Genomic DNA, 72,089 nt, shown 5'->3' on the forward strand with positions numbered 1-72,089 from the left:
TTTTTTACAAATTGGGTCTTGATAAAAATTTTGAAAAAAATATAATGTCAAAAGTCCAAAGTCTAAAAACACTTAAAATACAACACAAAGTCCAAATTACAAATTACAAACATAAAATATGTCAAAAGTCCCAAAATACAACCATAAACAAACATAAAGTCCATAAACTAAAGTACATAATTAGTTAACTACAACCATAATAAAGTCCATAAGTCTACATCCATAAACATAAAGTCCATGAAAATTCAAAATACAAAGAAAGTCTATGTCATTTCCTTCCTTCCTTCCTTTCAAAATTTAAATAAAAAAATTATTAAAGAAAAGAAATCAAGGATAATAAATAACAACATACTAAGTATAGGCATGCACGAATAAATTCTTACAAGCAATTCTTTCAATTCGTAGATTGTTGTGCATTTGATGAGGCTGAAGACTGAAAATTGATAGAAGATGAAGCTGACCCCGCACTTTTAGGATCATTGGTCATCTCTACAAATATTATTAATATAAAAGATAAATATTAGATTATAAAACATTCACACACTTAAAATAAATATTTATAAGTTATAAGTTGCAAGTTAGACCATGAAAATCCAAATAAAATGTAATAAACTACCTGACTCAAGATACTATGATGTTTAAAGTGATTTTTCTTCATCCTTATAGTCTCAAACAATGATGGGTTGATGTGATCTGCTCCACCAATTATTGAGAAAAATTAATGCTTCGACCATCCTTGAGCTTAGTGAGCTTCTAAAAGGATCTAAAATTCGACCTCCTATAGAAAATGCCACCTCAGAAGCAACGATAGTAACCAGTATAGCTAACACATCACGAGCCATAAGTGATAAGATATTGTACTTGCACCCACTACTAGCCCACCATCCCAAAACATTAAAATTCTCACTTGGTCGCTCAGGTTCCTCTTCCAAATATTTATCAACCTCATTTTTTTTTTCATTCCATCATCCTTCTCCAATGTCCGTGCCACAATCTCATCATGCAAATTACGTGACTTCTTGGCACTAGGTCGACCACTAACAGGTATGACGAATGTGGATGAAGCACTAGCAATAGACTGAGACTGTAGCTGAGTCATAGATGTCGATGGATGAAGACTTGATGTTGTCTCATTATATTGATCAAACATTACTCGTATTGTCTTCTCTACCCTTTTCACCATCTCTTTGCATGTCATCTCATCATAAGTAGCACTAAAGCAATGACTGAGATAGTCAAGCTTGTATCTTGGGTCAAGGAGCAAGGCAATTAGAAGTGCCTCATTGCAATTATCAAGCTTTCCCCAATACTTGTCATACTTTAGTTTCATGCCCGTTGCCATTGTTCTCAATAACTCATTCTCATCATCGTCAATTGCTACGTCATATAGCTCCTGTTGCATATTGCAGATCTCAATGAAGAACTTATTAGCAATAACATAAGTAGATCCACTAAACTTTAATATTATTTCGTAAAAAGTCTCCAAGAACCTCAAAGCACTAAAGCATTATCCCAATCAACTTTAGTGGGGGGCCCCTCCTTTGGTTTTCCATCTTTGTCAACCTCATCAAAATATTTCATATAATTAGCATCTCTTTGCATCCTGTCAAATGTCTTCCGAAATTTAATTACATAATTGAGCATTAGATATGTGGAGTTCCACCTTGTTGGGACATCTAAACACGGAAGTCATTTACATTCAATCATTTCTTGCATCACACACTCCTTAAAAAAATTTAGCCTAGAAGGAGAAGACCTAACGAATCTCACAATATTTCTAATTGCTGCAATTGACCCATGTTTTTCCTTCAAACCCTTCAGTGACAATTAGGTTCACTATATGAGCGCAACACCTCATATGTAAAAACTTTCCATCCAAAATTAGTCCCTTCTCTTTCTCCTTGAACTTTCTCCTCAAGCATCTAATGACAACATCATTAGAAGAAGCATTGTCTGTAATGGTAAACAACTTAGAGATGCCCCATTCTAAAAGACATAACGCGATCTCATTGCCAATGGTTTCCCCTTTATGATCTACCACTTGGCAAAAATTGATAATTATTTTCTGATACTCCCAAGAATTACCAATCCAATGAGAAGTGGTGACCATGTAATTCAAATTTTGAATGGAATTCCAAGTATCAGTAGTAATCAATATCCTCTCACGGTTGAAAATATTTTTCTAGGTCACCTTCTCCTCATTATATAACTTCAATACATCTTTAGCAACAGTCATTCGAGAAGGGATCTCAAACCTAGGTTGGAGCGTTTTGAAAAATATTTTGAACCCTTCACCCTCGACATGTCTAAATGGCAACTCATCCAACATAATATATTGTGTGAGGGCTACCCTACAAGCTTCTTTGTTGTAAGTTATCGCTACTAAGTTTGTTTCCCTCTCTTTTCCTCCCTTTACATGATGAAAGCTTAAAGTCTTTTGTTTCTGCTCATCAATCATAAACGAACTTAACTCGCATAATTTCTTAAAATGGTTCTACAAATGACTAGTCTCATGTTTTCTAGTGTCACACAAGAAGTCAGACCCACAATAATTACATATACACTTCGGGGGGGGAGACCCTTCGTTAGGATCTGTGGAGTGTGGAGGAGAATATTCCTTAGTAAAACGATCTCAAACAGATGACTATTTTCCCTTTGTTTTCCCAGTACTAGCACTAGGGATTGGAGGTCTAACCCTCTTTCTAGCCCTAGTTTTTATACCCTTTTCATTAGGAGTAGGAGGAGTAGGGTTTTCAGTCTGAGTGAAAGGTGGTTGGTCTTGATCATCTATCGGGGGAAGAGTTTCATCTACTTCATCAATATCCATTACCTAATACAACATATTTAAGACAAAACTAATCAACAGAGCAGCACATAAGCCTATAATCTACTACAACAGAGTAGCACACAAGTCTATAATCCACTATAACAGAGAAACACACACAAACCTAATATCCACTACAACAGGAAGCACACATTCAGACAAGCCTATATATTTATATTATAATCCTATATAACAAAGCTAATAGATTTACCTCAAGTTTCAAACACTGACTTTACTTTATACTAGTATGATTTCGCTCCAATATGTAAATCAACAAAAAAAATTGTCAATTTCTCAATAACTTTTAGGCAAATTTCTAACAAAATTAAGATCAACCTAATAACACATATAACAAGGTCTACACATCTAAATATAATTAAATTAGAAATAAAAGTCTTCCAACTAACTAACATATTAAATGGAATTTGAATAAACCTATTAGCATTGATATATACCGTAATAAGTAAGTAGTCTCATATAGAATAAAATACCTTATAAATAGAAGAGAAAAACCTCCTCATAGAAAAATTATATAGATGAAAATTGAAAGAAGATAATTTAAATTTTATTAAAATCATAACTTAAACATAGATAGACCAATATACTGAATTCAACTAATCATCATACATAAGAAGTATTAAGCATATATTCGTGACTCATATACAAAGAAACCACATTTTAGTCTAAGCAAAAAACAGAAATATACGACTCTTAATTTGAGATAATATTAATAAGAGTATTAAATTTAACATCATATATTCCACCCTAAACTCAATCCATCCTTTAACTATCATAACTGATTAAATTTAATAATGAATATGTAGTATAATATATATATATAAACTTATATATTAATAAAAAAAAAAAAAGAGAAAAGGAAAACACTAACCGAGGGGTCAGGGTCGAGGACTCGTGGCTGAGAGCCGAGAGGGGTCGGGGACTTGCGGCTGTCGACAAGGTTGGGGTGGAGCTGACTTGCTCGCTGACGGGCAAAGGGATCCTACGACCTTGTGTGGTGCTGCTGAGTGGAGTCTGAGAGTCGAGAGGGGTCGGGGGAGGGCTTGTGTGTGGTGGTGGTCGGTAGGTAGGCTTCAGCTGCGGAAGTGCGGCGACGAAGTGCTGGGCAGGCAAGCCAAGAGAGAGAAAGGAGGGTCGGTTGGGGGTTACTCTTAGTCTTAGGGTTCTTTCAAGAATGAAGATGATGACACTGTAAAAAAAAGTTTTTTTAAAAAAAAAAAAAAAAAAAGTTTTAACCTTTTAATAGGATTTCGGGTCTGAACCCGAACTTGTGACAAGCAAATTTCAAAATCCAAACCCGACACGACTCCTGTCTGTCAGGTTTGGGTCGAATTTAATCCAAATCCAGCGGATTTTGCCAAAAAATGGGTTTTCAGTTTGCGGGTTAGCGGGTTTTGCGAGTCAAATGTTGACCTGTTGATTGTATGTAATATTTTTTTAATATATATATGAGAATTTTTAATATATACGTATATAATTTTATAATTCCATATTTTGCAAAGGAAATTAAAAGTAGCCTCAGCCCCATAAATGGCTCGAACCCTCCACCACATCCATAGCCAACAAAACCAAGAGTTTTTGGTTTGTCTCTGGTGACATTGATGGTGGCTCTCAATGGCTCCACAAACTTCACCGTTTTAGCCCAAGACAGTGAGCCACTCCTTGAAGACTCTGGTGATGCTCCGTCGACTCTGATGATGCTCAAACAACTATGGTGATGCCTCTCTCCATTCCTCTTTCATGTTTTTCATATCAAACACTTGTGTTTTACTCAAACTGATTTTGAAATGCATAAATGTCATTAACGAACTAGTACAAGAGCGAACCAGTCCGTGATTTTGAGTTTGTAAAATCAAGTCTGGTACCAAGAGCGCATTCACAATCTTTGACTTGAGCTATCCAAGAGCGAAACCTCTCATCCAGTTCGCACTGTTCACAGCTGAATTCTACAGTTGCAAATGAAGCTGAATCTGTGAAGAAGCATTTTTGAAGATGAGTTAGTGATTTGGTTAAACCTTGATTTTGTCCAAACGAATATGTTTTGAGATTATAGATATTAGGTTTTAATTAATAGATTTGATGCATAATTTGTGTTTAGGTTTGTAGGCTTTTGAGGATATGCTTCTTCTCTATGAGATGTGAACATTTCAAAGACCAAACATGCTAGTTGTTATTCTCATCACTATTCATGTTGGCAGTTTAGATTGTTTCATTACTTATATATTGAATTAAGTTAATATTTTTTTGTTGTTGGTATCCTTCTACTAATATTCAAGTTATAGTAAATTTTGAAATATTTTTTTTACCAAGTTACTTAAGGTACCATATCTTTCTGTTTAAAGAAAAAAGGCATATAGCATTGTTGTTAGTTACCGTTCCATGTTTGTATTTTGTGCATGATGCACATTTTAAGGAACCAAGTCACATTTAGTTCTCTCTTTGTTATTGGTTTTGATATGGATTTGAAGGTATTAGTTTACTTTTAGTTTTCTGTCTTTATTGTTTGTTGATTTTCTTATGGATTTCCAGATACCAGATTTTTTTTTCGTTTTTTTTATTTATTTTGATATGGTTTTTAACATACCAAATTACTTTGTGTTATCCAAAAGAGTAATTAGTTATCCCTGATTATAACCTAATCTGAAAAACTGACGCACAATAAAAAAAAATAACACATGTAATATTACACAAATATTATTTTAAAATTAGATGAAATGATAAAAATACCAAAAAAAAAAAAAAACAAAACTCTAAACTCTGAATTCACAATAAAGATATGGCATTATTTCAAACAACCATAAAAATATGGAAAAAAAATTCTATATAATAAATTTAAAATGGAAAATTCAATAGATTTTTTTTTAATCTTGCATATTTATGAAAAAATATATATAAAATGATCAATTATTAATTTGTTCCAATCCCATGTAATGTTTTTGGGCTAAGCCATCATACAACAAGATGGCCTGTCCACAGCCCATTTATAAAGGATCCAATGTATTGAGCCGATATCAATTATTGAGATCAAAATTAGATATCAATAGTCGAATTTTGAAGGTGAAATAAATTCAAAATAACAATATTAGATAACCTATGTATCAATTAAGGAATGTTCCAGAAAGACAATTTATATTAATATATATATATATATATAGTACATTAGTACTTGTATTTTTGTTTTTTTTTTTTAACAAAAAACGTGTGCTGGAAGCTTATATAAGCATTTTCGTCTTCACCATTTTGTCATCAACACAAGACCATTTCCATAAGAAGACGCACCAATTGCATGCATCAAAAGCCAAAAGTACCATATATTAATCAGCTTAGTAAATTATTAGTACCATTTTCTATTATCCATTATTATTATTATATAAATGCTATTTTGACTTGAATTATTATTATTATTATTATTAGGTCACCATGTGTGGTTGATGGATTAGAGATTGGTAATCTCTCTAAGCACTTTTGCAATGTTTAATGATTAGTTTATTGATTGATTTCAATTAACTGTCAATTAAGTACTTGATATATATAGAGGAATATCCATTTATTCTTTTCCCGGCCACAAAATACAAAGATGCTTGTATATAATTAAGTTCGGTCTCAAAATATAGGGCCTGTTTGGCATTGTTTTCTGTTTTTTGTTTTCAAAATTTTGTTCTCAGAAATGAGAACAGAAAACTATTTTTGTAGTTTTCAAAAAATAAGAGGTGTTTGGTTAATGTTTTCTAAAAACAATTTTTTAGTTTTATTTTTTTTTAAATCTTAAATAAAAAAATTAACAAATATATTTACAAAGAGAAAAATATTTTAAAAGTTTGTAATAAATAATGAGATAAAATAATTTAAAAGAAAAAATGATGAAAAATAAGAAGTAAAGTTATGAAATTTTTTTTGAGAACAACAGAAAACAACTTTTTGTTGTTCTCAAAATTTTCTGTTTTTTGTAACTTTGTTTTTAAAAATTGTTTTCTGAAAACAATGCCAAACACCCCCACTTGTTTTCAGAAAACAATTTTTAGCTTTTAAAAACAAAAAACAGTTTTTTAGTTAAGGTGCCAAACACCCCCATATATTCTGGCATGGCTGGCTTCTCTTGGCCTTTTATTGTAACAAAAAATATTATTAAGTTTATAGTAAACGATATAGACTACACTAATTAACTTACTAGTACCAAACACATTATATAATATATATATTTATATTAGAATTAGCTGCCGTCCTAAGTGGATGGAGATTACCAAGTAATTGATCAAAATTAAAACAACAGCAAAAATCCAAGGAATAACTAGAAAAGGTGGCTGACCAATCCTAACCCCAAGCCTCTTAAGCAAATTTTGTAAAAAAAAAAATCTCTGTTCAAAATCCATTGTAAAAATTAATATTTAATAATAGCATTCGGCACCTTCTCAAGAAATTATTTTGTAAAAAACAAAATTTTAACCTTTTTAAAAAAAAAAATGATGTGTTTGAATAAAAGTGTTTCAATACTTATATTGTAAGACCAAAGTAAACAAAAAACAATGAAATACACTAAATAGGATTGAAATATGAAGTTTGCTCAAGAAATTAACTTTACATGCATTCATCCAAAAAAGTTAGTGGGTACAAGATTTTAGACTTTTACGAACTATACCGAGAACAAATGTCCTCGGTATAAGCCAAAATGTCCTCGGTACACCCTATACCGAGACAATGTCGTCGGTAGAAAGTTATCGGTACAGCCGCGTCGGTAAAACAAAACTTTTACCGACGACATTAAAAATGTTCTCGGTATAGGCTTTACCAAGGACAATGTCCTCGGTATAAAGTGACAAATGTCCTCGGTACAACTAACCCCAATTTGTCATCGTGCTGGTATATACCGACATCTTTCTGGTATATACCGAGAACAATGTCCACGGTATATACGTTTCCCAATTTTTTTTTATATATTTGTAATATTTATTCCCTTATTTATTTATTTTGAATTAAATATAAAAAAATGGAATAAAATTAAAACACTTATATTAAACATATAAATAAAAACATAAGAGTATGCTCGCTAAATCAAAATAAAGAGTTGTGTTAAACATGATAATGTAATAGTCAATTGTAATAAAATTCATACATAAGTCCTACTGAGTCGGTGCTCCAACATCGAGATCATCGGGTGGTGGTGGGGCAGATTGAGATCCCGGGGTGATACAATGAGTCCGGACATGCTCCTCTAACTGTCGAAGACGCTCTCTCATCTCAGACAACTCTTCATCTCTAGTTTGTGAAGGACGAAAATCAAATGGAGTTCGGTCCCTTATGTTAAGGATACGTCCATATCCTATCTGGTGGCCCCGTCGTTTTCCGAAGACAGTTTGTACCAAAGATATGTCTTCATCTTCAGGCGCACTCGAAACTGGTGTGGAACTCTCAGTATCAGTTGCCTGTGTCTGCTGTGTGTCGCGGTATGCACGCAATTCCTCCTGTGATACAATGTATAATGTAATTAAAATTTTGAAACAATTAAAATTTTGAAAAATGTTTAAAAAAACTTAATGTACCCAAGTATTTTTGGCTGTCTCTGTCACCCACCCTATGCCTGATTTATGGTGAGTATCCATCCAGCTATCCGGGATGGACTCAAATTGCCCAGTCTCTAAATTGCGCTGTCACGTACATATATTTTTATAAAATTAATAATTAAACGTAAATAAGAAAAATAAACTAAAAAATAATTAATTAACTAACTTTTTTATAGCGCAGGGCTGGGATTGACTGAGAACCTCCATAGCTAAGCTCTTTCAGTTTCCTTCTATTTTCCTTGTTGACCACAGAACGTTTCTGCAAAAAGTTATCGTTAGTAATATATTTAATTAAGATAGTTAAGTTTAGCAAGAAATTAATACCGTAATTTCTGGGCGTCGGAAAAATTCAATTGCTTTTTGCCACTGCGTATCCGTGCAACCACCATAACGATTTTTTGGCCCATTAATCGTTAAATGCTCTTTAATATCGTACTTCCAGTCAGAATACTTTTTAGTACACGAAGTATCAATGCCACTCAAGATCCCAAGCATATGCCCTTTTCCATATCTAGTACGCTCAATATCAAACAAATCATCCTAATTTACAAACATTTATTAGTAAATATGATATATAACATAAAATGAGAATTAACATAAAAATACATAAACTACTTACTTCCAAATGTGCAAGTATTCTTTCTTTCGAGGCATTTGGTACTTTTGACCATTGAGGACAGTCCGGATCTGTGTACTGTCGAACAAGTAATCCGAGCTCTCTTGAGAAATTTGAGCTGTACTCTCCGATCTCTTTATATGTTCTCCCCCGCACATCCCACTCGAGAGGGAGAGGACGCCCCAACTGTTCCCTCTTTTCCCGCGTGTTCAATCCTTTATGGCGTCCACGTTTATTTGGAGGCGCTATTGTATGCAAATTCAATATTTTAAAATTAATATGGATTAATTATTAAATTTTAAGGAGTATATCAATGTGTAAAGTATTACCTCGTTCACAATCAGCTGGAATATCTGACGGTCCACGTGGAGGATCGCATCCTCCACCATCACCCCCGTGAGATTGAGCAATAACATCAGCCATATCTGTCAAATTAAATATGTTTTTTTAATGTCTTATGCTCTTTGAAGTTAATTATGTTGTTTTATGATATCTAACTATAATATATTTCAGTGTAAATATTATTAAAATTATTTAAATTTGACATATTAATTTAGTATTTATTAAATTACATATTTTACTTATGCTTTATTGAATAGTTTTATTAATTTAAACAAAATTTCTAAGATTTGTTTAAAATTTATTTAATTACTTTAGGATTTAATTATTACTTAAATTATTTAATTAATGTTTATTTTTATTAAAATTTAGTTGCATAATGTTAATCTTAATTTTTTTTAATCTTAATTTTAAAATATATTATTTATATAAAAAAAAACATAAATTATTCAAAAATTGAAAAAAAATTAAAAAAATACAGAAAAATTAAAAACAACTAACAAATATTATTAAAAAAATATTTTTTTAATTTTAATTTTAATAATGATTAAAACTAACAAATATTAAATTTATTTTTTTAATTTTAATTTTAATTTTAATAATGGTTTTCTAATAATATATTTGTTAATTTTATTTAATCAGAACTAACAGATATTATTTTTTTACATATTAATTTAGTATTTATTAAATTACATATTTTACTTATGCTTTATTGAATAGTTTTATTAATTTAAACAAAATTTCTAAGATTTGTTTAAAATTTATTTATTTACTTTAGGATTTAATTATTACTTAAATTATTTAATTAATATTTATTTTTATTAAAATTTAGTTGCATAATGTTAATGTTAATTATTTTTAATCTTAATTTAAAATATATTATTTTACTTATCAATTCACTATTTATTAATTTAGAAATTTTATTGAGTACTTCTACTAATATTTACAATATCTCTAAATTTTACAATTCTATAAAAAATTCGGCAGCATAACGACTATATTTTCATCTATCCCAAAATTTAAAATCTTGCAAATAACACATAAAAAATATCCAGACCCAGATCATGCAGAGAGCATTACAAATACATTTTAAACGACTATATAATTTATAATTATTAGTCTAAATTTTATTAATTATTCAATTTTCTAACCAAAATATTAAAATTCTACTAAAAATTAACAACAACAAATTAATCATCAATATTCATAAAATCTGAATTTTTACTACTAACATAACCAAAAAAATTAAAATTGACAACAACAACAACATACTAACATTACCACCAAAATTTTCAAATTAACACTCAAATATTTAATATGTTTACTAATATGTTTAATACACATAAAATTCACCAAAACAACATAGAATTTATTTTAAAAAAAATACTAATTAATCATATAACAATTTTCTAATTCCTAATATCATTTTTACTAATACTTATTTTGAAAACCTAAAAATAAATATATTCTATCTAATATAATAATTTCAGATTTTTATTAAAATTAATATTATATTATTTATATAAAAAAACATAAATTATTCAAAAATTGAAAAAAATTTAAAAAAATACAGAAAAATTAAAAAAAACTTACCAATGCCTTCAATATCTTGCTAGCAATCTCTGTAGTCCAACAAAAACCGAATACCCAACCTTCAAACAAAAATTACAAAATATCACTATACAATTTCATAAATATATATATAAACAATGAATAAATAAACCATACCTTCAACAAATACACAGAAATTCCTTCACCCTTGGCAATTTTGGGGCTAAAAACCGAGCTTTTTGGGAGGAAAATGGCGATATTTGGCGGAGGGAGGCGGAGGGTTCGGAGAAAACCGAGAGAAACCAGAGAGGAAGGAGAAGGGGCTTCGCGGCTGAGGGAGATATTTATAAACCCTATACCGAGAACATGTTCTCGGTATAGGTTCTCGGTATAGCAACTAAACATATTCAGAACCGCGAAAATGGCCCGCACATATGAAATGTCTATACCTAGGACATGTTGTCGGTATAATGTTCTCGGTATTGAACCTTTTTTTTTTTTTGTAGTGACTCTTTATGGTGTAATTTTTGTAAAAGAGAAATAAACTAGTTTCACAATTTTGGGACCCAATACAATATATATTTATGGTGTAATTTTTGTAAAAGAGAAATAAACTAGTTTCACAATTTTGGGACCCAATACAATATATATTTATGGTTGAAACATTCCATCAACGTTCTTGTCACAATCTTAATATTAATAACAGAATACTTGACAATAAAATCATATGATATGAAATGGGGTCAATGAATATATTTTACAATAATATGGACAATAAATTCTTACTATTGACCAATGAAAATTATATTATGTATATATACATTTATAAATATATGAGATTACTACTCTATAATTATTATTATAGCCGGTGATTGAAGCTTGCTGAAGCCATGTCATACTATACAAATTGCCTATTTTGTTTCTTTGGTTATCTTCTTTATTTTATATTGTCTTCTAATTATTAAGTATGCAAAATGATGAGTTGTTGACGATTTCGATCGGTTCTCATCATGAACTATTAATTGAAAGAGAAATAAAAAAAATTATGAACGTGTTGATAATATATTACAATTAATCATGATATGCCATTAATGGTGATGATTATGTTATAAAAAGGAGAATAAATAGCTAAAAGTAGAGCAGAAAATGAGGAGATCTGTATATATGTACTAGTGGTAATACTTTATGATATTACAGCGATGCCAGCTTTGATGTAAACGAAAATGGTGGCATTGTTACTGTCCTTGTCATAGTCTTTTATGGACATCATTGTCGTTGTTATATAAATATATATATATCTATATAATATGGAATATGTAATGTTATGTGTTGTAAAACTAAAATAACACAGAATGTCAACTGCCTTTATAATTCAAAAATCACTTTTTCAACACCCGCGTGCACACAAGAGACAACTGCTTTTTACCCTTTTTTTTTAATAATCTTTACAATTCAAGTAAATATATATTTATAGAAAAATATGAAAAAGAAAAGGGTGTTTGGTGTTTAGAATTAATAATAATATTAGTTATAATTAGATTGGGTAATGTTGAATTATTGGGTGTATATGCTTTCTTTCATTTTTAGTTTTGCAAGCTAGTTTTTTAGCTATGGCAAACATAAGACCATTCTCAATAAATGCTCTACTCCATCTTTTAAAATATCTCATCAAAATACATCTTTTTCTATTTTACTTCTAAGTTTTACATTATACCATACATCCGTTTTTTTATTTTATTTTTTCTCTATATCATTTAAATATTATATTTTAAACATTTTCTATTCATTTCAAATATTTTCTAAAACTATCAATAATATTCTTATATCTTTTAATATTTACAATATTTACCCATATGTAATATCACATAATTATATTATCAATTAATCTAAAAAAAATTACAAATAAGAAATTTTATTATTCTCAAAGTATATTTTAGAAGTATTAATTAGAAATATTTAAATATAATATAATATTTTGAAGATAAAGAAAGAGAAGATAAATAAAAAATTAATAAAATATTATTTTGAATGATGAATAGTAGACAATAAATATAATTTTTTATTTTTTTGGTAAATCAGCTCAAGTTTTGTATTAATCACAAACTAATTCCAAACACCAATCATTAATTACATGAGTAGATTTCCCAACCAAACCAAATCCTTTTTGCTGGCCTTTCTTGCAACCAAAAGACTCATCCTATTTCAAATATCATTAATTACACTAGATATAATTTTTTTACTGTAGATAAATCTAAAAATATTTATAAAATGAATAATTTATTGTATACCTCTTTTACTTAATTTTAGCTTTTTTTTTTCTTTTCAATTTTTGGTAATATCCATCACTTATTGTGAGTGCTCTAGGAACACATGCCAAAAGCCTCTCAACTCAACAGGACACGTATAAGCTAATGAGATATCAGAAAGTGGCCGCACACCATTATCCACACCAAATAAAATAAGAAATAATATATATAAATAGAGAAATTAACAAAATGGTACACCAAAAACAATCACTTATTTCAAAAATTCCAAAAAAAAGAAAAAAAGAGTTGTCTTCGTCACACTAGTGATGATGATACATAACCACTCTCACTAGTCATTATTCATGATAATTTACACGATATTAAAATTATATATATAAAAATCTCCCTCACATATAAATGTCAAAAGTGGTAATTAATAACCAAGTCTAAGAGCTAGAAAATCCAAATGCGATGAGGTATGACGGCTAAACAGTCGACACGTGGCAAACGAGGAAGAGAATACTATTCTTTGAGACCAATAATTACATGAAAAGAAATGGCGTTGGGTGGCTCACTCACTCATGACGACCTCCATCATCGAGGTCCATGGTGGCTCATGTCATGAATTATATATATATATATATTGTGTGTGTTTATTGGTATGGTATGGTGTGGTGTGTCTGTGAGTGTCTGCTGTACACGTTTTCGGCTTTGGGGTCTGGCCGGCCCTTACCCAGATATTAAGGGTCGTGTGTTGGGTTTTGGGAAAAACACAAACCCTAGACACCAAACACTTAACACCATTTATCTATGATGTCAGCTCTCTCTCTCTCTCTCTCTCTGCCCCCACATGCATGCCCACTGCTCATTTTCTTTTCCTAAGATTCTCTTTTCTTTTTCTTTAAATAAATAAAGAGAGAAAGTCTAATGATTCCCTCCCTCCTCCTAATCTTGGACTTATTATTACTTTTTTTTAATTCTCTATGTATTTTTTTTTATATATATATAAACGTGATGCGAAACCAATATATATGAGAAAAGTCTTTAGCCTGAGTGAATTATTAAATGTCAAAAAGGTTTTCATGGTTTGATGATTTAGCTAGGTATATTTGCACGTGCATAGACTTTAATTTTCGGCAATCTATCTATCCATCTACTTTTATATGGAACACTCCTTCTTCAAAAAGAAATACTAGATATTATTGTAGATGTAGCTATGTAGTAGTAGAGTAGTACTGTACAAGAATTAAATGGACACTTTCGGTTATATATATCTTTTGAGTGATGCTAGGTGGCCGACTCTTTTGATATTGGGTTACATTTGTAATACTATGTCACATTTTGGGGTGATAGGCACTAATAATGCCCTTAGTAATTTTCGTATTTTATCCCTAAATTGTCTTCAATTTAAGTGACTTGGTGCAAGCGAATTTACTACTGATGCATACGTACATATACTACAACAGAAAAGTACTAAATTAATTGATTAGTTAATCTAAGAAAGAGATTTAGAATTATCCTAGGTTATTCGATTTTTCAATAAATAAGATCTGAAATATGTTCGTTTTTAAAGAAAACTTCATTATCATTTGGCTTTCAATCTCTCTCAAAAATGATTTTAAAATATTCTCTCAAAATTTTGAAATTATTCAAAATATAAATAGCCCATAATATATACATATAAAACTAAATAAAAGATAAATTCTTCAACAAGTGTGAAGATCCATATATCATTTGACTACAAAACCGAATTGATATATAATTGGTTAATATTTATGCATATATGACCTAGAAAAAAATGAGTATATTGTGTGGTATTGAGGGTTGGTTCGGTAATGTAGCTAATTGCATCATCAAATGCGCCCTAAATCAAGAAATATGATTAGAAAATTAATGTAGCTAAGCTATATATATATATATATATATATAAACATATACAGTTGCACACTTAAAAAAGATTTGAAGTAGGAGCGCGGATCAGATACAAATCCCTTAAAAGTAGAAAATGTGACAATGAAACAATACGAATCTCTTCGTTTAAATCATTAGATTGGAGAGTTCTATAAACGCCACAGCACAAGTCTATTTTTTCCAAAATGATTGTCGTGCTAGCCCTAGCTATATATACATACATGTCAATACCCTTTCTCTTTCTTAATTATCTATACTTGGGATATTTTTTTCTTTCGCATTTGGTAATCACTTAATAGTGATTTTCCCTGATCTTATTATCAAGTTGTTCACTGAGAAATCATGTTGTGATGTGAAACTATTTATACACTGATCATTGATGATGATATATATCTTAAAAACTCAAGCATGTATTTGACTAATCAAAAAAAGTATTGAGCTACACGTAATATGTTTATGTAGTCGATCACTTTCGTGACACATGTGGGGTCATGGCCATCAATTTGATCTAGAACAATTATTAAATAAAATATATTTATTATATATAGATAATTATTAACACCCTGGCCGGCAGCCATTTCATCATCTATAAAAGAAAAAGTATATACGTATATGGAAGAAAATTGACAACACAAAGACTTATATATATATATATACATATTTATAGACACATAATAAGCCACGCACAGCTGGGACTTAAATTGCTATGCTATAGGATAAGAGAGAGTGAAAAAAAAATCAGGTTCAACTTCATCAGTCATTAAAGGAATATAAAGAGGTATATAGCATTGAATTTGGGTCAATATGAGACTGACAGTTCATATATATATATGTGGTCTTTCTTTTATTTATTATGTCTTTGTATTTGACCATCATAGTCGACATGGAACATATCGCTAGCTTACATATACGTATGTGGGTTGATCTCTTTCATTTTTCAACTTGTGATATTTGATTCAGCGTTATTACTTTAATATATGAGGTATGGTACTTGATTTTACTGATAATTTGGGAAATGAAACATAAACAAATGAAATTACTACAAGTATAACATGTTGTATTGTTTACTCAATCGCAACATTAGAGATGTAGAAAATCTCATCAAACAAGGAAGTCTTTTATAAATAGATTAGTCCATAAAACTCTATTATCTCTAAAAAAATTTGAGATAGCTAGTAATCACCATCTTTAGTGATAAAAAATGTAATATTAGTCTTGGATAATAATGAATATGATGTACGTGCAATTCTGATTTTTTTTTCTTCCTTAATTTCTTACTTTGAATAAAAGAAGAATGATATCAACAACAGAGGAGTTTAGTAAAACATGTAGATTTATTATGAAACCCTAAAATATTTTGTTTGGATAAAACCCTAATTTTTAAATTTTTTATTTTTCAAAAGCAAATAAATTTCCAAAGATAGCTTAGCTCTTATTGGTTAGAATTATCATTCCTTATTCCTTATCGCAAAAAAAAAATATATATATATATATATACAATATGAATTTAATGAAAAAAATAAAATAAAAAATCTTCACTTGTTGGTAATTTGTTATACCAAGTTACCATTTTTCCATGTCAACATGATTATTGGTAACCATCTATGCACTACAAGAAATCAGTTCTTTGCCGGCGTAATTCGGAATTGCGCCGGCAAAAATCACTTTCACCGGCGCAATTCATGAATTGCGCCAGCAAAAATCAAACCCTATGCCGGCGCAATTAACGCCGGAAAAGATGACTTTTGCCGGCGCAAGTCGGGGTTGCGCCGGCAAAAGTAATGCCAGATTTTTCAAAATAAGCGTACAAACTTTTGCCGGCGCATTTCACCTAACGCGCCGGCAAAAGTCAACGTGTTTTTAAATTTTTACACGTTTGAAATAAAAAGTAGGTGGGCTTACTTTTGCCGGCGTGTTTTGTTGCGCCGGCAAAAGTGAAAAAACGCGCCGGCAAAAGTCGAGATAATTAAAACGACATCGTTTTACTTTAGGGTTTACTTAAACACTTTTGCCAGCGCATTTTTAGACTTTTGCCGGCGCAACGAAACGCGCCGGCAAAAGTCTTAACGATATATCTCAGCCGCAGCCTCCTTCTTCCCCATTTCTGTTCTGTGTTTGTGAAAGCAAAGCTCTCTCTCTCTCCTCTGTGATAGTCTCCGACCACCGGTGTCCCATAATCCCACGCCGTGGCTCAAGTTATATATTAAAGCATCTCTCAAGGTTAGTAAAATGAGAAATTTTTTAACATTTTTGGATTTTTTTCTCAATATTATGTTTTGTAATTGTATTTTTTTTTTGTTATTCTCACCCTATGAACAGGTGTGTTGTAACTCTCTCGGTGAAACAAATGCAAAGGTTAGTTTATATATATATATTTATATATGTTTATATATATTTCGGTTTATATATATATATTTATATATGATTATATATATATGTATATATTTATATATATTAGTTATATCCGAATATATATATGTATATATTTATATATATGTATATATTTATATATATTAGTTATATCCGAATATATATATGTATATATTTATATATATTAGTTTATATATATGTATATATTTATATATATTAGTTATATCCGAATATATATATATTAGTTATATCTGAATATATATATATACTTAAATTTGTTTTTTTTTTTTTATATATCTGTATATATGTTTGTATATGGATATATGTTTATGTATTTCTGTAAATGGGTGTGTATATATGTTTATTTAATGTTAAATTTTTGTAGAAATTGATTAATATAAATGTATGTGTGTGATATTTGTTATTATAATTATATTTTTCTGTTTATAAAATAAATAAATGTGTAGTTTTAAAAAAATGATATTAATAATGAAAAAGAAAATATAATTTTAGTATTTATTAAAAAAAATTTGATTTGAGAATGTATATTTTTTAAATTTTAATGCTTAATATGTATATTAAAAAATAGATTAGATTATGTATATTAAAAAAATATATATATTATATTTTTTATATTAAATATTATTTGTTTATAAATATTTACTAAATAAATTCTTTTGATGTTACTGATATAGAAAGATTTGATATATGTTATTAATCTTGGTTTATGTTGTGCATGTTATGAGAATGTTCTGTATATTGCTCTGGGACTATTCTGGTTATATATGTGTTTAATTTGTAGGTTTTTAAATTTTTGGGATAGTTTGAAATATAGTCGTTATGCTGCCCAATTTTTGTTGGAGTTAGTAAAATTAATAAAAGTTTAATAATTAATTAAATAAATATTTAAGTATAATTAAAAATTCATCAAAAAAATAATTTTTAACTATAATTTAAATAAAATAAAATTACCAATCATAATAATTAATAATTAATTTTAACATTAATATTAGATGTTTTGTAATTGAAAAAGTTAAAAATATAAATGATTTAATAAAATATAAATATAATAAAATTATTATTGATTAAGTAAATAATCCAATACAAATTAAAGAATTTAATAAAAAATTACAAAATGGAGATTAATGTATAATTAAATTAATTTTAAATTAAAAGTAATAAATAAGTAAATGTTAAAGTAGACTAGTCAACGGACACGTGGCAGTACATGATTGATAAAATTTGTTATTATTCTTAAAATATTTTTTAATTTAACAAAAAAATAAAATTTACATTTTTTAAAAAAAAATTCAAAATTTTTTTCAACTTAAGATTAAGTATGAAAAATACATTTTTTTTAAAATTTAATTTTATATTGTTAATATCCTCAAAATTTTTAATTTATTATTATTAAAATCTTCCTATTTATCATTTTGTCTACTTGTTTTCAATTAAAGATTAAGTAATTTTGTTTAAAATCTAAGCAATAATTTAAGATTAAATATTTTTTTTACTTAATCCTAAATAATTGATTAAAAGCAGCAAATTTGATTTTTTTTTTGTAAAAAATGAAAAAAAAAATTATTTTTTGTTACCTTTAAATTGGAAAACAATAAATTGGATTTTTTAAAAAAAATAAAAAATATAAAATGTTTTTTTTTATGAAAAATTATTTAAAATAATAATAATAATAATGTGTACCAATCATGTGGTGTCACGTGTCATTTAAGTGTTAGTAAGTTGTAAGTTTGAGTAATTTAGCCGGAAATATCTCTATAAATAATTATTTTTGCCAGAGATAGGATATTATTATCAGTTAGTGATAATTAGGGAGACAAACAGTCATGAAATACTTTGACTATCATTTCCCTTATTTTAAGACAATTATTAATATTTTCTTAATTATTTCGCTTAAAGATGGCAAGCGACAGAAGCTGGATGAGTGCGAGGAATCGTTGGTCTCTGGAGTATAGAAATGGTGTTAAGGAGTTCTTCGATATCGCCAAAAATCAGTTGAACGATCGGGGTTTGGTTCGCTGTCCGTGCAAGAAATGTGGGAATGTTAAGTTCCAGCCTATAAATGCAATTTCGATGCATTTATTCAACAATGGCATCGTACAGTCCTACAAAGTGTGGCATTACCATGGAGAGGCGCTGCCGTCGCCACCAGCTGTGGTACGAGATCATGATAGAGATGAGATAGCGGATATCCTGGAGGATGTTTACGCTGAAGATGACGTTCCCCATGGAAACTATAATGATCCTCCCCAAGATGATCCTCAACATCGCGACAAGTATGACAATTTATTTAAGGAGATGTCAAGTGAACTGTACCCGGGTTGCCGAAAGTATTCCGCGTTGAACTTCTTGGTGAAGCTGATGCATCTCAAAGTAATTAACAAGTGCAGCAATCATTACTTTGATGGTTTGCTGGAATTGTTAGTCGACGCTATGCCTGACGGAACAATTTTACCTAAGTCTAACTATGAGGCGAAGGCAAAGTTGCGGAGTATTGGATTGGGATATGAGTCCATCGATGCTTGCAAGCATGACTGTGCACTGTTTTGGAAGGAGAATGCGAATTTGGAATTCTGTCCGGTTTGTGGTGAGTGTCGCTGGCAAGATAATCGTGGGAACGGGAAGAAAGTGGCCCATAAGGTCATGCGGTACTTTCCGTTGACGCCGAGATTGAAAAGGTTGTACAGTTCCAGATATACTGCAGAGGATATGAGATGGCACTATTCTAAAAGGCCAAGGGAAGATGGTGTGATGAGGCACCCCGCTGACAGTAAGGCGTGGAAGCACCTTGATGAGTTGTACCCATCTTTCGCAGCCGAACCTCGAAATGTTAGGCTTGGGTTGGCTACAGATGGTTTCAATCCTTTTGGGAACATGAGCAACTCTTACAGCATGTGGCCTGTAATACTTGTCCCATACAACTTGCCGCCGTGGAAGTGCATGAAACCACAGTCATTAATGTTGTCTATTCTTATTCCAGGTCCTTCTTCACCTGGAAAAGATATCGATGTCTATATGAGACCTTTGGTTGACGAGTTGAAGGAGTTATGGATGAATGGTGTCGAGACAAGAGATGCATACAATAGTACATTGTTCAATATGCGTGCAGCAGTCTTGTGGACCATTAACGACTACCCAGCTTATGCTATGATGTCTGGGTGGAGCACAAAAGGGTACAAGGCGTGTCCCACATGCAATGAAGAAACTCCCTCTGTAGGGATTAGAAGTAAAATTGCATACATTGGCCATAGGAGATTTCTTGATATGGATCATGAATGGAGGAGCAAACGAGCACTATTCGACGGTAACAGGGAACTCAGGCCACCACCGAAACATTACTCCGGTGATGATGTTTTGAAGCAATTAGAGAATTTGCTGATTAGACATCCTGGGAAACACAAAGAATTTGGTGGTGTGAAACGCAAAAGGGCTCCGATTGAACTTAATTGGTCGAAGAAGAGCATATTTTTCGAGCTTGATTATTGGAAGGAGTTATTGTTGAGGCATAATTTGGACGTAATGCACATTGAGAAGAATGTTTGCGACAGTGTCTTGGGAACTTTGTTGAACTTAGAGGGAAAATCTAAAGACACTGACAAGGCAAGACTTGATCTAGCAGACATGAAAATTAGGGAAAAACTCCACCTCCGCAAAGAGGGAAACAAGTGGAAGAAACCGCACGCCAGTTACACCCTCAGTGTCCCGGAGCGTCGAGTTTTCTGTGAATTTGTGAAGTCAGTTGAATTCCCGGACGGTTTTGCTGCAAACCTTTCGAAGAATGTCAATGTCAATGATGGCAAGATAACTGGGTTGAAATCACATGATTGCCACGTGTTGTTTCAGCAGTTGTTGCCCGCCGCACTTAGGTCGCTTTTGGTTCCGGAAGTTCGGAAGCCAATTATTGAGTTGTGCGGTTTTTTCAAAAAACTTTGTGCACGGACTTTGAATGTGAAAGACCTTGAGAAGATGGAGACAGACATTATCACCATTTTATGCAAGTTGGAAATGATATTTCCTCCAGCATTTTTCGATATTATGGTGCATTTGGTTTTGCACCTTCCGAAAGAGGCAATTCTTGGCGGTCCCGTGCACTTTAGGTGGATGTATCCCATTGAACGTTCGATGGGAGTTTATAAACAATATGTAAGAAATCGTGCACGTCCCGAAGGTTCAATCGCAGAAGCTTACGTGGTGAACGAGGCTTTAACCTTTTGCTCAATGTACCTGCGGGGGGTTGAGACTCGATTCAATCGACCTGAGAGGAATGACGATCGCGTTGAATCCCAACCAAATCGGGAATATTCTATTTATAAGGCTGTTGGTCGTCCATTTGGTAAGAAATCAAATATGCTCCTCAATCCGCAGTTAAAGCAAAAGGCTGAGTGGTATATCTTGAACAATTGTGCCGAAATTAAGGAGTACCTTAGGTGTGTTTTCTAGTATTTTTTCAATAATGATGTTTGGTTTATATACCGAGTAAATGCCAAAATCATAGTTTTTTTGTTCATTTGTAGTGAGCATATGGATGAATTAAGAAGACGGGGGGGCTTGAATCTTGAAGTTCAACAAAAAACTGATTTTCCTCAGTGGTTCAAAGAAAGAGTATGTATATTAGTCAATTCTTTTCTGAAACCCCAATTAGTCAATCCAAAACTAACTTTCAATGTTAATGTTGATAGGTGAACGGTTTGCATGAGTCAACACCTACTGAAGTGAATAATGAATTGTATGCTCTCGCAAACAAATCAAGCGGCACCGTGTATTCATATCCAGGGATGATAGTGAATGGTGTGAAATTTGTGACTCGTGGTCGTGATATGAAGCTTAAAACACAAAATTGCGGTGTAATGGTGCCAAGTGAGGAAGGAGTGAACTACTATGGAGTTTTGGAAGAAGTAATTGAATTGTCCTACTTGATGGGTTACAGTGTTGTCCTATTCAAGTGTAGATGGTTCAATACAAGTAGAATTAAAGTGGAATCCAATTTTACGAGCGTATATGTGAAAGAAGAATGTTATAAAGATGATCCTTTCGTTCTCGCATCTCAAGCGAAGTTGGTGTATTATCTTCGAGATGTGAAAAATGGGGATGATTGGAGGCTCGTTAATGAATACATTCCAAGGAATGTATGGGATTTCACAAATTCCGATGTTGATGATACTGAGACCACAAATGATATACCAATATTGCAAGAAGTTAATTCTTCTTCATTTCAGTTGTGGGTAGAACTTCCAATTTTTGATAATCTTCAGTATGATCGGGTTGATGTCAATGCCACTGAAGTGCACAACGTTGATGATTTGGTTGGCGAAGGTTCAGATGAATTTGTTGTCGATGATGAAGTTGAATTTGAAGACGACACGTTGGTCGAGTATGAAGACGATGAGGATGACGATAATGTTCTAGTCGATAGTGATAGTGATAGTGATGTTCGTAATGATGTTGTAGTTAGTGATGATGAGGACAGTGATATGTAATTTAAACAAGTGTATGTAACTTTTTATTTAATTCAATGAAAAGTTTATTTATTATCATTAATTAATGATAGTATCAGATATAGGTACACATGCACCTATTGGATGCTTTGGGGATAGTCAATGTATTCATGTACTGGTACTCATTTTTTCAATATATTTGATGAAATATGTTGAAAAAATGGGTAGTCGCACATGTCTGCTTACTATCTCCAAGGGATCTATTAGGTCGGAATAGGGTAGGTTGGGAAAGACAATAAGTAATAAAATGTTAATTCAATAACAAAAAATAATAGTGATGCACCTAGTGGATGCCTTGGGGATAGACAATGTATTCATGTACTGCTACTCATTTTTTCAATATATTTGATGAAATATGTTGAAAAAATGGGTAGTCGCACATGTCTGCTTACTATCTCCAAGGGATCTACTAGGTCGGAATATGGTAGGTTGGGAAAGACAATAAGTAATAAAATGTTAATTCAATAACAAAAAATAATAGCGATGCACCTAGTGGATGCCTTGGGGATAGTCAATGTATTCATGTACTGGTACTCATTTTTTCAATATATTTGATGAAATATGTTGAAAAAATGGGTAGTTGCACATGTCTGCTTACTATCTCCAAGGGATCTATTAGGTCGGAATAGGGTAGGTTGGGAAAGACAATAAGTAATAAAATGTTAATTCAATAACAAAAAATAATAGTGATGCACCTAGTGGATGCCTTGGGGATAGACAATGTATTCATGTACTGCTACTCATTTTTTCAAAATGTTTGATGAAATATTTTGAAAAAGTGTGTAGTTGCACATGTCTGCTTACTATCTCCAAGGGATCTACTAGGTCGGAATAGGGTAGGTTAGGAAAGACAATAAGTAATAAAATGTTAATTCAATAACAATAAATAATAGTGATGCACCTAGTGGATGTCTTGGGGATAGACAATGTATTCATGTACTGCTCCTCATTTTTTTAAAATGTTTGATAAACATTTTAAAAAACTGAGGAGAAGTACATGACTTCTTACTATCTCCAAGGGATCCACTAGGTCGGAATAGGGTAGGTTTGGAAATACCATAATGAATAAATGTTAATTTTATAACAAAAAACAATAGACATACATAATTTGAATTAGTTAATTAATGAATATTTTAATGTAGAATGGCCGAAACAAGTAATGACACAGGTGGTGGCTCCAAGAGAGGCAGGGGAGCTTATTACGGTGCCAATATCGAGAAGGAGCTGGCCATCAAAAAAGTTACTCATTTGAAAGTAGAGTTTGATAAAGAAACTGGAAAAGCTATTCAAAAGTACGGCAAGTGGTTCAACAATTCTATGGCTCGTTATTTGCGTAGCACCGTACCCCCAACTACACTAGCTTGGGAACAAGTAAAACCAGCTGATATCGAAGTTATTCGAAAGAGACTATCTGTAAGCATTCTTTAAACCTTTAATAACTCATTATTAAATATTTTGTCTATCTTCAAAATATTTTAACAAATTCCAATTTTAATTGTGATTTTAGGAAAAATTCATTTATCCAGAAGACAATCCAGTAATCAACGATGCCATGGTAAGACAAATGCAAAAACATCTGACTGATTGGCGCCACACGATGAAGAAACACTGGGTAGATGTTGGAGGAGAGGTAGACAATGAGAGAGCGAAGTCAAAACCTTTTGTGTCGATCACTTCTTCTGATTGGGCAGTTCTGTGTGATTTTTGGGTTTCTGATTCTCACCAGGTATGCCGTACATTTTACATTAATTTTTAATTATAAAATTACAATTTAGATTAATGAGTACTGTTTTCTTTTTGAAGCGTATATCGAAGAAAAATAAAGAAACTCGAGCTAAAATGACCATACCAGGAGGACACGGTTCCAAATCCATCGTTGCCCATGTTTATGATCACGTAAATTATAATAACTTATATCCTTACATTTACGAAAATATTATAAATGTCACAATGTTTAAATAATTTGCTTTTTTAGATGGACCCATCTACTGGCCAGCTCCCGAGCATGATCGACACATTCGAGCACCTGCACAAGAAGAAGGATAAGTGGATTAGTGATGCAGCGGCGACAAAACATGTAAGTTGCATAACCTTAACTAATTTATGATCATTTAACTTTAAAAAAGTTTAGTAAATAATTAATAAATATTAATTATTAATTGTTGTTGTCAATTAGTAATTATTTATTAATTATTAATTAAATTTTTAACAATGAAATCTTTATAATCTATGTGCCAATATTTTTATGATTAATGATTGTGGACTAAGATAAAAAAAAAGAATGTAACTAATGTTGTCCCCGTATCAGGGAGCTTGCGGGCTAAAGTAAATTTGGTCATGAAAATCCATTTCTGACTGAAAAACATGCAAATGTAGTTGATGTATATGTTTGGAGACGTAAATTCCCCATTAATGGAATTAACTGTACCTACCGTATATATCAACAACATTTTCATGATTTTCAATCAGAAATGGATTTTCATGACCAAATTTACTTTAGCCCACTTGCTCCCTGATACGGGAACAAAATTAATTACATTCTTTTTCAATCACTGGTCTGCAGTCATTAATGATAGGATGTTGGCAGATAGATAATAAAATTATATTTTATATGTTGTTATATTAAAAATTTATAAGTTAGGTTTTCAAATAATGTTATATTGGAATTCGAAATACGTGCTTTTTATTGTGCAGAATGAGATGACCGAACGTCGAGCATCGCAGAGTACGGCCCCTGCATCATCTGCTGCTTCTTGTGTCGGCGATAATGTCGACGGTCATTTCCCGCCTGATATGGATATTGTCACGGATGTCCTTGGACCCCGCTCGCGTTATAAGAAAGGGTTTGGGGGGTTGCCTAGGTTGAAGGCAATTGGCGCAAAGAGGGCAGCATCTTCGTCAACTTCTCAAATGTCCGGGCAATTGCCACCTGAAGTGGACACCATTTTGCAGCAAAATCAGGACATTATGCTAGAAAATCAGAACCTAAAGAAGCATACGACTAAACTTGAGAGTCGTCAACGGCGTCAAGATCTCCTGCTCAGTGCTTTGTTGAAGCAGGTTGGTCAATTGGCTCCTGGTTTTACTGTTGACTTATCAGACCAGGATTCGGACGAGGACGATGATGCTGATGGGGGCGGGAATGATGAGGCGGCCAGTACTCATTTGTAGAACTTTTTTTTCTATTTATTTAAAATTTAATTTATGAGACATTTATTTTACTAAATTACTTTTATATTTTCATGTTTGGTAGAGACAATAAATATTAATAGTTGTAATTTTTTGTTTATTTATTTATAAAATTTTAATTTTATTTTTATTTCTAATTAAATAATATTACTAAAAAATTAAATAATTATTAATATATTAAAATTGAAAATTATTAATTAATATTAATATATTGAAAATAATATTAATAATTTAATAAAAATTATTATTTTAAAAATACTTTTACCGGCGCAAAATTACGTCGGCAAAGAGTTTCAATCTTACCTTCACATATACACTTTTACCGGCGCAAAAATGCGCCACTAAAAAATTAAACTATTGCCGGCGCATTATTGCGCCGCTAAAAGTGTTTTCCACAATATCGTGACAGATTTTTTTACCGGCGCATTTATATTTTCACCGGCGTATTTTTTCGTCGCCAAAAAAGTCCATTGCCGGCGCATTATATTTGCGTCGGCAAAAGTGACATTAGCGACGGAGATACGACGCAATTCTTTGCCGGCGCAAAATTGCGTCGGCAAAAACTCCATAGTTTTTGCCGGCGCAAAACCATACTTTTGCCGGCGCAAATTTGCGCCGGCAAAAGTCTCCTTTTTTGTAGTGATGGATGGTAACAATTGAAAAATTGTCCATATAAATATATTAAATTTGACCCAACTTACGATATATATAATTATTTAACGAAATATACATTTGAAACTAATACAAATAGATATTTATTAATTATATTAATATAAATTTAAATGTTATAAAATATTATTATTATAATAATATTTAATACAAGAGTAGATATTTAATACTTATATTAATATAAATTTAAATATTATAAAATATATTTATAACAATAATATATAATACATAATGCTAATTTTTATTAAAAAAATTATCATTTATATTTAAAAATGTTAACATATTATACATATTTAAAAAAAATAATAAACAATGTATTGGTTTAATTTTTCTTTTAATCTGTTTTTGTTATTTTTTTATATATAATATTTTTATTTTTTTAAAATTTATATGACAATATACAAATTTAATTAAAATAATTAATAAATTTTCTATAAATAAAACTAAATAAACATTGCACATTGTTTGTATCTAGTATATCTCTTCTATATAAAAAAAAAAGTGTAGATAACGGAAATTCTTAGTTTTAACGGTTTTTTATTTTTTTCCATTAACTTTAACGGAATATTTTTATATTTAACAGAATATTTTTATATTTAACGGTAGATTGTAAACATGACTTAAACTTAAATAAATGAATAATTAAAAAAATTAAAAAAAGATATTTTTGAGATATTTTATTATGATAATTATTTAAAAATAATAAAACCATATATTTTATAACTTAAATAAAATTTAATTAAACTTAAACTTAAATATTATATCAAACATATAATATATACTCTTTTGTTGTCTACCAAATTAAAAAAAACTAGAACAAACATAAAGTTAAACAAAAAAATAAATTTAAATATGATATTTTAAAGATATTATATGATAATTTAAATAATTTAATCATATTTATTTTTAAAAAATAAATACATACATATCATTTTTTTATTTTTTAAATTTGTATGATAATTTATTTTTTTATCAAGTGATTATAGTTTTTTTTTATTCATCAAATTCAGCGACATTATGAGATACATTAGAAAGTAAAAATAGTTAATGCATATGTATACTAATGTCTATCCTATGATTTTTTCAATTATTCTTTTATTAGAGTTAATCAGTTTTTATTAAAATTATATTGATTGTTTATAACTTTATGCATATTTACTTCTACCTAGTATATATATTTGCATCAATAAATATATATTGCTTCTTCAAAGCTATTAATTAATATGATTACAAATAATCCTTTAAAAATAATCACCTAAAATGGTATCTCATGTCGGCTATATATATCAACATCATAGGCCTCATTTCATATCAATTTCACAATATCGATCAATGTGAAAGATCGATGTGTGGTCATGTTGATTTAATAGTAATCGACATATAAATATATATATATATATCTATATATATAGAACACCCTATATATATAATCAACGTAAAAGGATCATATGAAGAAGTTGAAAATCTCCATCATGATCATATTGTCTTTCTCATTTTCTTCTTTGGATGTACATTTTTCCCCATTAATGATAACAAATTTAAGTGAGAGTACCGAATATAGAGATTTTAATGGATTTTCTTCTATTTGATGTGGACAAAATTCTTTATATCATATGCAGACAAAATTATTTACATCAGATATGTGAAATTTTTGTTAGCATATACATTTTCGCAAAATAAAAACGAGTAATTTGGATATGGCATATATTTGTATTTGACATCCACTACATGCAAAATCACTAGGCATAATAATATGATTAAGAGAAATTAATTACAAAATAGTGTGCACTATATATATGATTAATTCTTGATTGCAATTTGTACTAATCAGAGGGGACTGAAAAACTCTACAATAGATTATGGTTTTAAAAGAGGGAAACAATACAAATATATGTCAATTTTTTTTATTCATAATTAGACATAAAAGCCCCAAGATCGAACCCCAACCACTCCCTTCTTCTACCAAATTAGAATAATAAAAAGAAAATAGTCCCTGTCAAATAAACAAATAAAATCCATGCAAAATTCTTTGAGAAAGCACATGTTATACCACCATAAAGAAAGAACAACAATATTAATGATTTTAAATAAATAATAATAATTATTAAAACCATTAATTAATGAGCAAGAGGAGTAGTCAAAATTGTCTAAAAAAATAGCTAGGTGAACCCCACCAATAATGAAAAATTCGGTATTATCTTGATTGGATGTAACGTATGTAGACACAGTATCAAAATAATATATAGAAATTAAAGTATATGTACATGTATATATATTATTGATGAAATTGAAAAGGGCATAACATAAAATGAAATGAATGAAGGTTATATTCATTTATTAAAGAATGAAAAGAAAAGAGTGAAATGACAAAGGGTGGTTGCGCACGTGTGAAGAGTCAAAGGGTGAAAGAGTCAACAACATACATACGCGTAAAGTGAATAAGTTTTGGGTAAACGGTGGAACGAATATTTGATCCCGCGGCCCACGCTTTGTGCTATCAAATATCCAATCCAAAGGGGACAAACAGCCGCTACCAGCCTGGCCCCAACCCCTCTCTCTCTCTCTCTCTAATTTTGCCTTTGACCAAAACCAATTTTTGTGAAATTAATATATACGGGGGAATTTTTTTTTACAGGATTTCACTCTCCCCTCTACCGTTAGTGTTCTCAGTGTTTACAATCTAAGTATAGTTTTTGGTGCGAATTTTTTTATGACCGTGTATATTGTAGCTATTTAGAGCATTAGTGCGATTTTCAGAAAATTCCGAATAGTTTACAGTACCGAAAATTAGGTTCAAACATGTTGTTGCACGCGTGACTAATTTTTTTTATGCGCGTAGAAAACAACATGTTTGAACCTAGTTTTCAGTACTGTAAACTATTCGAAATTTTTTGAAAATCACACTAATGCTCTAAATAGCTACAATATACACGGTCATAAAAAAAAGTCGCCCCGAAAACTGTTCACTGGTCGAGAAACACTGAAAGTCCTACGGTAGAGCTCTTTTTGAAGTCCCTACTAAAAAAATTTTCCTATATATATATAAAACACTTATTAATTACATCTTTTAATAATCTATTTCCCATTCTTGCATTTCTTTTCTCACACAAGAATAAGAACATACCAATTCCAATAGATATTAGATATTTATACACTTTAATTTGGACATATTTATCTTCTAGAATATCATTGGCATGCTTTATATAACATGAGATAAATTTTTTGTTCATAATTGGTGTAAAATTATGTTCATATGAAGATAAGGAAGGGAAGGACTATGATTTTCTGGGGAGTTCTGATGTTTTCTTTTATGTGAACGTCCTGAGAAATCAAGAGCCTTGGGGCCTCTTATATTTTATTTGGAGTTTTCTTGGAGTGGGGTTCTAGGCCTTTAACCGGTTCTAGCTAGTGTGGAGTAAGCTAAGGTAAAATTTTAAGACTTTATTTTTTTTTCTAGAGTAGTATATGATATGTAGTGTAAAAAAAAAAGTGAATGGAATGGAATGGACTAGATGATATCCCCACATTTTTGTATTAATAAAAACATTTTAAAAAAGAAAGAATTATATTTCTCAAGTGTCCTTTTATTGAAGTGACTTTGTGCCACATAAGAGGTCCACGTCTCACATCTCCTAAACTTCCAATACTCATGTTTTTGGTCCCCCCCTTCTTTTCTTCTCGCAATAGTCATATACCTTACCATGTTATAATAATAATAATTGTACTTTTTATATTTAATTTTTTATTGGGGGTATGCCTCTTTCTAAGTTTATGTCTCTTATATATAATAGCACCGCTGAGACCCTGACCATGTCCAATATTGCCTCTTCGCAACTCTCTCCCATTCTCTAAAAAAAACACCAAACTCAAATTCTCTTCTCTTTCTTTTTTTCTTTTCTTTTCTTTCTGTTTATTACGAGTTACATATTAATATATATACACTATATATTTTAATATCAAGAATGGGACTTCCACCAGTTGTGAGGACGAAGAAAACGAAGGCGGTTGGGATTCCGACGGTTGATCTGTCGAAGGGTGACAGGTCATCAACAATGCTTGCGGAAGCCATAGTCAAAGCAGGTGAGGAATATGGTTTCTTCAAGGTGGTCAACCATGGCGTCTCCAAACATGTCATTTCCAGATTGGAAGAACAAGGCAGTGACTTCTTTGCCAAACCCTCCACCGAGAAAAAAAGAGCCGGCCCAGCTACTCCTTTCGGCTATGGCTGCAAAAACATTGGCCCCAATGGCGACATGGGCGAGCTCGAGTATCTTCTCCTCCATACTAATCCTCACTCCATTTCTGACACATCCAAATCCATCTCCAATGACCCAACTTCATTCAGGTACTACACAATATATTAGTTATATCTTTATACAATTGTGTTCTGATCATATATATATATAGATAGATATATGGTGTTCATATATGCGTTGTTTGGGGCGTGATTGGTTCGTTTTATTTTAGTTTTGAATTGTTTAATATTGCTCAATATAGTAAGACTTGGACGTGTTGAATAATGTATTATAGAGACTTTATCGAAAGAGAGTTTGGGGGATGAGATGAGTTAATTTTTTTTTTCTATAAATCGGTGGGAAATAGATTGTTCAGCATTAATTAATGCATAACATTTCAATATAACATATAAACATATTCTGATATTTAATGCTGATTGGTATCCTAGAAAAGGACATCTTTCCTTAATATGGAATAAAATAAATAAAGAAAAGTATAATTTAATAAACTGATTCACATTATTCTAAAGTTCTCTATGTGGTCTACCTTACCTTATGTCGATCATCAATAATATATTAAATAGGACATGGTCTACGTGATATATATATATATATTATAAAAACAAATATAGACCACTGAATTGAATTATTATTAGTTGCACGGCAGTCTTTCATGACCTGTTCATGGGCTCCATCTAGTTTTGACCTTCATGCAGACTCTTTCTATTTCGAGGTTTCCATCACCTTATCAAGCCCTTCGTGCTAGCTAGACACCCTTTAAAATTACTGTCACTACTCAAACTTTAGGGAATTAGAAATAAAGATATGAAACAAAACAAACAAAAAAATAGGTGTGTCATATATTAGTTTCTAATTTAGGGTTCCAAATAGTAACTGGTGCAAGAAGCCTAGGAGATAAGCTTGAGCTAGCTATAGCCCTGGCCTGGACTGGATATGACCTCATCATACCATGTCTTTTTTCTTTTTTATTAGATTCTATATAATTATAGTCAATAATAATGGGGGAGAATGGAAGATGACTTAGATGAGATAGAAAGAATAGTAGAAGTATTAGTCCTACTTCATTATTAATTGCCCTCTTTTACTGTCAGCCACTAAACCTGTTATGCATGTCATGATTTCCTTTCAATAATTTGAGAGGCATATCTCTTTAGGTTTTAGGGCTTAGACTCTACTCAAAATGTCACCTTCATTTTTTTATTTATTTTTTCATAATTTTTTCGTCTTTATTCCTCTATCAAATCATGAACTTTTCATGTTCTGACGAGAAAGGAATTCAAATTTATTGGATGGGGTCAATTATAAAAGTGAGTGAAACATTGTATTTATAAGCTTAGTAATTCTATTTTATATGTATGTATTTATGTGATGCGAATCGAACAATATTATCGACAAGACCGATGGGATCTTGATCTTTTTTTTTTTTTTTTTATGATTGACATAGTCAAAACTCCAACAGAAAATTTAAAAAAAATATATATGTAAAAAAAACATAAATAGTTTTATAGATATACATTGTTTTTATTTGTTCGAAACGTAGATAAATTCTATAGTATATATTGATCATGTATATAGGTAGCTATAGCATAATTTGGACCCCATTTTGAACTGGATATGTCTCCCACTTTGATCCGTACAAAAAAAGATATATAATTTAGCTAGTGAGTGACCATGTCATTATTGCATCTAGAAGCACATTAACGTTAATACTTCATAAGCAATGACGACATAGTAATTAATCAATATTTTGGTTTTAATGTATAGCTATGCGGTGAGTGATTATACCGAAGCAATAAGGGACTTGGCTTGTGATATTCTTGATCTGGTGGGGGAGGGCCTATGGATATCCGACAAGTTCAGCTTTAGCAGGCTAATCAGAGACGTTGATAGTGACTCACTGCTTAGGCTAAATCACTATCCCCCTGTGAAGGAGCGGGACCCATCTTCCTTCAACCTATACCCACCAGGTGCTAATAACCCTATTGGTTTTGGAGAGCATTCTGACCCTCAGATCTTGACCATCTTGAGATCCAATGACGTGGCAGGCCTCCAGATCTCCTTGCATGATGATGGCTTCTGGCTCCCTGTTCCTCCTGACCCCAATAACTTCTATGTCTTTGTTGGTGATGCCTTGCAGGTATTTACTTCGAAAAAAAAAAACGTATATATATATATGGAAAAAAAGTGTCATTTTACAAAATATTATAAAAAAAAATGTCTATGTTGCAAAGCCTTTTTTTTCACACATTTATTGATGGATTTTCTATATATGGCAGGCTTTGACGAATGGGAGACTGAGGAGTGTAAGGCATAGGGCGCTAGTGAACACAGCAAAACCAAGAATGTCGATGGTGTACTTTGGTGCACCACCTATAAATGCATGGATCGCACCACTGCCTGAGTTGGTCTCGGGAGAGAAGCCCAGTCTATACAAGCCCTTTACTTGGGCCCAATACAAGAAAGCAGCCTACTCTCTCCGACTAGGGGATTCTCGCCTTGACCTATTCAAGATTAATCATAATAATAATCATTCAGATATGTTACCTTCATCCCCAGGAGGACTATTACTCCAATGAAGATTAGTCATTATAGTAATTATAATCGTATAGAAGTTGTTTGTAGGGAGGAGCAATGAGTTACGTCATTGTATATAGGCCACAAGTTGTAAAGGCCCTTTCATTGCCTCTCGATCTAGGGAGGATTTTTTTCTTCTTCTTCTTCACATTATTATATATTACATATTATATAAATAGGGTTGTTGTGAGTTGGTAAAAAGGTAAAAAGTTAGAGAATTTCAAGTTAGGAAGAAGTTATTTGCAAGGTTATAATATATTCACATGAATAGTTAGTTGTACTTGTTTTTAGGTATGTATGTAAGGGAAATGATTGTGTATTGGGGTGTAAGTTATTGGTAGAAATTTCAGTGGAAAAATTCTTTTGGGTCAATGCGATTTGGACTAGCTGGACGGCAATTCATTAATATAATTTTTTTTATATAAAAAAAAATAATTATATCCAAACCTGACTTAATACATCAACAACTTAAGAATTAATGGAACAAAGACTTAAACACCTTGAAACAGAAAGTGATATTTATGAGAATTGAATTTTGGACTAATGAATGATAGAGAAGGAGACAAACATCCCATATATTGTAAAATTTACGAGAGCCAAATTTTATATAAAGAAATGATAAGTAAGCAGAGAGACATACGAGCGATATTATCATATTATTGATATTGGATGTCCATATAGTACTATGACATCCATAAAATTATGACCATTTAAGTAGTACTTTCTGTTCTCCACGTGTTGGGGCCCCTGACCATTGGTTGATCAATTATATAAAATTATACATAGCTTCGAAAATTACATTACACCAACGGACTGAACTCTCTCGTAAAGATGGTCTATGTCAGTTAATTGGTGCCATGTCACCATCTTTTGTCCAGTTTTGTTCCACAATTTCACGTCCACCGGTCGACCCAGAAGAATAATTTTATATTTTATTTTTGGTGAAAGAAAAAAAAAAGAAGAAATTAACTCACCACTTTATTTCTTTTTTACTATTTACATGTCAGAAGAATTATGTTTATTTGTCCGTTGGTGATATGGTTTCATGTGGTAGTTATTTCGGTTACCGATTTTTTTAAACAGTTTAACTTAATTGATTTTCTACCATATTACAATTTTCCCATAAACAATATTGTTGAATTTTTTTTTTTTTTTTTGAGAAAAATGTATGAGAAGTAATGATTAATTCCATAAAATTGTTTCGATGTACATCACTCTTATACAAATGGATGATGTAATATATGGAAATTTATGGGCTAGCAAGGATTACTCATTCTTTCTTTGGTAGATGATGATGAGTATACATTTATACTAAAGAACAAGAATACATTTACACTAAAGAACAAGAATTAATGATGAGGGCATTTGATATATTCAAGTAATTGAAATTTTCATTCTGAAATAATTACAGGTTGGTTCTATTGATCATTATATAAACACCAGAAGCTTATTTCAATTTTTTTTTTTAAATAGAGGCTTTTTTGAGAGAGTACAAATGTGCTTATTGAGTAATAAAAGAGTGTAAATTATTACTTTCTTGGTAGCTAGTACTAGATCGTTTTTGCTGGAAATTAAGCTCGATTTTGGGTTGAAGGCATAACACTACAAGAAAATCACTCTACATCGATCACATTTGTTGCCACGATACATGTGTCGTTCCTAAATACAACTCCTACAAATTAATTTTTTTTCATCAATTAAATGAAATTAGAAGGAACATAAGGCGGGCAAATGACAAATTCCTCCAAAAAATCTGACTATACAACGATGAGTTGTCGTCACTATAGGGTAATAGAAAAAACTGGAGGGAAAACTGGACTAGCCCTCCAAAATTTCCAGTCCATAGCGACGACATGTTGGCACTATAGACACCGAAAAAAATGGAGGGGAAGTTGACCACCAAGAATTAGCTTGTCAAATTTTTGTTGTCTATAGAGACAACATGTCGTTGCTATAAGGTCCAGATATGTTAACTGAAACGGTGCATGTACTGTATCGCGACGACTTACTTATAGTCTATAGCGACGACATGTCATTACTATAGAACCATTCGATATAACCCCCCTAGCCCGAGCCATTCTTCTCCATTTTTCTAAAACTTTCCCAAAAAATAGAGAAGGAAAACTGGTTGGAACCGCCGCACTTCGCTGCTCCAAGGGTGTCCCAGCCCGATTTTTTCCCATTTCTCTCAAGTTTGGGTAATCTAAACCCTTTTCCTTCCTATTATACCCTTTAAAATGTATTATTTTTTTTTAAAAATATGTGTGTATTTTGTATTTGGTAGAAATAAGTTTTTGATTTTTTGTTTTGTTTTCTTTTCAGATTGCAGTAGTGGATCATCATCCCAAGCATTTGCCCTTGGATAAACCCCCAGCCCAAGCCTTGGGTATTTTATTTTTGTGATTGATTAATGGTTAAATTATGTTTTTAATTGCATAATTGGTTATTTTAGATGGTGTTGAATTTCATTTTTCATTACAGATTTGTATATTTGTTAATTTAATTGTATTTGTGTCTTCTAAGAGATAGATTGTAAATATATTTATTTTATGTTAATTTAATTAAATATTATGTTATAAAAAAATGTATGATAGGTAAGATATTAGATGATATAATTTTTTTTGGTTGTATATGTATATGCTTATTTTACATATATATGTGAATATGTTTATATATATAAATGTGAATGTGAATATATTAGACTTTAATATGAATTGTATTTTTGAATTGTATGCTAGGTTAGATAAATCTAATTAGATGTGTATAATATGATTTATGTTGTTGAAATGAGATTTAATGTTTTCATTCAATTCTATGTATGTTCTTGGGCTGGTTTTGTAGTTTTTATTCAAATTTTAATTTTTGGGATAAGTTAGATTACAACCGTTATGCTACCGAAATTTTAGTAGATTTAGAAAAACTAAACTTTAAAATTTAATTTTAAAGCTAGTGTTATACCCTATTTTTTAATTAATTATAGAGCAATTAATAAATTTTTTTATAAAGTAATGAAATATATGGTTAATTAAGTTAACTTTACTCTTAAAATTAAGTAGAAATTAAAATAATAATTTTATAAGTATAAAACGTTATTGTTATTTCTTTTATAAAAAAAATGTGGAAATTAAAATAATAATTTTATAATATTAAATAAATTAATAATAATAATTAATGGTGAAATAATAAATTTATAAAAAACACTACAAGAAAAAGACTTTACAGCGACGACATCTATTGCGACGACTCTTAAGTCGTTGCTGTATGTAGGCAAAATCCATGAAAAATTATTTTCTCTTAATTTATTAAAAAATAAGCTATAGCGACGACATATCGTCCCTATAGGGTCATCTCGTCAACAACACACGATCTGACCCTCCAAATTCCTAGAACCCTACAACGACGACTTGTTGTTGCTGTAGGGTTCTAGGAATTTGGAGGGAACACGAGGCGGGAACTGACTATACAGCGACGACAGACGACATGTCGTCGCTGTAGGGTATTCGTAGGAAAAAAAAGAGGGAAATATATTTGTCTATAGCGACGACATGTCGTCGCTGTAGGATGCTCAGGGAACTCAACCGCCCATAGTTGGTTGCCTATTTGCACACCCTATAGCGACGACATGTTGTCGCTATATAGTCCAATATATCCACTGATCAGTTATTTTGTACTTTACAACGATGACATGTCGTCGCTATAGGATCCAAAATAAAACATGGGAACGTGAACCGCCAAAAAATTTAAGTCAAATTTCACTGCCTATAGCGATGACATGTCGTCGCTGTAGAGTAGACACGTAGCACACGAGGGGATTCGTGTACTATTCACTATACTACAGTAGCGACATGTTGTCGCTATAGGTCCCATCGATATAACCCCTAGGCAGAGCCTTTCTTCCTCATTTCTACTGCAATTTTCCAAAACAGAGACAATTTCTCTTTGTTTTCCACCGCCTCCCAACACTGCCTAGCCCCTCCCAGCGCTGCCTAGAGCCATTTTTGGCCCCCTTTTGTTAAGGTTAGTATTATTAAACCTTAATGCTTTAGGTTTTTCTTTTAAATTTAGTGTTTTTATGATTTTTTTGTGTGTGTGTGTAGTTTTATGAGTTAGTTAAATTTTCTATTGTTTTTTTTTTTTAATTTTCAGATTGTATTGGAGCATCTAGAGCATCTCAAGCTTTTGGGTATTGTTTTTAATTTTTAATATTTTTTTGTTTTGTGATTAATTGTGTGTAGATAATTTTTAAATTAAATTAAAAAATCTCACCATTTTTTTGGAAGGAATTTTTCATTCTTCCCAAAGCTCTCCCTGAGTGGCAACTGATAGAGACTAGGATTGAGCGAGAGTTTCAGGATCGCTACAAGGATAGAAAAGGTCGCAAGAAAAGACACTTCGATGAACATGGAGGGTATGATGATATTGAGACAGCAAAAAAGAATCCAATGGAGGACATTGACAACGAGATTGGCAGAAGTTGGTTGACCTTTTCACTACTCCATAGTTCATGGCACGCTCAAAGGCAAATGTTGCCAACAGAGAAATACCGAAGTATCTAAGTCTCCATGGATCGACTTCTTATGTTTCTGCTCGATTTAAGAAGGTAAATAAAAATATATAGATAATTTAAAATATTTTAAGTTATCTTAATAATAATTTCAATATTTAATTGTTATTTTGTTTTCTAAAGATGAATCTTCAGACCAAGGAACTGACAAGCATTATTGATACATTCCATGACATGCACAATCATCCGACACGAGGATGGGTGAACATTAATTCTAAGGATGCATATGCAAGTAACTTTCTAAGTTTTGTATCTATGTATATTATTCAATTATATTATGTATTAATTGTCTTGTTTCTAAACTGCAGGATGCCTTACAGCAAGAAGTCCAGACACAATCCCATTCTCAGTCTCAATCTAAATCTGAAGTAGGAAGTGCCAATGTCAATGAGACACAAGTCGTCTCAAAGGTACTTGGTCAACGTCGTGGCCACAACCGATGTATTGGACGGAAGTTGAAGGGCACTAGTACATTTGCCTCAAGCGCCACCAGATCCTCTTCACAATCAGAGGCATCACCGTTTCCGTCCACCACAATTGGCCCTCTGGCGATACCACCTGGGCTTTCCAGTCCATGATTCAACACTTCAGTCAAGCCTTTATGACCCAGAACAACAACTTCCAGCAAATGCAACAATATTTGCAAACAACAAATCCGAGCATCCAACCTCCACAATTTCAGCCTGTCAACTTGGACATGAACATGATACAGTCCATGATGCAAGCTTTCAACCATAACAACCATAGCATCCACAACCACCACAGCCACCACAACAGCCCGACGATAATTCTTTGAAATTGATTTTGATGACATTTAGTTTTATTAAGTTACTATTTTTAAATTATTAATATTTTGTGTTTTATTTTTATTTTGGAGACAATACTACTTATGTTTTGTTATCTTACATTTCGGAGACTATGAATATTGTTAAATTGGTTTTATTATTGAATTAATAAATTGGTTTTATTTATTTATTTAATTAATATTTAATAATTTATTAAATAAATTTTAATCAATATAATTAATCAAATATATATTTTTTAAAAAATTGTATACGTATAGTGACGGCATGTCGTCGCTGTAGATGGAGTGGTCGACGGACCTACAGTGACCACATCTCGTCGCTGTAGAAGTTTTTTGAAATTCAAAATTTCAAATCTTGCATCACCAACAACGACGACATGTCGTCGCAATATCCCAGTCCAACCGAAAAAATGAGTTCCTACTGCGATTGACATGTCGTCATTGTAGTAAAACCTACTGCGACGAATGCGTTTTGTCATCACCGTAGATTGCTACACATAATGACCTACAGCAACGCCATTGTTGCGACGACTTTTGTCGTCGCGGTAGAGCCTTTTTCTTGTAGTGAAAATATTTGTTTGTATAATGGAATTTTATAATATACATTCATAAAATTTTATAATTTATTCATAAGATTCAATAAGATATCATAATTTGCATTAAAAAAAATTATTACAAAATAAATGTAGTTTATATTATTATCACATTGTGATAATTTATTTTTAACTTAAAGTAGTAATGACGATTGATAAGAGTTGGATAACCAATAAATGGTGTAACTCTGATGAGTTTTGGAATGGTCTTCAAACATTTATACAAATATCCAAGAATCATGTGAATTCTTTAGGAGAAGTGAGGTGCCCATGCAATCAGTGTGTGACTATGCTAAGTCAGAAACAGGATGTGGTGGAGGCTCACATACACAAATATGAGTTTCTACAACGATATGTAAAGTGGACTTATCATGGTGAAGTTGATATTCCTCCAATAGTGGACGAGGCTCCAATAACAGATGAGGTGATTGATATCATCAATGATATTATTGGTGAACAAGACACTAACAAAGACGGCGTAAATGAAGGAATTTAAGATGGTGTTGACAATATTGCGGACTTATACCCTAGTTGTACTTGATTGTCTTCCTTATACTTCTTGGCAGAAATGTTGCACAAGAAGGAAATGAATAAATGAAAAAATAGTTCATTTGATGAACTTTTGAAGTTTTTGAAATTCGCATTCCTAAAGGATAATAAGATTCCAGCTTTATACTATGAATCTAAGAAAAAAAATAAGAAGTTAGGGTTAGGTTATCAATCAATCCATGATTGCAAGTAAGGTTGCTGTTAGTTATGGAAAGAACATTCCCAAAAATAGAGTTGTCCTATTTGTGGTGAGAGAAAATGAGTTTACAAAGACACAACGGGGAAAAGAGTCGCCCAGAAAGTGTAGCGGTACTTTCCTTTAACTCCTATAGGCTGAAGCGTCTTTATGGTTCAAGGCATACAACAAATGATATGACTTGGCATAGTACGAGATGATCAAAATAAGATGGTGTGATGCACCATCCTGTTGATGGGGGTGCTTGGAAACATTTTGATACCAAATATCCAAAATTTTCCAAAGAACTCAGAAAGGTTTGATTGGGTTTGGCGGCTGATGATTTTAATCCATTTGGTAACAGAAGTCTGTCTTACAACATGTGACCAGTAATATTCTGCACATATAATACGCCCCTTTAGTGATGCATGAAAGAGTCCTAATTCATGTTGGCCTTGTTGATTCTCGATCCAAAATCACCTAGGAAAGACATGGATGTTTTGTTGAGGCTGGATGTCGACGAATTAAAAATGTTATGGGATGAAGGAGTTCAAACCAGAGAACCCGCAATGAACAATGTTTTTCAGAATTCGTGCAACACTATTATGGACTGTCAATGATTTTTCGGTATGTAGTAGTTTGTCTGGTTGGATTGGCCAATGATATTTGGCATATCCTACATGCAACGAAGACACTCTTGCGGGTAATTGGGAAGACAACTTATGTTGGTAATAGAAGATTCTTATCATCTACCCATAAGTGGAGGAAAAGTATCTTGTTTGATGGGTTATATGAAAAAAGGCATCCTCCAAGCAAATTCATTAGTCAAGATATACTCCAACAATTAGCACATGTTCCATGTCGTTTGTTCGTAAACATGTCAGTTTCGGAGGTGTGAAAAGAAAGCGAGATCCAAAAGAGCTAAATTGGAGTAAGAGAAGTATTTTTTTTAACTTGATTTCTGGTCCGAACTTGAATTGAAGTACAATATAGATGTTATGCACGTGGAGAAAAATGTTTGTGACAATTTACTAGGTACTTTTCTAATGAATGAGAAATTTAAAGACACCACCAACGCATGCGTAGACTTGAAGAACTTGGGTATTTGGGAAGAGTTGCACCTCAAGGAAGACGATAACAAGCAGATAAAACCCCATCTTATGTACTCTTTGACACCTGATGACAAATGCCTTTTTTTCCCAGTTCCTAAAAGGAGTTATACTTCCTGATGGTTTCAATTCCAATTTCTCTAAGAAAGTGACTGACAATGATGGCAATATTACTGGGTTGAAATCTCATGATTTTTACATTCTTATGCAATTTCTGTTGCAAGTAGGAGTTTGAGACTACTTGAATAATTCTATTTCTAGGAACATCATTGAGGGTTGCAATTTATTTAAGTAAATTTGTGCTCGTACATTTGTTGTTAAGGATATGGAGAACACATGAGATCAAGTGATACAGATCTTGTAAAAGTTGGATGTAATATCTGCTTCTACCAGTAAGGTTATTTTGTAATCTGGCTTGGCTCAGAGTATTATGGTAAACTGTATGCTTTTATTTGTTTAATTATATGAGTTATGATATGCATGAATCTTGTAGTATATATTTTTTTTCCGGCAGTTAGTCCACACATATGTTTCTTCAAGTATTAGAGGGCCAAATGATAATAATAGTTATGACATGGGGGTCAAAGTAGAAATATAAGCTTTTGTGGTAGAAAGTATAATTAAGGAAAAGTAAAACTATTAGCTTAAGTAAAAGACAAGTATGGGCTTTGGAGGTTACGTTAGAAAATGTAAAGGTTGGGGAAAGTGATGTAATTTGGTTTTTATACGATTACAATCAAATGAAATAAATAAATAAAATAGGTTTAGATGTCGTACGAATTATCAGACTTCTAGATTGCGATATACGAAAGGATAATAGACCAAGAACAGTTCTCTCGTTCTTGATGTGAGTCTTGAAGCCTAAGGATTTGAGGGAGAGTGTTGATCTGAGTTTTGAGGGTAGGATATCTCATATGAAGCAAGGATCTGAGTTTTTGTGGCTGTGATTTCGATCAGTAACTTTTCAATCTGTTACTGTTTAAATTTTATGTCAGATTTAGGTTTAAAAGTAAAAAGGGTTATCAGTTGTGTTAAATGAGAATTTTAGGTTGTTTGCGTGTTTAGAGTTGAGTTGTTACGAGTTATTAAGGTTAGAAACATGTTAGTATAGATTTGGTAGGAGTTCAAAGTTGAATTTTGTGATTTGGGTCGATTTCTAGGTTTAAAAATCGTGTTGCATGGCTAGTTAGCAAGGGCGCTCAGTGAGCGCGAGCGCACCAGTTGCCCAGAAACTTGTATTTTGGGGATTTTAATGCACCCTTTAGATATAAATTGGTACCTTTTTGGAGCTTTATATAGTAGAGTTATAAGACTTTCTTAAGGATACGATGGGTATGAATTAACTTTAAAAGGACATGGGTGTATTTTAATATAGTTTGGTTTGGTTTGGTTTGAAGTTTTGAAACTTTGATGTCATGTCACATGTTTTGGCTCACTAAGGATGTCTGAAGAGATGCGTTAGGGTGTGTGGATCGTTGTTGCTTTTGAGGTAAGAAAGAGTGGACACCTACACGTAGGGTGTTCACTTGACGTACTCTTTATGGTAGAATTTGTATTATATGATAACATTTATGTTTATGTATGAGCATGTTAGTGTATGATTATGTTTAAATAGCTTACGTTTATTTGTGGTTTATGTGTTTTATATGTATATGTGATAATTGCGTGGCATGCTTATGTTTTAAAATTCATGTCTATGTTAAGAAACTGCATGCTTATGATATGTTAAAATTGCATGCTTATGTTATAATGTGCTTGCTGCATTTCTCCAACTTAACTTGGGCTACGATCTTTATTCTATGATGTGTTATGATGTAATTCTTTTTCCTTATGTTTTTTTTATGTTCCTCTTTATTGTTATTCTTCCAATTCCTGGTTAAGGTTATGGGGTTGTGTCCTACACATCTCTTCTTGTTGGGCTTTGACTCATGGGTACTCTGTGTTGCAGGTAAAGATAAAGATAACACAATAAGTTGGAAAGCTTTGGCGGAGGGCGGACATATCAAGGATATAACGACCATAAGGGGTCAGGCCTACTAGGGGAATTTATTAAGAAATTTGAATGAATTTTTAGTTTTATTATGGGGATTAAAAGTTTGTCTCATTTTACTTTATTTACAATAACTATGAAACACAAAGTTTCTTTCTTTTAAATGTTTGGTCTGTTATTCACATTGGAATTTTCTATTAAAGGGTGTTTTATTTCAAAACTAATTATTTTAAGAGTCAGTTAACTTTTCAAGAAATTAGGGCGTTACAGTTGGTATCTAAGAACATGGTTTTGTTTCCTGTAGACTATCCTAACATGTACTCTTCCCGCTGAAGACAAGCTCAACTTATTGCATTGTAAGCTTTATTTGAGTTTGTTTTGGTTGTGTGATTTTTTTCCTTATGTGTTTTAGTGCTTTATCTGCATGTGTAGAGTAGCTAGTATGACTTGTGTCCTTAGAGTCTTATGGTTCGCTTGAACAAGGCTCAATGAAGGAAGCTAGTAAGAAGGATAAGACAGGTACGAAATATAAGGATTCAGCGTTTTGCGGAATGGAGCATCCAAAAGTTGGTGGACCATTGTGTGATGGTCAATCAGCGCATTCAAGATTTGGTTTAGGAAGGGGGACTGTTAAGCTGTAAGAAGAAGAACGAAGTATTTAGATATATGATTTCTTTAAGAAGGATGCAGGAGGAACTTTTAGCAGTATGAAAATGCGTACAAGATAGGACTTTGGCTGGCACTAAGTACAAATGTACACTTATGGCTTTCGCAAGACAACAAGGGTTCGAGATGGCTAACGAATCATTTGATCAAGGAATTTTTGTAGAGTTATTAGATAAACTCAAAAGTTCTTTTCCTGTTCATAAAATGTGGTTTTAGACGTTTCGCTGTATGTGAATTTGCTTTTGTTTGCGAACTTTATGAATAATGTATATATCAGGATATTTGATTGGCTTTATGAATAAATGGAGATTAGTTGTTTGATGGATTAAATGCATGTTATGGTTCCTAATTTGGAAAAGTTACACTAAGATACGTTGTTGGTTTTAGGAACGAATTGAAATCATGCTTCCTAGGAGATCAGTATGAAGGAACACTGGGGTTAGCCGCAACCTTGATAGCCAACATACTGTAAGGCATAATATGTCAGCTAACCACAATGGCAACCCTCGACCCACTAATGAGGGAAATAGGTGCAATGCAGAACCTCTAACTGACTATCAAAGGTTAGAAGCGCAGTCTATTGCCATGCAAGAAGACATGAGAAAACAGGATGAAGAGTTAAGAGGACTGAGATAGCTGAGGCAGCAACAAGCTCATCCAACACCATTAATCAGAGACATTCAACAACCATTAGCACCGATTGTAGTTATTCCTAAAGCTGGCAATCATTTGGAGCCACTATATGAAAGATTCAGGAAGTAACATCCTCCAATGTTTGTAGGCAGTGCTGATCCATTGAAGGCTGAACAATAGATGAGTATGATGGGGGTCAATTATGGACTTCATGCGGGTCAAAGGAAATGACAGGGTATCCAATGCAATTCACCTGTTGAAAGATGACACAAGGATTTGGTGGGAAGTGATCAATCATGCAAGAGATGTTACTACAATGACCTAGGCAGAATTTCAACAAGAATTTAATGACAAGTACTACAATGTCGTGGTATGAGCTTGAAAGGTTGATGAGTTTGCTATCTTGACCCAGGGGAATATGATGGTGACAGAGTACACATTAAAGTTTGACAGACTTGCTAAGTTTGTGGTAGAACTTGTGCCAACCAACGCAACAAGAGTAGACTGTTTTGTTCGAGGCTTGAACCCATGATAGCTAGAGGCGTAAAAATTGTCTCACTAATGGCAACCGATACATATGCTCAGGTTCTGGAAAGGGCCCTCACTGTTGAGAGAATGGAAGACGAGGTTTGGAAAGAATGTGCTACTAAGAGAGAAGCGAGAAAGAATGTCTCCCAAAGTAATAACTGTTATATTATTTTATAATATAATATTTTAGATTAAATAAATGTGACAAAGAGTGTCACATATTGTAACATATAATAGAGAGTTACAATATTTAGATATATGAGATATATCCAAATAATGTAACATATTTGGTGTTACAAATTTGTAACTTCCAAATATTACCCTTTATTGTGTAAATGTGGTGTTACATAACATTGAGATGAATTTGATAAAGCCATATGTGAAATAGCTGTTAGAGATATGATTTTAACCCCAATAATGTGTTTTGGGAGTTACAAAATCATTTGGGAGGGTTTGGAACCATTTGGAAAAACAACACATTTTTAAGTGCTGAAAATGGTCAGTGGCCGCAGCCAGTGGGACAGAGAGTAGTGGCCGCGGCCACAGGCCAAAACTGACCATTTTTTTTCTTCAGTTTTTTCAATCTTTGTTGAACGGCTAAAAAAGCCCAAATAACTCCCAAATCTCATTTTTAATTCCATATTAATCCAATTAAACATTGGTAACAACCATGGGGGTTGGTGGAATTTGAAATTCAAAGGGTGTCTCTAAACTCTATAAATAGGAGCCAATAGCTCACTTGAAAGACACAACATTTCTATCCATTAGAGCACTTGGCTAGAAACACATTGAGGCTTGATAATTCCATAAAGCATTTCCAATATCTGAGAGAGATCCTTAGTGCTTGAGTTAGGGGGAAATAAGTGTAATGCCCCGGATTCCCTATTGTGGTTTAGCGGCTGGATTTGTAGGCTGGGAGGGCCATAATTGCTTAATTACGCTATTAAATGTGTTTATGCATATTTATGAGAATTATATTATAGTATAATGTTAATTGTATGCATGTCGGTGATATATGTTGAGACCACATTATGATGTGGGTTTGTTCGAGCTGTTCGACATGAGACGATCGTAGATTATTGATTAGCGGTTTAGTCACAACGGGATTAAGTGTCGGGACTTGGGTTGAGTCTCGGGGTGATTTTGATGATTAGAGCATTACCGGGAAATAAAGGGTAACGGGATGTGAATTATTGGTGTTTATGATTTTCGAGAATAACGGGAATTGGAGAGCGTTAATTATGATTAACGAGTTAGGAGGAAAGTACCAAAAATGCCCTTAGGAGCCTTTAGAAAGTATTAAATGACCTAGGGGTAAAATGGACATTTCACCCCTAGGATAGATATAACCTTATTTAGCTGGAAAAGGTGATGGAAAAACAGAGTATGTTTTAGAGTTCTCCCATACCTCATTTTTCTTACTGTTCTTTGTGGTTTTTGAGCCAACTTTGAGGATTCTAGCTTGGGAAGCAAGCCTTGGAAGTTTGGGAGTGTGTTCCACTATTGAAGGCCATCATAAGCCAAGCTTTGGGTAAGTTTCTAACCATAGTTTCTCTGGTTTGCTCTGTTTTGGTTTTGTTTTGCAGCTGAAATGTTTAGGGTGAATTCATGGGTTTTGTTGGGAGTTTTGGCTAGGGTTCCCATGCTTGTGATGTTTGGGGTATGTTGGGATGGTTTTTTGGGTCCATTTGGCATCAAGAATAGGCTTTGGAAGCTTGGGAATCGAGTTAGAAACGAAGGAGATGAAGAAGGTCGGTTCAGGGAGGTTTTGGGCTGGAGGTAGCGCTACAGCGCCCACCCTAGGGCGCTATAGCGCTCCTCAGGAGGCTTTCTGGTGCTTGGGAGTTTCTGAGTATAGCGCTGTGGCGCTAGGGGTTGAGCGCTGTAGCGCTACCCTGTTCCTTCCAAACCCCGTTTTGAGTGTTTTTAAGGGTTTTTGACTTGGGGTTTCAATCCTTAAGGCCCGGGATCGATTCTACTCACTGTGTGGGCATGTTTCGAGGTCTCGATGGTGGTGCTTGGGTTAAGACCCTATTATTGTGGATTCTCATTAATGGAGGTTATAATTGGTTGTGATTAGGTAACCGCTAAGGAACTAAAAGACCGATCGTTCTCAGGGGTCGTCTTTATCATACTTCTCACTCGAACTTGAGGTAAGAAAATAGTGTATGGTTACAGTTGCACCCTGTACAGGTATATGACATGCATGGTTTGATATTGAGGCGTGTTGGTTGAGATATATGAACGTGGATTTCATATTAAATGTTAATGAATGCTGATTACCTGTTTAAGACACTGACTAGTCAGGGACCGACTCTAAAGTCGATGATCACGCATTGAATGGCTCTATGGCATTAATGCGGGACCGGCCCTAAGGTCGATGAACTTATAAGCGCTTGCCTGGTCTACGACCAGAAGACTATAGCCAAGGTATATGACCCCGGTGAATGTTTGTCACGTGGCTAAGGGACGTTGTCCATAGCTTCGACTCTAGAGTCGTGAGGAAGGTTATGTTGGTGACTAATCACCATGCACCTTTCCTGATCGAACATACGAAAGAATCACTTAACCGTTAAGCCCTGGTGACCCTATCGTCACATGGCTAGAGGGAGCGACGCTCGTTATTGTGACTGTTGGCTATTGTCACCTTTTTGTTGGACTGATAGTCCTGAATGGTTACCATGATCGTTGTTGATATTATATCATGTTCTATTATGTTTGGGCCTTGGCTCATGGGTGCTATGTGGTGCAGGTAAAGGAAAGGAAAAGCTTGGCCAGCCTTGAGTGGAGAGCTTGGGCGATGTAATGTACATACAGGGCCGCTTGACTGCCACGGTCAAGGAGTTCTCAGAGGGACTAGGGGTTTACCCTATTTTTGCCGCTTAGGCCGGCGGGGATTGTATATATGAACTGTAGCAACTCTTTTGTAACATGAACTACTTGTAAACGTTTTAAAAAGGCTCATGAGCAGTTTGTTTACTTAATAAAATGTACCCTTTCCTTTTACTGGTTTTCACCTTAACTTGGTAATAACACTTAGATCACGTTTTTAACCAAAGGACTCGGGTAACGAGTCAAATTTTCGGTTCACCGTTCACCGTAACTATTCTGGGGTAGCCAGGGCGTTACAATAAGCTTTTTGACAAATGTTTTAAACCTTGTTCAAGTTGGTGATCCCCAACCCTCTTCACTTAGGTTGTGTAAGTGGGAGTTTACTTGTGTTTCTATTCTTCATTTTATTATATTGTTTTTCTTCTTATTCTCTTGTTCTATTTACTTGTATATTTTGTTTAAGAGTTGTAATTTTTTCTTTTGGTCCAAACACTTTATTTTACTTGTAATCTTTTGCTTAGAGTTGTATTCTCACTATTCTCTTCTTCTTCATCATATTCTTCCTTTTCTTTGTTTATTTGTAATTTTCAATTATAGAGTTGTAACCTTATTTAATCAATCTATATTTATTTGTAATATTATTGCATAGAGTTGTAATATTCTTACCCATTTCCATTGAGGCAATCTATTTTTCCTTAACAATAACGTCAATGATCAGAAGAGAAAAGGGAATGATCATGGCATTCAAGCCATGATAAAAGGGCCAGAGATAATAAAGGAAACAATTACACTGGGAACAAGGAATGGATACGGTACCCGAAGTGCGAGAAGTGTAAAAAGCACCACCAAGGTAAATTTTGGGCAATCACGTGTTACGGTTGTCGTAAGGAAGGACACATTAAGAGGAATTTCCCATAGAAGAGTTAGGAATGGGTCAAAAAGCAACATAAGAAGGACGATAATTTGGTTCCAGCACGTGTGTTCGCTCTCACTATTCCTCGAGAAGCACTTCAGTGGTCTCAGGTCAAATTTTTATCGCGGGAATTGATTGTCATGTTTTAATTGATTTTGGTGCCACTCATTCGTTTGTTTCTAAGAGAATAGTGGATAGATTTAATAGACCTTATGAGATGCATGCTAAGGTGTTTGAGACCATGTTACTGACCGGGGAGGTGGTAATATCTTGGAAGTGGAACAGAGCCTCTGTAACGCCCTAAACTCCAGGGACCGTTACGGTGTGCATTTTAAAGAGTGCTAAACTCGCTAATCGAGTCATTTGGCCATAATCATGTAACTAAGTATGATTAGCAGTTTAGGGTTAAATTTTTTGGTTAAGGTATAACACTTCACTGAAATGTTTACTGTATACATTGGGATCCCAAAAATATAATTTAAAGGTCAATTACAAGAAAATCTTTACAACCAGCCGATCTAAGCGACAAAATAGGGTTTAACCCTAGTTCCTCTTTCAACCCTTGGACGTGGGGGTCAAGCAGCCGCATATGTACACATCATCACCTAAGCTCTCCAACTCAAGGATGGTCCAGCTTTGTTTTTCCTTTACCAGCACCACATAGCACCCGTGAGTCGAAGCCCAGCAAGAAAACTCAATATGCTCATGAACTAAAATAACATGTCATCAAATCATAATGTGCATGCCTAGCAATAATAACCTTATTCACGCATGCAAGCAGGTACAAATAAATGTTTGTGGAGTCTTGCGCTCTGAGTAAATGACTAGTAAGTCAATATCGGTCAGATGACTAGTAAGTCAATCTCTGTCAGATGACTAGTAAGTCAATCTCGGAGGTCAGATGACGTGTCGGTCACCTTAGTCCTTCCGACTTTGGCTCTAAGTAACTAGCATTTAGACTAGACAAGCACTTTTAGTTGTCATCAAACTTGAGGTTGGTCTGGCATTAATGCTCATGAGGAATAATTCAATGAAGATGTTGATTAGATCTAATCTTTCATCGGCTTTGCGTTCATGACGCTTATACCGCTCCTAACTCTTAGGTCAGTAACATATGACCAGTGCTCAAAACTACTGTCGAACTTGACTAGTAAGTCACAGCTGCACAACTATTTCTGACACCATTACCGATTCTGACCAGTAAGTCAGTGCCATTAAAAAATAAGCAAGATTTGCTAAGCATTTGATATGCAATCCATGTCCACATTGAAACACTCATCATGCCTCAATAATAACCATGATGTCACATATGGGGTGTAGTTTTCTTACCTTTGGTTCGAGCGAGAAATAACAATTGTACGACCCTTGAGAACGATCGATCCTTTAATCCCTTAGCGGTCACCTAGTCACAACCAAATACAATCTCTGATTAATGAAATCCACAATAATAGGGTCTTGACCTAAACCTCACTCCCGGGACCCCGAATTGTACCCAAACGCTGAGTAGATTCGATCCCGAGCCCTAGGAATTGAAACCTCGAGCCAAAAACCCTTAAAAACACCAAAAACAGAAATCTGAAGAAGCAAGGTAGCATTGTAGCGCTACCCCCTAGCGCCCCAGCACTCAAGACAGACCAATATCCCCTCTGAGTAGCGTAAGTGGGCACTGTAGCGCTACCATTAGCCAACTTTGCCCTGAAACTTTCCCCCTTCGACTCCACCATTTCCAACCTGAACACAAAAGCTTCCAAACCTCATTTTAAGTCCCAAATGAACCCAAAAACCATCTACATATGTCCTAGACATCACAACTAAGTAACCCTTGCCAAAACTCCCATTGAAACTCAACTTTCAAACCAAAAACCCAACTGAAACTCAATGAGAAAACAGAGCAAGAACAAGAGATTCCATGGTTAAAAACTCACCTCAATCTCAGCTTATGACCCTCTTCAATGGTAGAGCATAACCCTAGCTTATCACAGCTTGGTTCCCTGGCTTGGTTCCTCAAAATAAGCTTCAAAATCCAAGAAGAAATGGAGAGGAAATGGTGTATGGGAGAAGGAAGAGGATGATGCTCTGTTTTTTCTACAACCTTCTAAGCTTAAATGGCTGAAACATATCCTTTAAGGTGAAAAGACCCAAATGCCCTCATTCCTAAATAAAAGCCTTAACAACCACCTAGGGCAAAATCGTCCTTTCCCACCTATCTCGTTAATGATAATTAACACCCTCCAATTCCCGCTATTCTCAATATTCTCAAATGCTAATAAATCATATCCCATTACCCTTTAATTCCTAGCAATGTTCTAATCCCCAAATTACGCCGAGACTCACCCCGAGCCCCGAAACTAATCCCATTATGACCAGACCGATAACTTGCATTCAAATATCGTCTCATGCCGAATGGCGTGAACAAATCCACATATAATGTGGTATTATTCACAATTCACCCACATGCATGAAAATACACAATTACGCCATTGACGAGCCAAATTACCAAATGCCCTTATAATAGAATGTGGACCCATATGCATGCATTTATCATCATATAATAATATAATTCACATAAACATACATATAATAATTTAATGGCACAATAAATCAAGTATGGCCCTCTCGACCTCCTAATCAAGGTCCTAAACCTTATTAATAAATTTTGGGGCATTACAATTACTTCTTACAGAAATTTCGTCCTCGAAATTTATCGAAACCTCTTGGAATATGAATTCCACACAACTGATTCCTGTTTCCCAGGTCGCTCTCTCGACCTCCCTGTTTCTACAACATACCTTAACCCAAGGTATAATTTTGTTCCTCGGTACTTTATTCTTTCTATTAAGATCTTAATTGGCTACTCCTCACAGGATAACTTAGCCTCAATCTCTATATTCTCATAACTCAACTCATGAGTTTCCTTCCGACCCATGTCCTCAACATGAAAATATAAAATACACTATATACAACTGACAGTGCCAAAACTAAGGGCCATCCAAAGGCAACTTGACTAATCCTATCCAGGATTCAAACAGTTAAATTAACCTAGGACTCAATTTTCCCTTAACTCCTCACCCTTTTCCATGGTGATACTTTAAGGAAGAAACAATCTTCTACTTGGAACTTCATGTTCCTGTTTTTCAATTCAATAAAACTTTTCCATTTATTCTGAGAAGTGAGCATCCGAGCTTTAACCTTTTTTTTTAAAAAAACTCCATGCTCCCCTGAATTACCCCAGGATCCAGATATAATATCTCATTCATCTTATAAGATGTTCTTCCAATAATAATTGGATAACTCTCTCTCTAATTTACCATTAGTCTGAGAGTAATAAACTGTATTAAGTTCCATCTATATACTCGTGGCCTTCTGCAACCTTCCTCAAAACTTGGAAGTAAAAACTGAATCCTCATCTGATAAGATAGACCTCAAATTCCATGAAGGCACACTACCTCTTTCACATAGAGGTCTGAAAACTGATCAACTGTATTATTCGTCCTTACTGATAGAAGTGAACTCACTTTAAATAATGGTCCATAACGACCCAATCCAAATCACGTTGACCCACTATCCTGGGCAGCCCTACTGCGAAACCCATTGCGATGTTTCCTTATTTTCGCTATAGAGCACTCAAAGGCTGCAATAGCCTTACTGATTTCTGATACTCTGTCTTGACCTGCTAACAGGTTAAGAACTTTGCCACGTATTCTGTGACGCCCCTCTCCATCCCAGGTCATCAATATAAAGTTTTCCTATCTTGTTACATTTCCATGATACCTGGATGAAGAGAATAAGAGGATAATATGAGATTCATCCAGATGCTGCCAATAAATCTCAGTGTCCATCGGATCATAAATCCGATTCTTATACCTCAATAAATTCATACATGACAATGCATAACCCTTTAACTAATCTAGCTAAGATACTGCTCTCAATGTCTTTCCTCTTGATCTTCTATGAGATAATAATCTCAAGCATAAAACTAGGCACCTGGTCCACCAGAAACTCTACTCTAGTTCTGGTCAGATCCTTTGACCAACATGATGCATAGGCAATCCCTTTCTGCCTGACATTGAGGTGTCATAACAACCTACAAACTGATTCTGATCTATAAGAAGACTCAGAACTCTTTCCCGAGGAACATATAATGTCCTGCCCATCAAAGGATATCCCTACCTCTAAGGCGTTCCTTGACCTTGTCAAATCTCCAACTGAGAATATACCATAATACCGTTGTCCAAGACGATCACAAATTCAATTAAGATAATCCTTGAATACTTTGTTTCTCTGATTCATCAAAGCAATCTTGGCATTAACCAAATCCTCAAAATATACTCAGCACTCCCAGTGCCCTTATCTGATACAATAGTCAGTCTTTTGCATATTCTTCTCCTTGATCTTCAGCTAGTACTAACCAGATCAAAGATCCACATTGGAGAATATCAGCTTACCCAATACTGAGTCCTTTAATTCTTACAACTCTGATGAGCTATTTAAAACAGTGCCCTAGATCTGATTCCATTCCTGACACCAATCCAATCACTATTATATCTCTTTATATAAAAATAATAACCCTGGCAAATCCCCTGGAAACACATCCAGAAACTCACAGACTAATCCAGTCTGTCCTAATCCCACTGGCACAACTTAAGTGGCATCCACCACACTAGCTAAGAGTTCCATGCATCCTCCTGCAATAGATCTCTAGCTCTAAATATAGATGTCATCAGCATACCAAATCCATGCACCGCGCTAGCTACCACATGGGTTACCACTCTCAACCCAAGAGTTACTATCCTTTTCTTGCAATTTAGCATTGCCCCACACTTGGTTAACCAATCCATATCATAGATCATCCTGAAGTCAGTCATAACCATATTTATCAACACCACTAATGAGTTCTTTTCACCATAATCTAACTCATCTCATGAATCATGAATACAATATTATTTTCCCATCATAACATAACCATCTGATCTGCATAACAACTCTATGCCTCTCTATATGCAACAAACAAAGAAACATCATGGCACCAAAACCAGTCAGCATAATACAAAATCAGAACTAGAAAGCTGACCTGTCATTCCTGAGGAACCAGCCTCAGTCTCAGTCTCCGACTCTGACTGCCTCAGAATAAACACTCGAGCTGGAGTCGAGCTATTCATCCCCTTTTGCTCCTTCGTCTCTCGACTTGGGCAATCCCTTTTTATATTCCCAACCATTCCACATAAGAAACATGTCTTTGGTCGACACCCCTTCAAATGATGCCTCTTGCACCGAGCACATATTGGATAAGTCCTCCAGTTCTTATTTTTGCTTGCTCCAATAAATGGAGGCATCACTGCTTGAGCTCCGTGCTCTCTAGCACTCTCCTGCCCAATTTGATTTCCTGCACTCTCAACAGTATGAGCCTTCCCTACCACCGGAGTGTAGGTAGAGAGTTCATGCACTGGGGCAACTCTAATGCCCCGAGCTATTCCGGGATTCAATCCCCGAATAAAATTTTTCTTTCGAGCTGCATCTGAAGGTACCAAGTCAAACATAAACTTGGACACTCCATCAAATCTATTCACATACTCGGTTACTGATGCATTTCCTTGAACGAGATTCAGAAATTCATTCATCTTAGCAGTCCGGGCCACATCACAGTAATACCTTCCATTGAACAGCTGCCTAAAGTCTTTCCAATCCATCACAACTGTATCTCATGTCTGGGATACTACTTCCCACCACGTCCGGGCATCATCCCACAATACATATGTGGCATAGATCACCCTACCATGCCCCACTAGCCCCATACTGTCAAGAATGGAACTGATCATGCCCATCCATTGGTTAGCTCTGAATGGATCTAGGCCTCCCTCAAAGATTGGAAGGTAAAACTCCTGGAATCTTCCACAAAGGAATTCCCATTTGCTCTCAACCCTAGGCTGAGCCAAAACTGGTGCCACTCCTCGCATAGCAAAGGAAGAGGTGCTCCCCGACAAATTCTGCTGTTACTTCAAACACGTGATCTCTTCCTCTTGCCTCTGCAATCTTAATTGCACATCTATAAAAATTTGCTGGAAATTCTGAGGGGCAGATGAAAAACTCAACCCTAGCTAAAACTCCCAGCCTTAGCATAATCACCATCAGGCCTCATTAGTTTCCTTGGATACATATCTGCTGATCGAATCTGTAGTCAATAACTTAACCCATTAAATATGATGAGCATATCAAGAGCTTTCCCCACGAAAAAAAAATCTTATCACACTACATTCACAAATCACTACAGTGCTAGAAACATGCCCATGGCATTCTTACATCAATCATAATCCCTGGTCTTCCAACATTCACACCATGCCTCCAACTCCAACATGCAAATATCACAATTACATATATTCATAGAGAAGTTAATCATATAGTCAAGAGCCAGGCTCTATCAGAATCTCATGCCTCCTAATACAATGTGTAGGTAAAGCATTTTCATTCTATTTAAGCAGTTAAGCACATAACTACAGAAATAGTTACCATTCCCTGAGTGAAGCTATCTTTAGTGACGAGTGTACATGCCCAACTTGTCTTCAGGAACCCTTAACCTTGGCTTGCTCTGATACCAAGTTGTTACGCCCTAAACTCTAGGGACCCTTACAGTGTGCATTTTAAACATTACCAAACTCACTACTCGAGTCATTTGGCCATCATCGTGTAACTAAGTATGATTAGCAGTTTAGGGTTAAATTTTTTTGTTAAGATATAACGTTTCACTAAAACGTTTAATGTAAACATTGGGATCCCAAAGGCATAATTTAAAGGTCAATTATAAGAAAATATTTACAACGAGCTGATCTAAGCGGCAACAAAGGGTTTAACCCTAGTTCCTCTTTCAACCCTCGGCCGTGGCGGTCGAGCAGTCGCATATGTACACATCATCACCTAAGCTCTCCAGTTTAAGGAAGGTCCAGCTTTCTTTTGCCTTTACCTACACCACATAGCACCTGTGAGCCAAAGCCTAACAAGAAAACTCAATATTCTCATGAACAGTAATAACATGTCATCAAATCATAATGTGCATGCCTAGCAATAATAGCCTTATTCACGCAGGCAAGCAGGTACAAATAAATGTTTGTAAAGTCCTGCGCTCTGAGTAGATGACTAGTAAGTCTCTCACTCTGAGGTAGATGACTAGTAAGTCAATCTCGGTCAGATGACTAGTAAGTCAATCTCGGTCAGATGACTAGTAAGCCAATCTCTGTCAGATGACTAGTAAGTCAATCTCTGTCAGATGAGAAGTATGTCAATCTCTGTTAGATGACTAGTAAGTCAATCTCGGTCAGATGACTAGTAAGTCAATCTCGGTCAGATGACTAGTAAGTCAATCTCGGAGGTCCCATACCCTTCTAGCCATGTGACGTGTAAGTTAATCTTGGTCAGATGACTAGTAAGCCAATCTCTGTCAGATGACTAGTAAGTCATACTCTGTCAGATGACTAGTAAGTCAATCTCGGAGGTCCCATACCTTTCTAGCCATGTGACGTGTCGGTCACCTTAGTCCTTCCGACTTTGGCTCTAAGTAACTAGCATTTAGACTAGACAAGCACTTTTAGTTGTCATCAAACTTGAGGTTGGTCTGGCATTAATGCTCATGAGGAGTCATTCAATGAAGATGTTTATTAGATCTAATCTTTCATCGGCTCTGCGTTCATGACACTTATACCGCTCCTAACTCTTAGGTCAGTAACATATGACCAGTGCTCAAAACTACTGTCGAACTTGACTAGTAAGTCACAACTTCACAGCTATTTCTGACACCATTGCCAATTCTAACCAGTAAGTCAGTGCCATTAAAAAATAAGCAAGATTTGCTAAGCATTTGATATGAAATCCAAGTCCACATTGAAACACTCATCATGCCTCAATAATAACCATGCATGTCACATATGGGGTGTAGTTTTCTTACATTTGGTTCGAGCGAGAAATAACAATTGTACGACCCTTGAGAACGATCGATCCTTTAATCCCTTAGCGGTCACCTAGTCACAACCAAATACAATCTCTGATTAATGAAATCCACAATAATAGGGTCTTGACCTAAACCTCACTCCCGGGACTCCGAATTGTACCCAAACGGTGAGTAGATTCGATCCCGAGCCTTAGGAATTGAAACCCCGAGCCAAAAACCCTTGAAAACACCAAAAACAGAAATTTGAAGAAGCATGGTAGAACTGTAGCGCTACCCCCCTAGTGCCCCAGCGCTCAAGACATACCAATATCCCCTCTGAGTAGAGCTGTAGCGCTACTACTAGCCAGCTTTGCCCTGAAACTTTCCCCCTTCGACTCCACCATTTCCAACCTGAACACAAAAGCTTCCAAACCTCATTTTAAGTCCCAAATGAACCCAAAAACCATCTACATATGTCCTAGACATCACAACCAAGTAACCCTTGCCAAAACTCCCATTGAAACTCAACTTTCAAACCAAAAACCCAACTGAAACTCAATGAGAAAATAGAGCAAGAACAAGAGATTCCATGGTTAAAAACTCACCTCAATCTCAGCTTAGGACCTTCTTTAATGGTACCTAGCTTATCACAGCTTGGTTCCCTGGCTTGGTTCCTCAAAATAAGCTTCAAAATCCAAGAAGAAATGGAGTATGGGAGAAGGAAGAGGATGATGCTCTGTTTTTTCTACAGCCTTCTAAGCTTAAATGGCTGAAACATATCCTTTAAGGTGAAAATACCTAAATGCCCTCATGCCTAAATAAAAGCCTTAACAACCACCAAGGGCAATATCGTCCTTTCCCACCTATCTCGTTAATGATAATTAACACCCTCCAATTCCCGCTATTCTCAAATGCTAATAAATTATATCCCATTACTCTTTGATTCCCGACAATGTTCTAATCACCAAATTTCCCCGAGACTCACCCTGAGCCTTGAAACTAATCACGTTATGACCAGACCGATAACTTGCATTCAATGATCGTCTCATACCGAATGGCTCGAACAAATCCACATATAATATGGTATTATTCAAAATTCACCCACATGCATGAAAATACACAATTACGCCATCGACGGACCAAATTACCAAAGTGCCCTTATAAAAGAATGTGGACCCATATGCATGCATTTATCATCATATAATAATATAATTCACATAAACATGCATATAATAATTTAATGGCACAATAAATCAAGTATGGCCCTCTCGGCCTCCTAATGAAGGTCCTAAACCTTATTAGGAAATTTTGGGGCATTACAACCTCGCCTTTGAGGGTAGATGGTAGAAAGCTATTTGTAGATTTGATTGTGCTGGGTATGACTGATTTTGATGTAATCCTCGGGATCGATTGGTTTATGAAGTACAACGCTGTCATCAATTGTAAGAAGATTATGGTGGTATTTAAGCCCGACAAAGAAGAGCTTTTTATATTCGTGGGGACATCAACGGGACTACGAATTCCAATCAATTCAGTGTTAAAAGCTGGGAAGATGTTACAACATGGATGCATGAGATTTTTGGCTAGCGTGATCAACACAGTTGAAACTGGAACGCAGAGACCGGAAGACACGAGGATAGTACGTGGTTACTTGGATGTATTTCCAAAAGATTTATCAAGATTACCACCACAACAAGAAATTGAGTTCACCATTGAACTAGCACTGGAGACGGCACCAATCTAGAAAGCACCTTATAGAATGGCACCAGTAGAATTGAAGTAGTTAAAAGTTCTGCTGCAAGAACTACTTGACCTAGGTTTCATTAGGCCAAGTTACTCACCATGGGGAGCACCGACGTTGTTCGTAAAGAAGAAGGATGAATCAATGCATATGTGCATTGATTATAGGGAACTTAACAAGGTTAGCATCTAGAACAAATATCCTTTACCTAGGATAGACGATCTTTTTTATCAACTCTAAGGAAAGACAGTGTTCTTGAAGATAGACTTGAGATTGGGGTACCATCAGTTAAAGGTGAAGGAGGAGTGTAATGCCCTACCTCCTTAGAGCTGTTACTAAGTGAGTTAAAAACATGTCAGTAGCTCGGTAATCGAGGTTTTAGGTTAAAAGTGTAGCTAAACTATAATAAAATTCATTTAAAGGCATTTAATATAAAAATGTGGTCATCCATTGAAAACGTAAAGAGTTATGCATTTGGGATCCCAAAACATTGTTTAGAAAAAACTTTACATCTCAAAATACATATAAGGTCGACTTAGGCGACAAATCTATACCAATACATTACATCTTCCCAAGACAACCCTAGCCGTGGCAGCCAGGTAGGCCGAACATGTACCCATTGCTCCACCCTCTCCGTATTCATGGTTGGTCGACCTTTCCCTTGCCCTTACCTGCACCATAGAGCACCTGTGAGCCGAAGCCCAGCAAGAAAACTCAACACAAAAGAAATAACATATGCATAGCAATCCACAACATATAACAAAACAGCCAATAGGCGAAACACATAGCGGCCATCGCCGTCCCAGGCTCTTTAACAGACCCTGGGTTCGCGGTCTTCACCAAGAGGATGATTCCAGCATCCTAGGTGGGTCTTACCTTAACGTCCTGCACTCCGTGTGCTCAACGCTGATCCAGGCCCCTTGCCGTTGTAATGCCCTGAATTTCCTAATAAGGGTTAGGACCTTGATTAGGAGGCCGGGAGGTCCATAATTGAATTATGATGTTATTTAATGATCATATGCATGCTCATGTGAATTGTATTATTATATGATGGTAAGTGCATGCATATGGGAGTATTTTTAATTATAAGGGCAATTTGGTAATTTGGCCGCTGTGGGCGAATTGTGTATTTTGGGTGCATGGTTGTTATTAATTAATATAGCCACATTATAAGGTGGATTAATTCGAGCTATTCGGCATGAGACGATCATGAGATGTAAGTGTTCGGTCTAGTCATAACGAGTTTAAGTTCGGGGCTCGGGGTGAGTCTCAGGGTCATTTTGATGATTAGAGCGTTACCGGGAATTATGGGGTAACGAGATATGGATTATTGGTGTTTGAGACTATCGAGATTAGCGGGAATTGGAAAGCGTTAATTATGATTAACGAGATACGTGGAAAATACTGATTATACCCTCGGGATGACTTTAGAAGCCTTTATTTGACCTAGGGGCAATATGGTCATTTGGCAAAGGATATGTATCATTTAAAGGCTGTAGAAAATGTATGAAAAGAAAACAGAGCATCATCATTCTCATCTTTCTTTCTCTCCCGTACTTATTCCTCCTCCTTCTTCCTTTTGTTTTTTGAGATCCAATTTGAGGTAGCAAGCTAGGAGAGTAAGGCTTGAGGGTTTAGGACTTTGGTTCAATCATTGAAGGATATCTAAATCAAGCTTGAGGTAAGATTGCATCCTTGAATATAAGCCATACTCTATTTTTCTATATAGTTTTCAGCTTATAGTTTTGATGTGGGTAGTTGGAATTAATGGGAGTTTTTGTGTAAGATTGATTGGGTTTTGATGAGGGTATGATATAGATGATGATTTGGGGTTGAATTGGATGTTTGGGTGATGTTTAGGGTATATTTGGAGGGTTGGTTTTAAGAGAAATCGCAAAGAAGAAGAACCAGAAAGTTCTGGTCTGTTTCTGGCGCAACACCGCTAGGCAGGGCAGAGAGCAGGGTTCTCTGACTTGGAAATAGGGCTGCAGCGCCATCTTATAGGGCTGCAGCGCCACTTAATAGGGTTGCATCGCTAGTCCATTTTTCAGCAAACCTATTTTAGGGCTCGGAATGATCCTTAAGGCTCGGGGATTGGTTCCTTTGCCCCATTTGAGTATATTAAGATTCCCGAGAGTGGGGGGTTGATCCCGAGAGTGTGGTTTTAGATTTTGAACCATTTATTAATTTATTTTATTAATGGACTATAATTGGTTATGACTAGGTGACCATTAAAGGACTAAAAGTCGATCGTTCTCAAGGGTCGTTCTTTAAATCATTCTAGCTCGACTTTGAGGTAAGAAAACTGCACCCTGTGTATATGTGACATGCATGGTTACTCTTGATGCATGTTGGTTGATTATGACATGCGTGGCTGCTATTGATGCATGTTGGATTGTTAAGTATGATGCATGTGATGCACGAGAAACATGTGATTAGGACATGCTTTGAGTACTGAATATGACATTGTTCAGAGCCTGTGCCTCTGGGTTTGTGCATGGTCCTAATTGTATTAATACTTGCTGAGTAAGCATGCTGAATTCCTTGTTTATGGATATTGGACATGTGATATATGTTTGGTGACATGGCTTACCTGTGTATGGCGCTGGCTTATTAGTCAGTATCGGCAATGGTGTCAAATCCGTCTGTGAAGCTGTGACTTATTGGTTAAGTTCACAACGGGCTGAGCACTGGTCGTGTTTCACCAACCCAAGAGTCAGATGTGGAAGTGCGTTGTGAACGCCGGGCCAAATGAAGATTAGATCTAATCAAGGTTGGCATTGAATGACCCATATAGGGTATTAATGCTGGACCGACCAGAAGGTTAACGAGAACTATAAGCTCTTACCTGGTCTAAGATCAAATGTTCACAGCCAAGGTATATGACCCTGGTGACTGTTTGTCACATGGCTAGGGGACGCTGTCCTTAGTTACGACTCTAGAGTCGGGAGGATGGTTATGTTGGTGACCAATCACCATGCACCTATCCTGATCAAACTTATGAAGGAGCCACTTATCAATTAAGCCCTGGTGACCCTACCGTCACATGGCTAGAGGGAGCTATACCCACTTCTGTGACTTTTGGCAGTTGTCACCTATTTGTTTTGGACCGTTGGTCCTGAATGGCTATTATGATTACTGTTGATATTATATCATGTTATATTGTGTTTTCTTGCTGGGCTTCGGCTCACGGGTGCTATGTGGTGCAGGTAAAGGCAAAAGAAAGCTGGACCATCCTTTAGTTGGAGAGCTTATGTGATGACGTGTACATATGCAGCTGCTCGTCCGCCACGGCCGAGGTTTAAAGTGGAACTAGGGTTAAACCATGTTTTGTCGCATAGAACGGCCTGTTGTAAATATTTTTCTGTAATAGACTCTGAAACTATATTTTTGGGATCCCAACGTATATATTAAACGTTTTAGTGAAACGTTACATCTTAACCAAAAATTTTAATCCCTAAACTGCTAATCATACTTAGTACACGATTTTGGCCAAATAACTCGATTAGCGAGTTTAGCACTATTTACAAGGCACATCGTAACGGTCCCTGGAGTTGGGGCGTTACAGCCGTACTCGGCTTCCTGCCGTTCTTGGCCTTCGCCGTTCCTGGCCTTTGTCATTTCTGGCCTTCGCCGTTCACTCACAAATATGCATCACATAACATAATATCAACAAATATTTAAATATAAACAATAGGGCTATGCCCTGCAATTCAATCAATAGGGCTACGTCCCGCAATACAAACAATAGGGCCACGCCCTGCTCTACGGGTACCACAATTTTCTTACCTGTGTCCCAAGCTTCCTGAGCACCGCAATCCTGAGCATAGTCCTCTAACCCAAGCCTCGTTGTAAACCTCAATGAAGATTTCAAGCTTAGTCTAGCTCTCCAGCACCCTAAGCTTATTTTCCCAAGTTCCAAGCTTTAGTTTATGAGTTTCTCTTCCAATATTCTAAAGATCATCTAAGTCCTCAAGAGGTTGTGACAGAGTCCGAGAGAAAGAGTGCTAGAGCTGAGATTCCTTATGTTTTGTTTTCCTTCTATCCCCCTCTAGAGTCCTAACAGCCAAAAGAGTCTAAGCTTATCCCTTGCCAAAAGTCCAAAATAACCCTTAAGCTTTTCTAAATCTCCAAGTGCCACCAAGGGCAATTCCCTCATTAGCCAAAACTCGCTAATTCCTGAAGTGTTCCTATAAATCACCGTTTAATCCTGACATGTCCAAATCATTGCTAAATTAGTACCCATTACTCGATATATCCCAAACACATATTACATTCCCAAAATACCCCTAGGCTCCTCCCGAGCTGGGTATTCGACCCTGTTGTGACTTTCTAGCTAAACTGCTCCCTAGGACCGTCTTGAATTGTGCATCACAAATATATCACTACTCACTCATGCTATCAATCACAATATACACAAATAGTTCATTTATGCCCTCAACGGGCTAAAATTACAATTTGTCCCATAATAGCCAAATAGGGCCCACATGCATATTTAATTCACCTAACACATACATTTATAATCACATAATCATCAAGTTCATTTATTAACATAATTAAATCAATTATTGGCCCCCGGGCACGCTATTGAAGGCCCTAAGCCTTATTAGCAAATTTGTGACACAACAAGGAGGATATCTCGAAGACAGCATTTCATACTAGGTACAACCATTATGAATTCTTGGTGATGTCTTTTGGACATACCAATGCCCCTGTGACATTTATGAATCTCATGAACATAGTCTTCAAGGACTACTTGGATAAGTTCATGATAGGTTTTATAGATGATATTTTATTCTATTTGCGAACTGAAGAGGAAAACGAAGAACATCTACGGTTGACACTGCAAAGGTTGAGGGAACACCAATTGTACGTGAAATTCAAGAAGTATGAATTTTGGCTGACACAAGTGGCATTCTTAGGACACATTGTTAGCAAGGATGGTATTAAGGTCAACCTAGTAAAGATCAAGGCTGTAAAAGACTGGCCACAACCAAAGAATACGTCGGAGATGAGAAGTTTCCTTGGATTGGCATGATATTATCGAAATTTCATAAAAGGATTTTCAAATATTGTCACACCATTGACAGAAAATGCCGGAAATGACATCAAATTTTTATGGACTAAGGACTGTGAGCAGAACTTTCAAAAATAGAAGGATGGTGTATCGCCCTACTACCTTAGAACTGTTGCCATGTGATTTTAAAATGTGCCATTAGCTTGCTAATTGAGGTTTTAAAACAAAAAGTGTGACTAAATCGGAATAAAGACTCATTTACTGAAAATTAAGTATATAAGGGTTGGACGTCCATTAAAGTTGTAAAAGTGATACACTGGAATCTCAAAACACTATTTCAAAATATATTTACAATTCAATATTTAATTTACAGTCGTCCTAAGCAACAAAGTTAATGGTTTTTATAAAACGTCCCTCAAAACAACCCCAGTCGTGGCAGCCAGGTAGGCCGAACATGTACACGTCGCTCTACGCTGTCCAACTCATGGTTGGTTGCCCTTTCCTTTGCCCTTACCTGCACCATAGAGCACCCGTGAGCAAAGGCCTAGCAAGAAAACTCAACACATAGCATATGACAACTCAATCTAGTAATACACAACTTAAACACATAGCGGACAATGTTGACCCAAGTGCTTTACCAAGCACTGGGTTCACGGTCTTCTAAGAGCGGGTGAGTACAATACCCTTAGAGGATGTCTCCCTGGCAACTTGCATTCAGCATGCTTAGTGCCGATCCCGACCTCTGCCATCCCCAGCCTTCGTCGTTCATTCATAATAATGCAAAACATAGCATTAACACACAAATAATAGGGCCATGCCTTGCTCTACGGGCACAAACAACTTTCTTACATGTGTCCCGAGCTGATTGTCTAGTGTGATCCCGAGTGTAGTCCCCTAAACCTGAGACTTGGTGGTAAAACCTAGTCACAACGCATTAATAATAACATCCAACACTCCCTAAACAATTTAAGAGCTTCAAAATAGTATTCTAGCCTTCGAGACCTCAAATTATACTAGACCAGGTAGTAGGATCCTTCTTGAGCCCTAATATTTGTGGTCCTTTTCCCTAATCTGAGTCGCGGCCTGCCCTCTAGGGCCGCGACCCATTGCAAGTCAGAGAGCCTTGGCTCTCCCATCTGCGGAACACAGGTTGCGGTGCACCCTACCTGGACCACGACGCCTGGGCAAAAATCAGAGGCTTCTTAGGCCTCTTCGCACACACGGGCGCGGCGCCTAAAGAATAGGTTCGCGACTCGAGCCCAAAACCCAGAAATCCTCATGCATTTTTACGATTTGAACTCTTCAAAATCCACCCAAATCAAAGCTTAGATGCAGAATTTAGTTTACAATTAATATCCAAGCAACTTAACTAGTCTAAACATCCCAAAAACTAACCCTTAGCCCCACCAATAACCAAAATTAGACTTAAGGTTTGAAACTAAACAAAGCTTAAATCATGGCAGTACAATTCAACAGAAATTAGACTAAATCCTTAACTTTACTAATGATAAAACCCTGAGCTAAACCTAATTACTTCTAGCTTCAATCCCCTTTGCATTCCAAGCCTTCTCTCTTGAATTTCAAGAACAAAACTTCCTTAACCTTTTGAGAGAGAGTGTGTGTCGAGAGAGAGAGTGTGTGAGAGAGTGAGTGAGAGAGAGAGAGAGAGAGAGAGAGAGAGAGAGAGAGAGAGAGAGAGAGAGAGAGAGAGAGAGAAAGATGAGCTTGAGAGAGTATTTTTTCTTTCTGATTAGTTATAGTATCTCACTCAAGTCTATCCTCTAAAAATTACTAAAATGCCCCTAAGTAAATCCTTAGTCCTTTAATGCCTCCAAAGACAATCCTGTCATTTGCCACATCCTGCTAATTCCTCGAATAGTCCTATAAATCCTCATTTAACCCTAACATACCCAAATAATCACTAAGTCACTACCCGTTATCCGGTAATCCCGAACACGTGCTACATTCCCAAAATACCCCTAGGCTTACCCCTAGCTAGGCATTCGACCTCGTTGTGACTATTCCGCTCCCTAGAGCCATCTCAGATCACACTCCATAGTTATATCTCCACAATACTGTGGTCTCTGTCATAACACACACATATAATCACATTTATGCCCTCAATGGGCCAAAATTACAAATATGCCTCTATTAACCAAAATTGGCCCACATGCATATTTAATTCACCTAAACATGCATTTCTAATAACATAATTATTTAATCCATGTAATAGCATAATTAAATCAATTATTGCCCTCCCAACATGCTAATAAAGGAACTAAGCCTTATTAGCGAATTTTGGACGATACAACTATCCCATCCTTACATAAATTTCGTCCTCAAAATTTACCTGAATAACTTGGGATACTAATCCCGCATATCAAACTCAAGCTCCCAAGTTGCCTCTTCCACCTTGCAGTTTCTTCACAACACTTTCACCAAGGCAATGGTCTTGTTCCTTAAGACTTTATCTTTTCAGTTTAGAATCTGAACCGGTTTCTCCTCATAAGAAAAATCTCGATCCAGCTCCAGGTTTTCATAACTCAGCATATGCGTAGAATCTGATACGTACTTCTGGAGCATGGACACATGAAATACTTTGTGATCCCCTGATAAAGATGGAGGCATAGCCATTCTGTAAGCTACCTCTCCATCCCGTTCCAGAATCTTAAAGGGGCCAGCAAACCTAGGACTTAACTTGCCTTTCACTCCAAATCGCTTCACTCCTCTCAAAGAAGAAACTCTGAGGAACACATGCTCACTGTAACGCCCTGGTTACCCTAGAACAGTTACGCTGATCAGTAAATTGGAAATTTACCCGCTACCCGAGTCCTTTGGTTAAAAACATGCTCTAGGTGTTATTAACAGGCTAAGGTGTTAAACAAATAAAAAGGAAAGTATATATTTTATTAAGTACATAAAACTATCCATGGGCCCATAAAATCTTTTACAAGTTATTTATAACTCAAAAAGGTCATTACTATTTCAAAATTACAAACCCGCCGACCTAAGCGACAAAAATAGGGTGAACCCCCTAGTTCCTCTGAGAACTCCTTGGTCGTGGTGGTCAAGCAGCCACATATGTACACATCACCACCTAAGCTCTCCACTCAAGGCTGGGTGAGCTTTTCTTTCCCTTTACCTGCACCACATAGCACCCATGAGCCAAGGCCCAGCAAGAAAACACAGTATTACATATAAACATTATCAACTGATTATCATTATAATCACACAGAGCTTATAGCTCTTAAACAAATGAGTGAATATCACTTGAGGTTCTGGTAAACCATAATGAGTGACTGACAAGCAAGTCACTAATTTAAACAGATGAGTGACTGCTGGGTAAGTCACTAGCTTAATAGATGAGAGACTGATGGGTAAGTCTCTAACTTAACAGATGAGTGACTGATGGGTAAGTCACACAAACGCTTTTAGTTTTCAGTGAACTTGAGGTCGGTCCGGCATTAATGCTCTTCTGAGTCATTTAATGCAGATGCCGATTAGATCTAATCTTTATTGGCTTGCGTTGAATATGCTAAGGACGCCCTGACTTATAAGTCAGCACTGTGTGACCAGTGCCCAGTACCACTGCCGAACTTGACTAATAAGTCCCAGCTTCACAGTTGAGTCTGACACCTTTGCCAATTCTAATTAATTAGTCAGTACTATGCACAAGTGAGCAAGATTTGCTAAGCATTCAATAATCAATTCATGTTCACATTTACACAATCAACATGCCTCAAGAATAACCATGCATGTCACATATGGGGTGCAGTTTTCTTACCTCTGATACGAGTGAGAATGAATAAAAGAACGACCCTTGAGAACGATCTGACTTTTAGCCTTTAGCGGTCACCTAGTGTAACGCCCCAACCCCAGGGGACCGCTGCAGTGCGCATTGCAAACAGTGCTAAACTCGCTAATCAAGTCATTTGGCCATAAACGTGTAACTAAGCGTGATTAGCGGTTTAGGGATTAAAAACTTTGGTTAAGATATAACGTTTCACTAGAACGTTTACTGTATACATTGGGATCCCAAAAATATAATTTTAGAGTCTATTACAAGAAAGTGTTTACAACAGGCCGTTCTAAGCGGCAAAACAGGGTTCAGCCCTAGTTCCACTTTCAAACCTCGCCCAAGTATTGGTCGAGCAGCTGCATGTGTACACGTCATCACCTAAGCTCTCCAACTCAAGGATGGTCCAGCTTCCTTTTGCCTTTACCTGCACCACAAAGCACCCGTGAGCTGAAGCCCAGCAAGAAAACTCATATGCTTATAAACAGTCATATCATGATATCAAATCATATCTGGCATGCCTAGCATAGAAAGCTCTATTCAGCATGCAAATGAATTCAAACAGATGCTGGGGTATCCAGGATAAGAAATCCTAGCCTTCTGATTGGAGGACTATCAAGTCAATCCTAATCAAATGAGTGACTGCCAAACAAGTCACTAACCAAATGGAAGAGTGGCTGCTAGGTTAGCCACTAGCCTTCAAGCGCTTATAATATTCATCAAATGAGTGTCGCAACACTTGAGGTTCCGATAAACCATGCTGAATGAACGACAAGCGAGTCACTAATTCAAATGGAAGGGTGGCTGTTGGGTAAGCCTCTAGCCTTCAATAGGTTCTGGTAAACCATACTGAGTGACTGACAAGCAAGTCACTAATTCAAGTGGAAGAGTGGCTGCTAGGTAAGCCACTAGCCTTCAATAGGTTCTGGTAAACCATACTGAGTGACTGAAAAGCATGTCACTGTTTCAAGTGGGAGAGTGGCTGCTAGGTAAGCCACCAGCCTCCAAGCGCTTATTTCACTCATCGACCCTCGGGGTCGGTCTGGCATTAATTCTCTTTGAGTCATTCAATGCTGATAGTCAATTAGACCTCATCTTTGATGGCTTGCGTGATACACGCTAAGACCATTCTGACTAATGAGTTAGTACAACGTGACTAGTGCCCAGTACCACTGCCGAACCTGACTAATGAGTCACAGCTTCACAGTTGATACTAGCACCCTTGCCAAATCTGACTAAGTAGTCAGTACCATGCACATGTAAGCAATGCTATCAATGTGTATCATATGCCAATTATCCAGGAACAGGGCATTCAACATGCTTACTAAACAGTTACTGGCATAATTATGATCATGCATAAACTCAGAGACTCAAGCTCTGACCAATCTCATATTCATCATTCATGGCATGCCCTAATCACATGTTTCTCGTGCATCACACTTAATCATCCAGCATGCCTCAATAACCATATGCAAATGGGCAAGATTGCCAAGCATTCATTATGCTATCAATGTTTACATTTAAACATTCAACATGCATCAATCATAACCATGCATGTCACATATGGGGTGTAGTTTTCTTACCTTGAATCCAAGCACAGGTTACCAACAAATGAGCCACAAACACGATCCTGACTCCAAGCCTCTAGTGTTAACCTAGTCACAACCACAAATGGTGATCCAATGAGTTCAACTTCTAAAACCAACCCTTGAACTAACACTTAGCCTCCAAGACATCAATCCTCACTAACCCGGGTAGTAGGAATGATCCCGAGGCCTAAAACCATGTTCCCGGGGTCAAAACACCCAAACGGGCTCAAAAGCCTGCCTGAGCCGCGGCCCTGGCACCCTGAGCCGCGGCCCCCAGCACCACCAGAAGCAAGCGCCGCGGCGCCCAACCCAAGGGCCGTGGCACCCAGCAAGACAGAAAAGGCACCTGCTTCATCGAGCAAGGGCCGCGGCGCCCAAGAACAGGGCCGCGACTCAACTTCGGGGCAGCCATTTTCCCTTCGTTTTAACCTTTTAAAACCTCCCAAAAACATGTCTAAACATTCCCAAATCATCAAATTAAAGTTCCCAAACTTCCCAATGGTCCAAAACCACCAAAACCCAAGGTTCAAACAACCTAAAAACTCAACGATTCACAAAGTTCAATTCAAGCTTAAAAACTTTTAAAAACTTAAAACTTAAACTTGAATTACCTCCGATTGAGTTGTTTCCAAATAAATCCTCCGGCTAATAAGCTTCTAATCTTCCTTAGGATTGCTATGCCTCGATCCTCGCTTGATTCCGAGTCCTAGAACTCAAGTTATCTTCGAAAATGCAATCGGGAACGAAAAGGAAACTTTAGGGAGAGAGAACGTACTGAACGTTCTTTTTATTTCCTTAAAAGGTTACTTCAAGCTTAAGTAGCTTCCAATAAAACCTAATGGTCGGGGTCCCAAAAACACCCCCGGGGACATTATAGTCAAAACTTCCAGAATTTCCCCCTGATCTTACTAACTCCCAATTTATCACCAAATATTAATTCCCATTATCCAATAACCCGGTAATGCTCTAAATACCCCTTGACTTACTCCGAGTCAAGCTTAAATCCCGTTGTGACTTTCCCACTAGCTTACCTCCTAGGATCATCTTGTGCTGGGTAGCCCTGGCATAACCAAATAATAACAAAGCACCACACTCATTTCACATATATACCAAAAATGCCCGAAATGACCAAAATATGAAAATCATCCAATTAATCACAAATGGGTTCACATGCATATTTAATACACCTAAACATGCATATTATCATTAAATAGCATAATAAATCAATTATGGCCCTCCCGGCCTCCTAATCAAGGTCCTAAACCTTATTAGGGAATTTGGGGCATTACACCTAGTCATAACTAAATATGGGACACCATCTATAAAATGATTAAAAAAGGTTCCCAAACCAATATCTAGCCTCCGGGACATCAATCCCCACTAATCTGGGTAGTAGGAACGATCCCGAGGCCTAAAACCATGTTCCCGGGGCCAAAACACTCAAACGGGCTCAACCCTGCTCAAGGGCTGCGGCCCCAACACCTTGGGCCGCGACCCCAGCCACTCCAGGAGCAAGGGTCGTGGCGCCCAGCCACACCAGGAGCAAGGGCCATGGCGCCCAACACCAAGTGCCGCGGCGCCTAGCAAGGGCAAAATTGCTCCACCTGCTTCTTCGAGCTAGGGCCGCGGCCCCCAACCCAGAGCCATCCCCAAACATGTTTCCCTTCATCCCAAACCTCCCAAAAACATACATAAACACTTCCAAATCATCAAATCAAAGTTCCCAAGCTTCCCAATTATCCAAAACCATCAAATCCCAAGGCTCAAATGAACCAAAAACTGAACGGTTCACAAAATCCAATTCTAAGCTTAGAAACTCTAAATACTCAAAACTTAAAACTTAAATTACCTTTGATTGGGTTGTTTCTCGTCAAATCCTTTGGTCAAGAAGCTTCTAATATTTCCTAGGATCTCTATGCCTCGATCCTCGCTTGATTCCGACTCCTAGAACTCGAGATATCTTCGAAAATGCTTCGAACGGTAAAATGAGCTAACGGGAAAGAACGAGAGGTTTTCTAATGTACGTTTTATTTGACAAGCTACTTCATGCTTAAGTAACCTCAAATAAAACCTAGTGCTCGGGGTCCCGAAAACACCCCCGGGGACATTATAGTCAAAACTTCCAGAATTTCCTCCTGATCTCAATAACTCTCAATTTATCATCAAATAACATTCTCATAACTCAATATCCCAATAAAAGACCCCCATTATGACAAAACCGCTAATCCATAATATAAGACCGTCTCTTGCCGAATAGCTCGAATATATCTCCATAATAATGGAATCTCATTAATAAATCACAGTATGCACCCAAATTCACAAATATGCCCTTAACGGGCCAAATTATCAAAACATCATAATATGCAAATGTGGACCCACATGCATGCGTATAACATCATATTATAATATAATCCACATAAACATGCATATATTCATATAATGGCATAATTAAACAGTTATGGCCCTCCCGGCCTACTGATCCAGCCATTAAACTGCATTAGGGATTTCGGGGCATTACACTCACCGACTTAAAAGTCTACACTCCTGTGTCTCAAGTCTGAGTAACTCTTCTGTCGACTCTGGGAGGTGAGCATTCGAGCTCTAATCTTTTCAATCGCCTTATTGGTCCTCTAAACATCGTAAGGACCTAAGTACTTCCTCTTGCTTTTCTCATCCCAATGGATGGGTGATCTACACTTCCTCCCATACAACATTTCATATGGAGCCACTTTGATGGTGGCCTAATAGCTGTTATTATACGAAAACTCAATTAAAGGGAGATACTTACTCCAAGATCCCCCCAAAATCCAGCACACAGGCCTGTAAAATATCCTCCAGTATCTGAATCGTCATCTCAGACTGTGCATTCGTTTGAGGATGATAGGTGGTGCTAAACTGCAACTGTGTGCCCATACCCTTCTGCAGGCTCTCCCAAAACTTAGAGGTGAAGGTGGGGTCCCTGTCGGATAATATTGACCTCAGAGCCCCTGTGAGTCGCACAGTCTCCTTTACATACAACTCAGTTTACTGCACTACCGTG

The 72,089-nt window shown here is 35.3% G+C and overlaps 2 protein-coding genes across 2 annotated transcripts; both read left to right on the plus strand.

The window, feature by feature from the left end:
* Positions 1-21,699: 21,699 nt before the first annotated feature.
* On the plus strand, positions 21,700-28,450 carry LOC133808099 (uncharacterized). Its single transcript, XM_062245853.1, has 4 exons — positions 21,700-21,878; positions 21,966-22,053; positions 22,131-22,334; positions 28,424-28,450. Exons 1-4 carry the CDS (start codon positions 21,799-21,801, stop codon positions 28,448-28,450), a joined length of 399 nt encoding a protein of 132 aa, XP_062101837.1. The 5' UTR covers positions 21,700-21,798.
* A 2,149-nt stretch (positions 28,451-30,599) lies between these two features.
* LOC133790406 (gibberellin 2-beta-dioxygenase 2) lies at positions 30,600-34,006 on the plus strand. Its single transcript, XM_062228040.1, has 3 exons — positions 30,600-31,149; positions 32,825-33,197; positions 33,337-34,006. Exons 1-3 carry the CDS (start codon positions 30,767-30,769, stop codon positions 33,634-33,636), a joined length of 1,056 nt encoding a protein of 351 aa, XP_062084024.1. The 5' UTR covers positions 30,600-30,766; the 3' UTR covers positions 33,637-34,006.
* Positions 34,007-72,089: the final 38,083 nt, after the last annotated feature.

Source organism: Humulus lupulus, chromosome 1 (assembly GCF_963169125.1).
Source record: "Humulus lupulus chromosome 1, drHumLupu1.1, whole genome shotgun sequence".
Classification (NCBI taxonomy): domain Eukaryota; kingdom Viridiplantae; phylum Streptophyta; class Magnoliopsida; order Rosales; family Cannabaceae; genus Humulus; species Humulus lupulus.

What these genes read in the sequence shown, in the direction of transcription:
- LOC133790406 (XM_062228040.1), top strand. Translation starts at nt 30,767, where the DNA reads ATGGGACTTCCACCAGTTGTGAGGACGAAGAAAACGAAGGCGGTTGGG. An exon ending in AATGACCCAACTTCATTCAG is followed by an intron (nt 31,150 to 32,824) that starts GTACTACACAAT and finishes TTTAATGTATAG; the next exon opens with CTATGCGGTGAGTGATTATA. An exon ending in TTGTTGGTGATGCCTTGCAG is followed by an intron (nt 33,198 to 33,336) that starts GTATTTACTTCG and finishes TATATATGGCAG; the next exon opens with GCTTTGACGAATGGGAGACT.
- LOC133808099 (XM_062245853.1), top strand. Translation starts at nt 21,799, where the DNA reads ATGCTCCTCAATCCGCAGTTAAAGCAAAAGGCTGAGTGGTATATCTTG. An exon ending in GAAATTAAGGAGTACCTTAG is followed by an intron (nt 21,879 to 21,965) that starts GTGTGTTTTCTA and finishes GTTCATTTGTAG; the next exon opens with TGAGCATATGGATGAATTAA. An exon ending in CTCAGTGGTTCAAAGAAAGA is followed by an intron (nt 22,054 to 22,130) that starts GTATGTATATTA and finishes TAATGTTGATAG; the next exon opens with GTGAACGGTTTGCATGAGTC.